The sequence below is a fragment of the Lathamus discolor genome, chromosome 2 (genome assembly GCF_037157495.1).
Source record: "Lathamus discolor isolate bLatDis1 chromosome 2, bLatDis1.hap1, whole genome shotgun sequence".
Classification (NCBI taxonomy): domain Eukaryota; kingdom Metazoa; phylum Chordata; class Aves; order Psittaciformes; family Psittacidae; genus Lathamus; species Lathamus discolor.
In genome coordinates, this window is record NC_088885.1 from 87,502,085 (window position 1) to 87,574,173 (window position 72,089).

At 39.8% G+C, this 72,089-nt stretch overlaps 1 protein-coding gene across 5 annotated transcripts; it reads right to left on the reverse strand.

The window, feature by feature from the left end:
- Window positions 1-263: 263 nt before the first annotated feature.
- TENT4A (terminal nucleotidyltransferase 4A) lies at window positions 264-58,798 on the reverse strand. 5 transcript variants are annotated; one of them, XM_065667668.1, is made up of 12 exons: window positions 57,694-58,798; window positions 42,866-42,989; window positions 41,353-41,399; window positions 40,349-40,469; window positions 39,252-39,359; window positions 38,407-38,535; window positions 37,138-37,351; window positions 30,480-30,606; window positions 23,783-23,883; window positions 23,351-23,523; window positions 11,352-11,510; window positions 264-2,542 (listed from the first exon to the last, which is right to left on the reverse strand). In XM_065667668.1, exons 1-12 carry the CDS (start codon window positions 58,512-58,514, stop codon window positions 2,366-2,368), a joined length of 2,301 nt encoding a protein of 766 aa, XP_065523740.1. In that variant the 5' UTR covers window positions 58,515-58,798; the 3' UTR covers window positions 264-2,365. The 5 variants fall into 5 exon arrangements, with proteins under 5 accessions (XP_065523740.1, XP_065523739.1, XP_065523742.1 ...); XM_065667667.1 differs by having other exon boundaries at window positions 264-2,545; XM_065667671.1 differs by lacking the exon at window positions 264-2,542 and adding an exon at window positions 11,968-12,024 and having other exon boundaries at window positions 11,427-11,510.
- Window positions 58,799-72,089: the final 13,291 nt, after the last annotated feature.

Sequence of the window (72,089 nt, forward strand, 5' to 3'; positions counted from 1 at the left end):
CCATATTCTTAAAAGAGTGGATTATCTCCAGTTCCTTTGCTCTCTCATTATCAAAGAATGAAATCCACCACTACAAACCCAACAGCCATGTTCACTACTCCAGTTATAAAACATATCACAAACCTTTGCAGAGGGCATCCATCCACCTTCCAAGCTCATTCTGAAGGTGTTCAGCATGAACAATTTACAGCAGGTGTGCAAAGTGCAAGTCAAACAACAGGATAAGGTCCCATTTAAATTCCCCATAAAAATGTACAAAAGAGTGACTGGTCTCCAAAGTTTATTAAAAATCAAAGAATAGAAAACTTTACATAAAAATATGTCAATTTTAGCTTCCACATAGTTGTCCACACAAAAAATTTAAACATGATCTCCTTTTAAACCTGTAGCACATAACCACAGTGATAGCCAGGCCAATTTATTTGGTTCACCATGACTGAAGTGTTACATGATACCACTTTTCAAATGAGTTTTGCTTTAAAATGGACACTAGTATAAGACACCAACTAAAGCCTTTGAAGGCTCTTTAATGCAGTTATGCTCAATATTGCTAGTGTGTGAAGACTAAGCAGTACAGGCTCATGTAACAGCCCTTAGATATTATTGATGAATCAGCTCACAATTTTTAAAACTTTAAATTGTGATGAGTCTGGAGCATTAAGACAAACTTTTTGCGAACAGATATGCGCTACGCTACTTTGGAATGTTGCCCTCTATCCCTCAAGGACCTGTTCGTGTTTGACAGATTCAGTAATAACATGAACTACTTCTGCGTCAAAGGCATACAGTGTATAAAAAAGCTTCATGCTTGACACCTCCTTTTAATATTCAGGTATCAGTTTTAAAACCTTCTGTATCTGTACACAGTATAGACGTCCCTGTTAACACGATTCTTCAGCTTTCTCTGCGAGTGGATTTATATAACTGATCTGTAGTTTTCTGTGTAGCTTAAGAGCTCTCATTAAAAGAAATGTGAAGTTAGAGGGCATGAGATGTGACCTAGTCCCAGGACAACTGTGGTGCTTTAAAAACTCAGGGTTAGGCAGGATGTACATTTTTCAAAAAGTTAAAGACAGTGTTTGTCATGGCAATACACACTTGCATAGTATACCTGTATGCATCTGTAAATTTAGTGCCAGCCACTCATACTGTGTACAACACTGGGCTGTGCTCTCCTGCAATACATTAAAAGATACTTCTTGTAATGCTTAGAGCAGCTGAAGTACTTTTTATATATTTGCTCTTAACAGAACTAATGCATACTGCTATACAGATTCCTTAATGGAATCAACATATTTCCTTTCTCCACATTCCTTAAGCCGGGTACCTCTGTTTAATAATGTTGTTTGAACCCAAACATTAACAGGTTACATTACGAAAATACATCAAAGCGTGTAGTTCACAGCTTTTTAATTTCACATCAGGACTTGAACCAACCTTTTTCCCCTGCCCATCAAAAGTTTTACTTCTGGTACTACAAATGCTGGATTTGTTGTCTAGTTAAACGAATAAAATTAAAACTCATTGGTCAGAGCAAGACAACTGATAGAGGCCAGACAATGAGCTAAAAAACACAGGGTCAAAATGCTTTGGAGCTAATATCTTCTTAAAACCGTAGGCCAAATTGCACTTTCATTGTGAATCAAGAAGCCTCAAATATTACCAAATGTCATGTTTGTAACACTGCTCAGACAACCTGCCAAAACTATGAACCCAACTTAGATAATGCAACCTGGGAAAGGATCTGTAAATTAAAAAACCTCTTCCCCTTAAATATAACTTATGTGACAATATGAAATTAAATTAAAAATTCCAAGTTATTGCACAAATTATACTTCCGATATTTACAGAGCAAAAAAAATCTGAACTTTGAAACAGAAACAGGAGAGCAGCAAATTTACTTCTATGAATTCCCAATGTGATTTGCTGCAAAGAGGGGAGGAAAAAAAAAAAAAAAACAAAAAAACAGAAAGAGGGAAATAAAGAATTCCAAGGGGCTGAAGTTTCCTTCACTTCCAAAATAAAACAAAACAGAACCCACACAGGAACAGATGTCGCCACAGCAAAAAAGCCACAGCATTTGTAAATGTCCTTGCAGTTCTATTGTCAGAGCTGCCTCAGCACTGTATGAACCATTGTGGGAAGGCAGAAAACAAACTTCCACATTTAATAAGGCTTCACAGATAAGCACAACTACTTCTTGAAGATGGGCTGAACCACCACACAAAGAAACATGCAAAGAAGTCAGCTGCAGATATTTGGCAACACCAATAAAACGATGTGCTGGACGCTGGTCTCTATCCCTCAAGTCGAGTGGCATTCCCTCAGTCTGTCTGAACAGGGAAGGTCATTTTGGCATCTGCCATTATCTGCTCAGACTAATAGGCAAACTGTCTCTGTGTTTTTTTCTCCTCCAGATATTACGATTGTACTGGTGGTGTCCTCGGTTACCAACTGGTTGCCTCATGCCTCCACTGCTGACAGGGCTGTAGCTGTTGCCTTGGTTATGAGTCCCCTTCATGGAAAACTTCATTCCACTGTGCTGCTAAAAAAAAAAAAACACAAGATAAGCACTCAGGTTAGGCATAAAAACAACTGAAACGAAACACATTACCAGCGGTATTTCCTCAACATACAAGTCATTCCCACAGAACACTGCTTGAAGCAACTGGTCTTTTCATGTTCATCTAATTTTAGCTGTGCAAGTCTGATGGCACTAACAGCTTAAGGAGTGTTTTCTGAAGTAAATGTCCTGCAAATGAAATGGTACAGAATGCAAAGCATCCTTAAAACCCTTGGATCTCAGTACAAAATACACTCACATTGCATTACCCTTATAAAAACAGAGACCTTTCACATTAAATACTAACTATGACAGTCCTGGCTATTTTAGAGGTATCCTAGCAGGAGCATGACCAAGTGAAATACTCAGTAAGACTTTCAGAAACATCATGGATAAATGTTAGGGCATGATCATATGAGAACATAAGTCTGCTCTGTCCATAATCTCGCTCAGTGACTGGTAAACCAGCTATGGCTTGTAAAGAGCTTGTAAATCTTACTGGCCTGATCATAGGGCTATGCAGCTCCTAGACCACACCTCACATCCCGAACAAATGATAATGAACTCAGCATGATGCTTTCTTTGGAGAGAATCTTCAGTAACTTGGAACAGAAACTGGTAATGAGGTTTTAGTGTCAGCCTCAGTAAACCTACCACACCATAAGATAGTACAGGCATCCCCATTACTTAATTATGGCCAATAATGCCCACTAATAATGCCCATTAAGGGATACAATAAATTGGTTTAATGCATATGTACTTAAAATAGGTGCAAGAATTAAGATGAAACTGACACAGACTTCCCAAATACGGGTAACTTCAATGCACATTTATTGCTGTCAGACATCAGAAAGCTTAAGACAAACGAATGACTGCCTTAAACAAAACCTAATACATCATTTTGTCTACCGCAAATGGTTAAACAGGAACACCACAGAGCTAACACCTGGGGCAACTGCTTATAATATGAAATATCTTCAGCTTCTTTAGTAAACCCTATTTCCAAACAAGGCTGAAGTAGAAAGAAATATGAGAACACCAAGCCATCATGTCAATTGAGCGCACAAAACTAAAAGTTATTGAAGGCATAATTCTGTAAGCAACATTCTACTGTCTAATTATAATTGGAGGTCTTCTGAGCATACGGAAAAACAAACTGGTGAAGACTAGCATCAAAGAAAAAAAGTTAACTGCAAGGTAGTAAAAACAACCTTAAACTGTTCTTTATTTTGTAAAGTGTGTCCTACAACCACCTAATTAACCTTCAATATGCAACTTCTAGGCTCTCAAGACAGACATTCTAGGTGCTATTTGAAGACTATCAAATGGTAAAATATTCAAGGACAAAGCAATGCAATCAAAGAATCCCTCATTCTTAAGACACATAATGCCCCAAACCCTATTTATTGGCATAAGTTGCTAAAACATCTACTAGAAGCTATTTATGAAAGTCAGCAACATGAAACTAAACCAAATTTAGAATGCTTTATATTTTTGACACTCGATTCTCAGTAGGAAATCCAGAAAGCACTTCAAAGCAGCTTTCTGCAAAAATATCAAGATCTCATCTTTGCAAGAAACTGTCAGCCCAAGGCCTATCACTCTCTACAAGTTTAAAGTGTTTCCCTCCTAATGCATTGTCTTGAAAAGTCCTTCTTTATCCCTTCTCAGCTGGCCCTTAAAGGGCTTAACACAAGTAAACTTCACCAGACTTCACCCCATTGCCTTTCAGATGTTAAGCAGCACAAGGTCCAGCAGAGACTCCTCAGGAATTTGCTGGTGAACTCCGTTTACTACAAAAATTGAATCATAGTTTCTCATCTTCTAACTAGTTACCTGTTCACAAGAAGACAATTTCTTTTAGAATCTTTGGTACAAGAAATCTACTTCAGGCCTTTTAGAAATCCCAAGAGATTGTATCAAACAGCTTTCTCTTGCCCGCACACTTCTGGATATTCACATGCTCAGGACTCCCACAGTCACTAGAAAATGGCATGTCTCTAAGCAGGTGACAGCCACAGAAAGATGAGAAAATGAAAAAAGAAATCTCTTCATCTGTGCTATGACAGATAAATCTTTGTTTAGATGTTTTGATTTCTTCAGATCTGTTTCTCTCAAGAGGATAATCTCCTCTCCCAGCACAGGGCTCTTGACGAATGACATGGTTTGGGTTTCAGTCTGTTTTGTTGCTGGGGTTTTTTGAGAAGTCTGCTACCTTCTCTGCAAGATCGGAAGGGAAAACTTCAGGTAGAGAAGTCTGCTGACAGGATAAAAAAGCTTTCAGATATTTTAACAGAAATGTAAGAAAAGGATGTTCCTGGCCTTTACCCCAAACAGCAACAATCTGGTGGAAACTGAATTATCAAGTAATTATTTGCTAAGGAAACAAAACTTTTGCATAGTAAATTTGCCAGTATTGAAGAATAAAAGTGCTGAAATTCAAAGACCATCAATACTGAAAAGGAAAATTTATAGCCAAAAATAAAAGACCTACACTTCGAAATAACCCAAGTAACACAGAGCTGAAGTCTAAACATAAACAGGTTACTAAATTGTTTTGGTGCATCTTTTTTTTTGCCTTCTAGCATCTCTGAAGTAAGCAGACAAAAAAGCAGGGAAGTGCAAGCAATGAAACTGAAGTATCAGTACTCTAAGAGATTACACATACAGCACTCAAAAATAATTGGCACGAACCTACAAAGCTAAAGAAAGTTTAGAAAAGTCATAAGACCATTTAGAAAGATCAAGTATTTACTATTTTGTTATTAAAACTACAGGATTAATGGCTGTAGTCTCACATAGTCTTATAGTCAACATAATTCAATCTAGCATGCAGCTGATCAGAACTGCTATCAAACCCATAATCAAAATCATTCCACGTGAAATATTAGAGTAGTATTCAGAAGAACTTTAACACAGCATTAACATTTTAAGTATCCCTTTAAATACCTTAATATACAACCTCAAAATATTGTATACAGTTATTTTCAATTTCTCACCCTATTTCCAAATCCTCTATTATAGGCTTGAAGCAAAACAACCCATAAGGAACCCTTTTTTAAAGGATTTATGTTCACTTTCCCACTTTTGGTGCATAACAACATCTGGAAATATACTAAAAAGCACATCTTGCATGTAAGTAATGTTTAGCTTCTTGTTTTTTATGAAATATATTTACTGTTTTGCAGAGAAAGAACAGGTAATGACCTAATCAACATTTTAGTCATTACTGCACAAGCAATAAATCATGTATTGGGCAATGATTCAACCTAGCTTTATTATTTTAAATTAGTTAACAGGATTCTACAGGATATTGGCACCGGCTACCTGGATGTTCTCTTAAACTGGAAAGATTTATGATAGGTTTAGATTTGTAAACTCAAGTACAGCAAAACCAAAATAAGTTCTTAGTCAAGTTATTTAGAACTGGTTATCTGGGGAAATAAGGCCCAAATCACCGCAAACATCAGACACTTTCCCTCTTTTTGGGCCCCTTGCCTGCACCTACTGGCTATTTTCAGCTACAAGAATCATTAATCCTACAGACATTTTCTAAAACAAGCCAAAACCCCTTTCTGCTCCCATTAAAAGAAGAAAACAGCATTTATACAACCAGCTGAGAGAGCAGCAAGGAAGGGAAAAAAAAAATAGTATGGAGTCTAGAAAGAGCTCAAAGGCAAGAAAAATTTTAGATATTTCTTATCTACAGAATGAAAGACTCAAAACCACAAGGGAGCAAGTTACATTATTCATTCTTATTTTACTTCATGCAGTAGCTCTGCCAGTAGCCTGTAACAAAGGGCAGCTTTCGGTTCTCTTCATCTTTAACAACAGGTTAGACAGCTATTAGTATGATCAGTTCAAAGATAAGCTAGTATTTGAGAGATCAGAGGGCCTAGTCCCTAGAATGAGTGACTGACGTAGATACTACCATCACAATCTGAGCATATTATTTAACTATTTATTTAACTATTATTTAACTATTTATTATTTAACTATTATTATTTATGATAAAGAAAGTAGAATCTGACACACAAAATAAAGACCCTTTTTGATCCTGTCACCAGTCAAGTTTCAAAAAGGAGAGGCTAGAGTCAAAACACCACTATAAGACAGAATTCGTACTTCAGTTTTGCTACTGCTGTGACATGGGCCATGAAGTGCTATCTGCATACTTGTCATTAAGGAGAACAGGAGATAATAGCTTCTCTAGCATAAAGCTGACAATTTTAGACCTTAGACAGAAATCAGACCTCACTGAGATTTCTTACTTTTTCATTTGGAACAAAAGCATATTTGTTCCAGATTTGTTCCAAATTTGTTCATTATGGTGAGCAGACCCAAAATACTTTCCAAATTATGAGCTGATATCAGTACAGTACGTGTGAAAGTCAGTGGAGGAGATGCATATGTGAATAAACAGATCAATCTCAGTTTGGGAGCAACAATCTGATTACAGTGACATTGGAAGGTAAAGGTGCACTACGCAAACAAAAATCAGGTATTGCTTCTACACTTCTGTAAGTAACCTTTGCTTATGATAGGTTTATTTATGTTCCTAGAAACTACTATTTAGACTTTCCCGCAACTCAAAAAGCATTCAGAAAGCAACCACCAAGGTGGCCAGGGACTTTCAGTCATATAAACATCTAGGCTGGATGTTTATATGGAGACCTCTGGAGATTAATTTAATCCAGCCTTCTATTCTAAATTAAGTCAAATTAGGTTATCCAGGGTCTAGCTGAGTCACTTTCCATACACAGAAGGATATCACCATATAAAGACTGTTTATATAAATATACAACAATCCAAGATCAAAAATACCTTAAGGATGGCTCTCTGCTGAACAACCTCTGAAGCACAGATAAAGTTTTTCTTCTCTCTGCTCTTTAGGAAAGGAAATAAAATATCTTTTCCTAAGTCTGCATGCATTAAATCAAAACCCAATGTTCTGTCATACATAGAAGACAGGAGTCTGACATTTAGAATCAAAACTGCTTCCATAGTAGCAGTATTCTCCTAAGAAAATGCATGGACACTGAAAAAGGATTCCACTCTAATTGAGAACACTCTAAAAACAGAAGAAAAATGCCATTTGGTTGACTGAAAAACTTCCAGTACCTAAACACCTTAATGACGCCACTTAAATCTTCACTGGTGACTAAGTGACCAGCAACCCATGAACAAACTGAACTACTTCATCCCAAAATAACAAGGAAAGTAGTCCCTTCTTCCCTGTGGGAAGTCACAAAGCAATTTCCACCCCCTTCATTCATCTGGACATGCATGCCAATACCTGGTTTTCTGCTTATTCCAGTGGGCAGCATTGCTTCATGAATGGCTCTGCTCTTCAAAGTGAAATTTCAAACTGTTTGTCAGCAAAGCACAAGAATGATTACCTTGAAAAACTGATTATGATGATCCCAAAAAGCACACAGACCTGCATCAGGAGCTTAATTAGTCCCTGAACTACCTGGAAATTCTCCAATTAATTATGCAGTATATAACAGAACTGGTAATCACACCAAAGCAGTTCAAAGAAAGTATTAGGAAGCTCTAATGGCATAAAATTTGACAGAAGGCTGCAAGTTGCTCAATATAAAGTTAGTGCCCTTGACACTGGCACCTTCTCCTTCTGAGGGTAGTACTGGACACCTAGGTACTGCTTCCAAGCTGAACTGAGAGCAGAGAAAGTTGCCAGGGAAAGGGCTGAAGAGACCATTCAGACAAATTAATCCTTTTCAAAGACCTTTTGCGTATGAAAGAACATTTGCTGTTACATAAATAAATTTCCCACTTCTGGCTTGGTCATAATCCTTATGAAAAAAGGAACATGCCTACTTCACAATACATAAGCTTTTGGTAAATTCAATGCAAAAAACAACATCATCCCATTTCTGGAGGAATTGCAGATAGCAACAAAGTCCTACTATTTAACACGAATCTCAAAGGCATATCTTTGTCAAACAAAAGTCACAGAAAATTTCCTGATTTTTAACATGTATTGTATGAACTACTAAAGGAACAGTTAACAAGTACTGGAAAAGACAGCCAAGTAACAGGAAGCCAGAAAAAGTGATACAAAGCAGTTGTTTTCCAAGACTCAAAATTCCAACACGAATCCAAAATTCATGCAGTACGTTGCCTCTTCACAACTAAGGCAAAAACTATGGATGCCAGCTTGTTTTGTACTAGCAGCTGCATGACTCAAAACTGGATTTTTTATTTTGTCATTTTGATGACGTTAAGATCCACAGTACCTCTTCAAAAGAGAAGCGTTGTGAAGGGGAAGAATAAACTATACTAGGTTTGTATTTTAGATGAAATTTAACTTAAATTAGCTCTCCAATTTAAAAAAAAAAAAAAAAACAACTTACAAAGTTTCAGACCGTACACTAGCATATGAATACTCAATTGCAGACACTAAAAAGCACTATACTGTTCTATTAGATTCTCACTAATAGAAAACATTTCCTGTACAGGTAAGCTGGTTTTGCCTAGGTAGAGGAGGACAGGTAAAGGGGAGAAGGGTAGGCAAGAATGTGTGTCATCACTTAGAAAATTAAAGCAAAAGGCATACCTCAATATACAAATGGGACTTTACTAGACTGAGGATTGCAGAGGTAGCTGGAAAGAACATGTGGTAACAGCTATCAAAGATGGTGCCCCTTTTATGTTAACCTGCCTGCAAGGAAATAGTGGAATACAAAGGGAAAGTATCCTGGTCTAAAGGAAAAAGAGTGAAAAACATTTCAGTGAAGTGCCTAAAACAAGTACTTGTGTACTCACTAAGAAGAATTTGGGCATCAAGTTGTAACTTGCCCCTAACTCAATCATGATGTTACTGAACACTGAAAATGTTTCCAGATAACATTTATACAATATTCATCTAAGAGATTCAACCTTTCAAGCACAGATTTCAGGTTGTTTTGGGGTTTTTTTTTTTTGTTCTGTAGTAAGTGGCAGTGACGATATCTAGACATACAAGTCAAACTCACAAGCTGAATTAAAAGTACTCCCTTACATGCCAGGCTTGAAGTATTTTGATCAGCAGCAACACAGCTCAGCATTAGGTCAGCAGCTAGGGAGCCGATACTAGTGCCATACTAGTTAACATCTTCATTAATAACCTGGATTATGGGAGAGGTGACCCTCAGCATGGCTGCAGATACAAAACTGGAAAGAGTAAATCACATGAGGCTGGAGACATAGGCTTGCAGGAATCTCATGAAGTTTGAAAAACGAAGATGCTAAACTCTGCCCTTGGGAAGGAATAATCTCATGCACCAGTACACACTGGGCACTGACCAGCTGGGCAGCCTGGTATAAATCACCAGGGATTCTCAGTGGACAAGCTGAACATCAGACAGCAACATGCTCCAGCATCAAGGAAGAACAGCAACATCCTGAGCATTATGAGGAAGATTATCTCTAACAGGTGAAGGGAGGTGATCATTTCCCCTCAGTTCAGCCTGGGTGAGGCCCCATAGAGAGTGCTGGGCCAAGGTCTGGGCTCCCCAGCAACAAAGAGATATAGGCATATGGGAGTCAGTCCAGTGAAATTCCATGAAGATAAGTAAGGTTCAAAACATTTGTGATATAAGGAAATAACGACACAGCTAGGGCTATTTTATCTCGAAAAGAGGGAGATTGGGAAGGATCTTATTGATGGGTCTAATGAGACAGTGCAAAGAAGATGGAGCCAGACTCTTCTCCCACGAAAAGAACAAGAAGCAATGGGTATAAGCTTAATGCAGAGAATGCCATCTAAATTTAAGAAAAAGCTTTTACTAGAACAAGTTGCCCAGAGCACTTGGGGAATCTCTATCCTTGGAGACTCAAAACCCCAAATAAAATAAAAAAGGACAAGGTCATTAGGTTCAAAATATCCTGGGCCTAGATTCCCAAGGACTGAGAGAAAAGGAAAAAACCTGACCAGAACTAGGTTTCAAAGAAACCAGCTCATTATTTTGTTACCACATGCAACCTACAACCCACAACTTGCATTAAAGCTTATGTGAGGCAGCTGTTTTCACTAATCATTTTAATAATTAAGATTGAGGGAATGTTTTCCTACAGATAGAGGTACTGAGGCTATTAAGAAAACTGAGGATTTTTCTTCCCCTTCTACTATAATGGATACATTAGTTAAACTACTTCAGACTAGTCGAGTAGCATACAGTTTCCCTGTACATTCACCTCTCAGCACATTTAAGCATACATTTAATATTTGGGTAAAAATTCTTGTTCACATGCCCATAATTGATTTTCTATCTTTAAAATGTATTACAGAAAGTTGAAAGTATAGTCAGATCTATTCTAATAATCCAAAATCACGACAACTAGACAAGCCTTGACAGGTCAGTACTATTACTTCAGATACTTCAAAAACCAGCTTACAGATACAGCACCTACATGAGGTTTCTGTTTCAAGAACAGGAAGTTAAATAGCCTAGAGATCTGCAGACAACCAACCCACTGCTTAGGAGTCTGAAACACAACTTAAGGAGTCAGACATCTGACACTACCTTCAACTTACTCCTAGGTGTCAGGGAAGGCTATTATATTCAGAGATGAATCTCAAACACCAAACCCTTTCCCACCCGTTCTTCTTCCCACACTTCTGACATGACAGGTAAGTACTTTTATGATTACATGAAGTTTGGCACATGCTATATATGAAGGTTATCTTCAGAGGCTTTTAGACTGACAGCACACTGCAAATGCTCTACACTTCTGATTTGATTGCTTTCTCATGACAAAGTTGCTCCATTTAGTTGGCTCATACCTGATTACTGGCGGCCATTATCAAGGTTCTCGTTGGCGCAGATTGGGGTTTACCACTTGGCATAGGCAATGCGGGTGGTAAACTGGCCATAAGCTGAGTCGGTGCTTGCAGACTGAACTGGTAAACATTAGGAGCTGTGCAAGGTGGTGTATCAGAATCCTTTTGGCAGAGAAAAAGGGGAAAAGAAAAGCAACTTTACAGAAAGCACAGTATATACAGGCTATGCATGTGAAAATGCACCCAAATATAAACTCATGTGAATACTGCAAAATTTAATTGTTTTTTCCAATGGTAAAAACAAAACACAAGCCAGAACTATGTTTATTTTACATTTTTGTCAAAAGTTTAATTGAACCTGCATCAAGGAGACAATGTCAACAGGCTATGGCAATCACAGATCAGTTCCATTTAGTGCAATCTAAAGCCAAAGTTACATCTCTACCAAATTTGCATTAAAAGATGGGAAAACTAAGGTTGAGGAAAAAAAAAAAAACAAACAGAACAAGAACAGCAACACTGTTAGTGATACAAGGGCTAGAATTTTAGGAGTCATGACAGAATCAGTCCTCTGAAGAGTGTTCTGGATTGTACATATCTGTACAGCAAAGTTACTCACTGTAATTGTTATAGTCTTCTCCCATCCTACCCAGCAACAGCAAAGTTAGGGCTCCACCTACCAAGAAACAAGGAGATGGTCTGCCAGTCAAGACTAGTATATGTGCACAAGTCACCCACTTCACTGCCAGTTAAGAGTTCTGCTCCTCTCACTTTCCACTGGCTCAGAGATAAGTCTTCAGAGGAAGCAAGATGGATGCAGGATTACAGAAAAAGATACTTTAATGGAACTGGTATTACTGATTACTGTTACTCCTTCTTTCCAACCTGACCAACAGCAGTTACAGATGCATCATAAGCCATCATACTGGTGATGTTAAAATACTGTGTGCCTGGAGCACTGGGCAGACAACAGGCAAGGAGGCAAGCACAAATGCAGGTTTTTATATGAATCACTGAAGTCTGAGACCACCCAACTGACTGCCTCAATTCTTAAATGACTGATTATTTTGCAAATAGAGGAAGCTGAAAAGCAAGCTACAGTCTTGTGAAACAACTCCGAACACAGATCCTGTATGACTTATTTTTCATCCATAACACAATGGCAACAAGTAAGTAGCTTTCCCTGCATTTCACTGCTGCTTTTCATTTCGCCCTAAAGTCCAAATTATTCTGAACTTGAAAATAATGGGAAAAAAAATATTCTTTATCCCAAACTGCTAGTGTTTTTCCATTCCCAGCCATCTGGCTCTAAGTATAGCAAAAGATGGGGCCAATTTGTAGTTCAGGAGTTACCATATTAAGATACATTACTTGGATCATCAAGGATCTTTATTGTTAAAGTAATTACAGAAATATTCTATCACTCTTTCTTTAAAGACTAATTGCTTGGAAGCAAAGACACTTCACTTAAACCAAGCAAAATTTGAATAGCACTACTACTTGACCTCATACGGCCTTGCTTTCTAAATTAAGATTCTTCAGTTAGAGAATAGGCTGTCTAGGAAAATATTTTTAAGAACAGAAACAAAAAATATTTTAGAGCTTTTCCTGGGGAAAGAAAATCATTTAAGAGAGACTGACAGTTGTGAGTATCAAGCAGCCTAAGCAACAAACTATTAGAAAGCAAGTAGTTTTCACTTCACAGCTGAAGTGAGCACTCACAGTAGAAATAGTCTTCAATGAAACTGTCAGCCATTAGAACAATCACTCCTTTATTGGTCCATATACAGCGTGTTTACTTAAAAGTAAGCTCCAGAAAGAACAGAGCTGCTCTCCTGCTAGGCCAGCTAGTGGTAAAAGCTACAGTACGCCTTTATGAAGCTGTTTCAGGTATTTGTACCATGAATTCACTACAGACCTATCATACACTGGTATAAAGAATCCATGCAGAAATTTAAGAAATGAAATGAGATGTTTACCATTTAATAAACATGTTCACATTCGGGCAACTACATGCTGAAGCACTGATCAAAAAATTAAGCTTAGTTGCATACACATGCAAAGTCGACTGCCTGGGTGAGATGGCTTTTTTCTCATTTGCCCAATCCTATGATATTAGCCACAGGAACAGGCTAAGGTCTCCACCAAGATTAAGCTGATGCATTATTTAATTACATGGTAGAGTCAGATACACGGCCAAGAACTTTGATTTATTCACTGAAGTTTCTTTAAACATTATTGGTCATGGAATTATGAATAAGATTATTAAAAAAAGGAGTGAAAAATAAAGAGGGGGTAGTCACGTTTGACCAGACAACTCCTGAGCCTGTTCACAAGTCACCATGAGCAGGAAGGTAAGAGGGAAAAGGGGATCATACTGTCTATCCAAACCAATTCATTATCTTCTGCAATGGAACCTTCACAAACCTGATCAAAGAATAGTTTTAGTCTCTACTTAAAGACTCTTTATTTTTCTCTTCTGCTTAGATACAGTTAGACCCCTTGAAGAGTCACATACCTAGCCCATTTGGGACACTTCCCATTTATAAGATTTCTAAGGGGTTTGTGCAACAAAAAGTTAACTCCTATATGGAAGCAGCAGCAGATGGAAGATGAAAAGGAATCATATGGTTTAACTGCGACTAGATAAATTTCAGCACAAGGAAGCTTGTATTGCTTTATTTAAATTTTATAATGAGTATGTTTTTCTGCCTCAATGTTATTTACCAATACACGTCTCATAGAAGCAGACTGTATCTCTCCTGGATTGCTATATGGAGCTGATAAAATGATTCAGCAGCATCAAAATTCTTTTGTGAGGAAGAGCATTACCTTTCTTACTCAAACTAAAAGGTTAACCTCAGTGATCAGAAAATTGAGCTCAATGTGAACAAAAGTGATTTTCCACAAGCACTACCTACACTGAGGGATTAAATCTTACTTGGTCTTCTGGTCAGGTTTCTGAAGTGTGATGTATAAACTTGAAGCATTACAGAAACTCAGAAAATCTTCAGGTAAGCAAATGCACACAGGTAATAATGCTGACACTTTAGATCCACGTCTGGAAGACAAAAGACCTAACCCTTACTAGGGCAAGGGCTACAGAGCCCTTTTTTACATTGTTTACATTTTTTACATCCTAAAAATATGAATGTAAACTAAAGGGGTAAGATCCCTCAACTGATTTTAGCAAATAAAATAAGGATAAAAGCTACAACCACTGCACTAAGAGCCAAGGTAAGTTCCTGATGTCTTGAATATTATTACTATGGATGCCAATCATAGAATCCCTCATCCTCCAAGTAAAATACCGTCTAAAGATGGTTCTGGAGAAAAGGGGCCCTACAAGAGAGGGACTCATCATCGGGGACTGTAGCAATAGGACAAGGAGTAATGGGTTTAAACTTAAACATGGGAATTTCAGGTCCAGGCTCAGGTACCTGCCAGGTACAGGTTTCTCCTACTGGGAAGGTTCCACTTTAAAACATACTCTTAAAGCCAGTTTCAACTTCCCAAGTATGAACTTAGTACCTGGAAGGCAGATTTCTACTATTCATAGCCTTGATTACCGAAGAGTCAAGTCTTTAATTTACCTTCATATTAAAAAGAAGACAAATTATAGAAGACACCTAGAAACTCAAATGTTACTGATGAACTCTCATTTAATTGCAAATTTTGCTTGAGAAATGGGACTCTCTAGCCTCCTGTCTAGACAGAAATAGTGAAATACTGCAGTCATATGAAAGATGAAGAGCTGAAGCAATCTTACAATCCAAACTTCTCTTCCTGACATAGGAAGAAAACTAAAAAAAAGATCCTTCACTGTTCTCCAAAATGCATCTCCCATTATAACAAGTCCCAGAATCTCATCAGCAAGAGAATACTCACTAGGAGCTCCTTATTAATTAGGTCTGGCTATAGCATCTTATTTCAACTCCATTAATAACTCCAGGCTTAAGATACAAGACAAACTGTACTGGTACATTAATTCCTCAAGACAATAGTCCAGTTCCCATAAGTTTCACATGCACTCAGTTATAAGCTTTATTTCCATGATTCTATATGCATGAAAAAGTGGTGATGAAAAAGCGGTGATGAAAAAGCATGATGTAGTGAGCTGAGAAGTTTCAATTGAGTAACAATAGCTACCATTTTAAGCTTTCCATTTTCAAGACAATTTCTTTTTAAAAGCTGGAGATTAATTCATGGTCCCAGTCTGCCAACTTCTAGCCCAGTGGTAAGAGTCTAGGAATCCTAGGAATCACTATTCAGAAATCAAAACTTAAACAATAGAACGCACGCTTCCTCCTAATGTGATAGATTTTAGTTTTACACCCCACTCCCCACCCCCCCAAGAATGAAGTACAGAGGCTTTGGCAAATAGGTTCTTCATGTTTCCATTCTCCAAACTTCTCCCACTAATTAAACATTCTTTTCCCTTTCCCACAACATTCAAGAGCTGGAAGCTGTGAGAGAACAATGACCATTTCAGTAAAAACTGTTCCATCTTCGAAAGAAAATAACTGAAAATAGTGAGATAATTGGTGTTTATAGTTAATGCTTTACACTATATAGATTTTTTTCATGTGCTCCTCTCCTTTCTCACAATTAAAGTGATTTAACAGGTAACTGCTGGCAGTCTTAGTCCTTTTGCCTCTTTTCCTGTTCTGGTCTTCTCTTTTATACCTGAACTAGCATTTGACATACGTATAAATCAACTCGTAGAGGTGAACCACAGAAACAGTAATCACCTTGTTACTAGCCTCACCTTCCAAATCAGTTTGACACAGGATAAGGTGAACACCAGTGCAGAAAAGCAGGTGCAGCCAGTGAACAGAAGCATCCCTAGCCAAGAGCATCAAACTACTGGATTGTCTTAGAAAAAGAGTAAAACCACATTTCTTGGAACACAGAGCGACACCAGAAAACTTCAGGCATTTCATAGTTTAGGGCCACATACAGGAAGAGAACTACAATACATGCTCTTGCTCAAATGGTTTTAGCCCCAGCATACTTAACTCTGCTTCCAAGGTGATTTCATGGATTATACACACCCCCATGTCATTTCTTCCACATCAGCTTGTGTCATTTCCCTTTTTGGTGGGTGGAGCCATAACTTTAACTATGCTGTAAATAAAGTTGAACTGAGATGAACAAAATTTCTACTTCTTATAGGCAGTCATGGGATAAACAATTTGCATCAATTCTTGCATTAATTAATTGCACCATTTCCATTTACTGGCCTATAAACAATACAAAACAGTCTCAAGTAAAAAACAAAACAAAAGAAAGAAGAAGTAACTGGCTGATTTTTCTGGCTTTAAGTCAACTTCATTACGAAAAGAAAACATTGTGGTCATTGTGCTTATAGGAGGGGAAAAGTGAAAGAAGAGATATAGTAAACACAAGCAAACTGAAAAATATGCAGCCTTCAAAAGCATTAGTGTTTGTTTTAACAGAAAGACAACTAAAGTGTAATCTAATTAGTATCTACTAAAATTAAATATAAGCACAGCACACCTTTAACATCACCACATCATATCCTGCCAGGTCTGACTGTGAGCTTATTCCATGTTTTATCAGTATTCACTGCATTTCAAGACAAGCCATCTTAAATAAAGGTAGAAATATGCAATTTCAAATTTCCTTTGTTACCACTAATACTTAAATTTCACAGGCTTTCAATTGGTCTGTACTGTTAACAATACAGTAATAATTTAACTTACTGTTTTTCAAGTTAAGCAATTATAGGACTCATAACACAAGCTGAACATATACCACACTAGAACAGAAATACTGAATTTAAGTTTTTCTTCCATCCTAAAATGGCTTAAGTACCTGTTTGGTTTTGGGGGGGGGTTTATTTGGCTTTTCTTGCAGGATAGGGAATGTTAATGTATGGCAGAATACGACTAGCCTTTGACAGGAGAAAATAGGTGAGCTTGACTTACAAAATTGTGTGTTTCTCTCTAGCATCATAGCAGTAAAACCCAATTTTATTTGCCAATTTGCACATTTGATCTTTACCCTTTGCTGCTTAGAATAACTTAATAACATTACTTTACAATTTTGTGTTCAAAACTGTTCCTCCCGCAGCTCTGCATAAATTTACTTACAGTGGGTTCAGATAAAAGACTACTCTAGCAACTGAGACAGAAGAACTGAAAGAGAGCATGAAACAGTATAAAACAGCACATGGTCAGAGATGTGGGTTAAAAACACAAATATGAGACTATATGGTAAAAGAGGAAAACAGGCAGAAGCAGCACTAGAAAAAATTGCTCTCCTCTGGTCTACAGAAACTCTTAGTAATCTGTACAGCAAGCATAGGAAAAGGTTTTAAATAATTTGGGGCTTAAATTCTTAAATTCCCTAAATCAAATGTCAATCAAATGCCTTTCCATGGTATCATCAGGTTGTCTGTGTTTGCATGCTCAGGGGTTGCCCACTGCTTTATCTGGAGACAAGCTGGCTTCAAGTCAGCACTTCTATCTTTTTTAAAGACTAAACATTATGAGGCCTACTTTTTAGAGCACTTACCTCTATTTGTTCAGGATGGGAAAAAAAAAAAAAAAGGTAAAATCTGCATTCTTGTACAAAAAGATGATCATCTGTACATATATTTGAATTGTTACTTTGGTTAAGACATGTTAAAATTTAGGTATGTAGAAAGAAGGAAAATCTTTGTAGCTCTTGTTCTTGGACAACTCCAGGCCACCCCCCTTCTCCCTCTCCCTACAACACATGTCCTGGGTTTACCCAGGACAACACACAATTTCAACTGAAACTGAACTGAATTTCAACCGTCCTGAACCCAGGACAACACACAATTTCAGCTGGAACCATACATATTAATCAGTCATCAAGACAGATTTAAAAGCTGTTACAGTAACTATTCTGAAGTGTCTGTCCCTCTACTGCAGATAAGCACATGCCTTACACCTGCAAATTTAATCACTTTAAAAAACCTCAACATTTATTAGGGCAAGATATGTTACATACTCCCACCTCTAATGTTGAATAGGGAAGTACAACAGTTCCTGCTAATAAGCTGAAATTCACAGTCTTTGACTATTAGGAAGGAAGGAGAGATAGTGATAACTTCATCAAGCATTTTGAGTTCAAGTACTAAGCCACAACTACTACAGAGCAAGTAACAGTTTTAAAGTCAGTATGGATCTTGTAAGCATTCAGCAGAATGGTAGGAATAATGAGTACTACTCTGACATGTAAGTATCTGATCAAAGTACTGAGTATGTAATATACTTGAAGACAGCACAAGACACATTCCACGAAACACTTAAGGTACTGCTCAGCCTATCCCTGAGCTGATGGAGGTGGAACAGTGGGCAGATGAAGCACTGACGTTCTCATGGAAGGTTGCTATAAAGCCTGAAGAGCAATGGCTACAGCTAAGATTTCAGAAACAGTTGGAAAGAACATATTGTAAATGTTAAGAAGTTAAACAGAGGCAAGGATTGTGTTCTCCCCCAAACTAGGCTACATCAGTATTTTATTCACTGAAACTTAACTACCTTGACATGACTGCATGGTCTTGAGAAGTCAGAATTCTTCACAAACTAATCTTGTCTTAGAAGCCCAAAGAACATTATCACCTTAAACACTCAGATATGGTGCATGAAATTTCTCAGATCCAAACTTCTAACAGACAACTTTGAGATTCTGTGCTGGACTGGATATGAGATTATATATCTGTTAGGTAGCAGAAAAGAGCTTTAAAACCTTCCTACAAGCCATTACATCTGTTACTGATATGCAGATACCACCATCACATAAAATGCTATGCTTTATTTGGCATAACATCATCAAAACTGCAGAGCATACTTAGTACCAGGAACTACACCAGACAAAAATGAGACTGCAAAAACATACCTAGGATTATTTTTACTTGGCAGAGTCTGTTTATCAGGCAGCAGACATTCTCCAGCACTACTCCAGGACATCCTGAGCTAATAAAAAACAGCTTTCCACAATTCTTAAGCAAGAAGAAATCCAGGTCATTAGTTACAGAGTGCAAGTCCAGAACAAAAAAGCACTCAGGAAATAAAAAAAGGCATCTTCAATAGGAATTTGGTCACTGCTTAGGTTCTCAGACTGACATCTGTAACTAGCCAGAACAAGCAGAGGGCTGGGGGCAAACATAGCTTATTTATTCTTGTTTCAGATTAAATAATAATCACTTAGTTTGATGAAGGTTGAAGTGAGATTCCCTAATGCCAGAGGCTTATTTTCTGTTGTGGAACAGTTTGCAACAGTTTGTAGCATTTTGCAACTTACCTGCTTGCATAAGTGAAGAACTCATACTGCGCCTTTTTGTCAGGCAGCATATGGTATCTTAAATACCTGCACAGCAGAATATTTCATTCAGAAGAGACTTACTACATAGATCAGTTTGATAATTAACAGAATCCAGAGAAATGTATACACAGTTGAATACATCCTGGTAACTGGATTCCTTGTATCCATAGGCTTATTTCCATGTGTTCCTCAGTTTGCCCCTGATCATTAATACTTATATTCTTCACAGAGCTGATGTAACATGGTGGAAACTTTAGTATTTTGCAAGGAACTGCATTAGAAGTATCAGTGAGAGAGTCAGAGCTCTGTATTGTGTACAGTAAGACAAACCCATAAACTGAACAGCTATCTCACTAACAGTAATTGTGATACCGGGAGACAGATTTCTCTTCTACACAGTGTTTGATCCAAAATTTACTAGCCCTTATGAAAGATTTCTTTCGTGGCCAAGATTTCACAGTTTGCTAGGACACTCATGAAAGACAACACAACTATAATTTCATCAGCCAGACAGTGCTAGCAAAAGCCATTCTGTAAATAGTTTTGCTACCTCGGAAAACCCATGAAAGGATGTGGATTATAGGAGTTATGATTAAGTCTCAGATCAAGCTCTTCATTTTGGGCTGTGCCAATAGTGGCCCAGAAGTGTGTTCCCCTGCAAGCTAGTCCTGGATATGCAGAGATGAAAGCAATCATCTTCCTGAACTTGAGGCGGTGTACTCAGGAAAGTGTACACATATAAAATATATGGAGAAAGAGAAGGCTGTCCTTGAAGGAGGCAGCTTTCTTGTTCCTCAGTGATACACAAGTTCTCATCTTCAAAAGTATGGTCTCCATAGGAAGGAAAGCAGTAGCAGGAATGCTAAGAACTCAGGGTAGCAACTTCAAGCTCTTACATTCTGAGTATGCACAAAAGTCAACAGGGTGACTTCTAAATATTAGATCTGGTTTATGGCAATCCAGTCTCCAGAAAAACCTGCTCCTTTTTATTGCTCTATTCTGACACCTGCTCCTGGAATAAATATATAACCATTGCTATCTCTGAAGTGTCTGTAAGTCCAAGACACCAGGAGCCTTGCCTATTCAGCTGCTGAGCCGTATTTACAGATTAAGACAAAATCTGTAATGCTGCCAGACCTTCAAGGAAGCAAATGTTTAAAAAACATACAGAATGCTGTATTATACCCAACTAAACTGACCACTGTTATGGCCAACTATTAAACTATAGGATTTAATACGAATTCTAGGATCTCTATGAACTTCGATAATGCTTGCATGCTTAACATATACTGTTAATATTGCTTTCAGGACATTTTGACAAGTATATGCAAGGCCTCCAAATTTACAGCCAGTGTACAGTGATGCAATGACTTCAGAATATAGTTACCTCTGTGCTAGAGTGGACAGCTGGAATACTTCAACTTCAGTAGAAGCTGGAGTTCGGGGACCAGCAATAGGACCAAATAAAGTCACAAGTTGCCAAGCCTATTCCCTCTTCCTCAGCATACATGAGTTGACTTCAATTATACTGGCAGGCAGGTCTCAAAGGTCAAGATGAAGCTGATTACTATTACCAGTGAAACTTTAGCAGTAAATTGAAAAGCAAATACACTATCAAGTCGCTAATTTGACAGCTAGGATCTTGTAGTTGATAACACAGCAAAAGACACTTTGCAGTTACTCAAAACACACCTCCAGAAACAGTGTCTGGATGCAGATCTTGCGATTAAGGTAAACAGTGACACCATAGGGATGAATATTTTGCATTAAAATAATACCTTAACTAATAGGAAAAGATCAAACTGTCCATTTAGGATCTCCCTGCCTGCTGCATTTTCTTCATAATCTGTACCTTGCTTTCAGTCTCCAGTATCAGAGAAGTGCAGAAGACAAAATGAATACAGAATCATTCCTGAAGAACAATCCTTTCACGAGATCAGAGCTAACATTACCTATAGTTCTACAGTGATGAGATGCACCATATTCATACTCCCTTGTTCTGAAGCTGGTACCAAAGTTCACCAGTTCATACCTACTTGGAGCGCAGCAGAAGTTTTGGCATAAATCTCAGCTGTCACACGTTAGATATTCCTTTGCTGGAACCTGGGCACAGGATTATGCTAGATCATGCCACAGAAAGGCTTACATGCTCACAGATAGGCTTCTCTTCCTGAACTAGTTGCAGCTCAAGACTGTTCAACCAGAACTTGCCCACCTTCACGTATCCAAGTTCAACTTATCAGTTATTTATCAGAAACCTGCCATTCCATTCTAAATTAAGATAACATGCTGGCAGTCTAGTAAGGACATAATACAATAAAAGACCAGGGCTTAAACTATGGTCTGTCACAAGCACAAAGGCATAAGGCTTTTTATTTTGTTAGAAAGGGTAGCATTTCAATTTACATTGTGGATGCTCAAACTGACTGCAGGTCTTTCTTGTTAAGAGCTTCTTCTTCACCTTTCACTAATTTCTCTGGCATCAGGCAATAAAGTTTCATCTTCAGCGTCAGGCAAAAAAGGACTAACAGGAGGTTACAACCACTCACTACCTGTTACGCTGGGAGGGCAAAATCCTAGGGAAATATTTGCATTTTTCCTTAAAACTTATTACAGCAAAATCTTTCACACTGACATACTCAAACCAGAAGCATGGCTAGAAGTATCATTGGCAAGCATCATGCCATTCTTTTTACATTAGCCAGATGGTGCAACTAAAACATTTACTATATTCACTAGAGAAGTGAAAAGACAATTCAACATAGAAAATTCAGTAGTGTAAATGCATCGCAGAAAGCAGCCAGAACATATAAAGAAGGCACTTGTCCCTCAAAAGTTATTATATTTTTACTGAATACAATTCCCAACCTTTACTTCCATATTAGAATAGTTTTTAAAATCAGTCAAGAAACAGGTACTTGGACCTCTCCTGTCATTATCCAGTTATTCACTATTGTAATTAACTGAACATTACATCTTGTTCCAGTTAATACCTCTTCAGTAGATTTATAATGATCACCTCATGCCATGCAATGCAATTTTGTGCTTTATAATCTGCACTGTCCAATTCTGTGTTGATTTTACTCCATACTGAAACAAAAACACCTTACAGAATCTTAAGATTCTGGGAACATACCTAAAGAGACTACAGCCTGCTCTTACAGTAAGTTACAATAAAGCCCAGCAATTATTTTCAAAGAAGAAAGCTGATAGCAAGACTTCACATATGAGGGCCCCATTACTATTAAAACATGAACTGACTGCTTGCCTGAATATAGTAAGGAATATTATTCAGCACGATATGATGTTCGTGCTCCATTTGGGGTGTGGGGAAAAAGGACCAGAATCTGACAACTGGAGATTTTGCCTGATGGGAAGACTTATGAAGATGTATTCTTTACTCTTCTACTTAATTAGCTAGTGTTAACTCGGGGTTTTATATTTTTGTTACATCTAACTACTACCACAAAGAGTACCAAAGATTTAGGATGGAATTAAGACCTGTTTAATTAACTGAAAAAATTATTTTATTTCAGTAATTGCTCTGAGCAGGGGAAGGTATTAATTTGCTGTAGCAGCTTAGGGATAGTATCACATTAACTGCTGTTGTATCAGTAAAGGCTTTGAAGAGAATTATAGACTCTGCTTCTTGTGAGTTTAACCCATTAAAAGGAAAAGCTTACAATGTCACTGCCGGAGAGTGATGATACAGAAGAGGCAGATGAGCCAGAAGATAACTGTTGTGTACTAGCCAATGACAAAGCCAAGCGCTGGTTGTAGGATGGTTCTGAGTCTCTGTTTTGTTGCTGTTCTCCATTGCACGGAACTATCTGGTCTCTTATTTTCAACCTATTATCTGTTAACAGAAAACATAAGTATTATTTCAGAGCACAGAATACAAACACATGGGCCTCAAAGTCTTTAAGAGTTGCGATTTAACAAGCTAACTGAAAAACAGGCTCAGAGAAAACTAGTCTTGGGTTAGAAAGTTACAAATTCCTTTTACTTTTTCCTGCATTTCTGAAAGTGATTAATTTCAAGGCACGAGTACTTTGAATTACATCAAATTCAAGAAAAAATTTTATGTTGGTTTCAAAGACTCCTGCTATACCTACCAAGTTCAGGTGATAAATTAATTTTGCTCCCCCACTTCTTTTTAATCCAGGCCCTGTAGTCAATCACTTCTTGGGTCACTTTGATGATTCTACCTAATGTGCTAAAAAAATTTTTCAATTAAGTATTAAACAAAGACTGTTGGTTACATATTTGCACGCATTTCAACAAGCAATCAAATTATGCTAAAAGTCAGTTTAATATATCCCTAACCAAAGAATCCTGTTGAAATTTCACTTCCTTAGCACACCATTTAACCCACCGATGTGTCACAAGTTTTAAATTAGTATGTTACTTATCTTCTACCATACTAACATGCAAGCCCTGACACATAGGTAAGTTTTTACTTTGTATTTCTAAATGGAGTGCATCTTAATTATCAAGATCATACATGCAGATACCAGTGTACTTGATAAAAGCAATTTACAGGTTCTTGCATTTCTCAGTGCAAAAAATATTTTTCCACAGAATCTGGATTACAACAGTTATGAGACACACTGAAGACATTAACCTCCCAACTCCTCAAGCTAGACACAGCTTCATTAGTCTTTGCTTACAGATTTGCAAGACAGCTTAAAAGGTGTAAGATCCCCACAATTATAAAGGAAGTACCATGGATCGTGAGGTAGTGGAGGCAAGAAACAGACTGACTCCAAAACCAAAGTTAGAATTTAAGAAAATTCTTAACAGCAAATGGTACAGAAAAAAAGCCCATGTGGTCCTGCTGAACACTGACCAGTTATGAACAAGTACAAAACAATGTTTTTCCAACATGCCTTCCCAATATTCAGCTATTTGAATTATACTTCTGCTTGACCAGGAGTTGTATTGTTGTTTGAGCACTAAACTTTCAAGCTTTCTTTTCATCAGGAACTAGTGGCTGAAACACTGAACTCCATATTCAAGATACGTGAAAGAATGACTATTGTACAAAACTGGGCTGTGACAAACTACCATCTTGGAGAAGTTGATGTTATTTTAGTTTTGAAAATCTTCAGTGGTTACAGTTAAGCTTATTCTGTATTTCACATCATAAAGGTACACTGTACCTGTACTGGAATTTTCATTTCGTTTAGGCATAATGGAAAAGGAGGACATACATCACCTACCTTTATTAAGTCATTTTATAGTAGCACTTTAAAAAGGCACATTAATTCTCCTGCTGGTTTAAAGATTACTATTTCATTCAACACCAGATAACACACATTCCATGTTTAGTCTTCCACTTTTAGAGACATGTCGGGATGTTATTACTGAAAAAAGCAACCCAGCATTGTAATATTATTTGGTTCAACATTTGCTTAACTAAGTTGCAAGTCCAATAGCTGCAGAAGGGCCTCCCCTCATGGACAGAATTAATGTCATCCACCATTCTATTTACGTAATGTAGATAAAATGATGCATGTTGGAAAATAAAATCTTGAATTTTACATGCAGATTGTCACCACCCAGCAGCTAAAGATCTGCGTTGTAATAGATAACTCTTTGGAAACCACAGTTCAATAGCTAAGTAGAGCACACTAAGAAAGGAACAAATAAAAAAGAGGACAGTGTTTTGTTAATGTATACTCCACGATATAGCAGCATTTGAAATACTTAGTGCAGTTCCGGTTTCTCAATCTCAAAAATGGAAGTTAAGCCAGAGGAGACAAAATGAAGACAGGGATGACAAATACTGCAGAGATCAGCTGTGGCCCTGAAGCTGCAGTTTTGAAGACAGTAATGCCAGTATGGGACTCAAACATAGACAGGCTGGGTCTCTTCAGCACCAGGACAGAGAAGGAAATCTTGAACCAAAAAATTTCATCTGAGAATGCCTTCAGAAAGATTTGAGCTTTTACTCCAGAATAACCTATACATTTCCCAACTACTACCAGCTGTGTTCTTAGAACCAGAAAATGAACATGGAGTTAACACAAGTTTTTGTGAAGGAGTCTGTCAACTCTGAAGCTTCTTGGAATATTTTCCCAGAAACAAATCAACAGTCATACCTTCATACACCAGAAGGAAAATGAATGATACATAATGGCATTTTTATCAGCTTGGGGGACAGATAGACCAAAAATGTCTCCTGTCAAATAGGTATAAATGGTGAAACTACTGTTATACCAACAATTACAGCAGAGTTAAAACATACAGAACCTGTGTGAAAATCTCTTCTCTCATTAATTGATTTCACAGACAACAGAGATCAAAGCCCCAGTCTCTCATTTTATCAAAAATGGTAAGAAAATAATTCTAGAAAAATAAAATAAATTTGCCAAGTTATTAAGCTCAGGAGTTCTAAGGCAGATCTGTGCTACATTGCTGTATGCCAAAATTAGAAACATTCATTAGCAGACATAAGAAACTGAAAGGTAATTAAGGCTATACTGCCATATACTTAATATAGCAGCAAAGAAGCAAGTGTGATCAAGCAGATACTACTCTCAAGTACACCATTTCATATGTATGTGACTCAAGCACATCCACAGGATCAGAGAACAGTGGATTGTTGGGGTTTTAATAAACATTTAAAAATTGTGCTTATATTTTCTTTTTTTCCAAACTGAAAATGCCTGGGAACAAAAAACCTATTAGTCTACCCCACCACTAGGATACGGAGATTCCACACTTTTGGGTTGTGGTGGTTTTTATGTTAAGCCCAGAACTTCTACAGAAATACAGGACACTCCCACAACTCTTCTTGTTTCAAACGTGGTTATCCAGTTAACTGGTTCATAAAATTAGACAGCTCTCCTATGAAAGATACCCCTCTGAGGTTTTGCCCTTCATACTACCATATAGTAAAACTAGGAATAAGCTATTTACATACCTCAATTATTTTATAAGAGCTTAGAAGCTCCTCTTTTTACACATTGCAAGCCTTCAGGTCATAAGGACACTTTCTAGCTGTCATTACAGCACAACTACAGTGCAAGTAAACCTTGTAACAGGGTCAGATTGCTGACATAAGGTTCAGTAAAATCAAATACCTAAACCTCCAGCCAGGCTCCAAATGAATGAGTGAGCACCAGAGCAGGAATAAAAGCCCCCCACAGTCTGTGAAAGAACAGTCAGAGTAACTGCTCAGTAGGCCTTAACTGAGCCTACAAAATACATCCCTGGTATTAAAAGGACAATATAATCTAAAAGCAGACTAAAAAACATGAGCATGACAATAAAAAACACAAGCATACCACCCCCCAAAAAACCCTACAACACTAAAACCTTTACCCGGACAAATACTCTGTGCAGAAAAAGCTGATATTGTTGATACCTTTCTGAAGACACTGCATGCATTCTAATGACAGCCACCCACCCACCATTCAAGATGTGAAGCAAAAGGAGGACTGCTTCAGACAGCACATTTCTGCTTTCTGTGTCAGCAGATCTAGCAGGAAAATTTAACATTCCCTTTGACACCTACCTCCCCAGCACTGCCTCAGCCAAACAGGGACAATCCAAACCTAACATACAGACCTGCCAGCAGTTAGATCATTTAACTGTACACTAGGAAAAGACCAAACAGCTTTCATGCACAGAGATGGAAATCTCACTTTATGTATGGCCCAGACTATTGTTGTTTTTAAGATTATAACCTGTAAATGACAACTCCAGTCATGCAGTAGCAAAACCCTGCCAAGGCTGCCTCAGACTCTGGCCTGTGCCATGACTGTCCCTTTCCCTCATTCACCTGCACCATATGTTTGGCACCAACAAGGAGGAACCTGTTACCAATCTTCAACTCTAGGGAACAAAGCAAGGACTCAAAAGTCTTAAGTTATAACTGAAAAGACATTTCAAAGCAGTACCAATCTTCCATTCCCTGTGTCACAGGACATCTTCTGCCTCCCAAATGTGGCTACACTGCTGTTTAGAGATGCCGTCTGAGCACGCGTTTGTATCTGAACCATGCAACAAGCCAACATGTAAGCCAACAGCCTTATCTACAGATAGATGTATTAACACCAAAGGATGCATCTTTGTTACATCCAGCTCAGCATGACCTACGGTCATCAAATGGTACAATACTATTCTCTGCATCTTCCCCAAATGTGAACTTCTAAAATCTACTGAACTATTTACCAACCTCTTCTGAGCTGATCTTGAAGGAGGATGGCTGAGATAGGCTGGAGACGAAACAGTGTTAAGGAAATTTCTGTAGCTGTAAGAACTACCTTCAGGACTCAGCTACCTGCTGTTTCCATAAAGACAGAAGACAGCTTTGAAACCCCATTACATTCCAGATATCATATTTGGAAGCTTGAATGAAGATGCTGTTAAGAGTGATTTGAATCTATCCTTTACAATTCTGTGGGACTTGCTACTACAGAACATGAGCAAGAATAAGGCCTATGCTGAAGGACCAAAATCTGACTCTTTTCTACACTGGGAATATAAGAATCAGCAGCTAGCTAGAAAACCTTAATTTAGGCTTGTGCTCCTTTGAGTTGGACCAGCCCTGAAAAAGAGAGGCAACAATGATCACCTAGAAAGATTTGAAATCTACTGAGACTGTTATCTACAAAACAGAATTCTGTATACAAAAATTCTCCCTGGAAAGAGCCAATATGAATTCAAACCTATGAGGCAGTTCACAAACAAGCCATTCCACTTAGGGGAAAGCTAGCCCCAATTACGACAGAACTGAATAAACTCAAGGCAGCCTGGGGAGTTCAGCCTACTGCAAGTTCCTAGCCTTTCAAGTGCTCTTTGCTTGGTCTCCGTTGATCCTTTTAGTAGAATGTCATACAGCTAGTCACAGCTTTTAAAGGGAGACCATTGTTTACACTTTAACCTCTCACTAACAAGCCTAGAAAGGGAAAAAAAATGGATCAGGACAAAGGGCTTCTGGATGGCTAAGGCTACTTAAGTCAGGCCACCAGAAAAGTCTTTATAAAGACCCTGGAACATTCTGCCTAACAGGCAGAAAAAGGATCTGAAATACACCTGGATCACCAAAGCACATGAAATAACGACCGACACTGATCATGGACTGCTGTTGAAGTTCTACAACAAACTTGCTATCAAACAGCTCATCATCCACCTACAGGTCCCTTGGCATTGACAAGACTGATGCTGGGGGAACTACTTGCGCACAGGACTTTGTTGAATGCTGTTCCTCTTGTCACACTTGTTCCCCTTTTGTGGGGAGACACAGAATAGCAGCCACTGGCATGATGAGTTCCAAGACGTAGACACCACTGGCACAGACAGCCCAGAAGTGGCTGACAGGTCAGATGTACAACACCTGAACACTATTGCTGGGACTTCTTCCTAGGTTTGAAGTCGTGACAAAATTCAAACATTTTCCTAAATACAGGAAGAAGTGTACAAGTCATCAACATGTGCACTTCACATCTGAGGCTTCCATTAAATGCATTTTACAAATATACTTTTTGATGTCTGTAATAAACACAAGTATCTCATAAGAGGATAACTATATCATTTGGAGAACCACAGAGAGGTTAATGAAGGCCAGGACCCAAGACACAAGCAAAACTTCAGGAATCCTTAAGTTGTCCTATCTATACTTCTGTATGAAAGAAGTTTCATTCAGTACCAAGAATTGTCATCAAGTACACATTTAACAGATATACCTTCTATCTGTCTTAAAACAGCAGTCTCAAATGTGTGTAACACTATGTATAACTCTATCACTATCACAGGCACAAGTGCAATTTCAATCTCTGTGAATTTAATAACACAGAAAACTTGGAGATTCACGGGCACTATTAGAATACTGCCAGTTTTAAATCCACAAGTGAAAGACTGAATCCACTTTGTGGTAAACCTACTATAGGAGAACTATTTTGCCTTCCAATAACATTAATGCCCTGGAAGTTAACAGCTTGACTAGACCTTGGAATTGTATCTAGATGGTTTATGTGACTTGTTACATCCATCCCTCTCTGCAATTAGCTGGGGAGCTCAAAGCCATTGGGATTCTAGGGAAATCTCAGGAAAGAGAGATCCTCTGATCTAGTCGAAGTTTGTACTGAGAGCTAGTGTAACAGATGCTAGAGCAGATGGAATGCAAACACAACATGGCTGACACACCTTCATTTTCTTTCTCCTCCTCCTTTCAAAAAAAGGAGGACTTGCAAATGTCAAGAGCTGAGACAGTACTAGCTGTACAGTGTTTCTATGAAAGACATTAAGAACTGCATTAAAAACAGCATGCTTACAAGTACGCTACTTTTAATGGCCATTCTGACATTATGGCCAAACTGAACTGATGCTTTTCCAAGCTTAATTACATATTGAGCCTTTTAAAACAGCTTATGGGAGCACGTATTAAAGAACAAGAGAAAACTTCTAACCTTCTCTACTTTCGTGTCTAAACAAGGAATCTGACCACACACATTCCTTTCTGCCATAGTACAGACATTCATCATTCCCAACATTAAACCAGCAGACCTTATTTTGAAACACTTTCAGCAGAACATTTGAAGAAAGACCAATTATCTTCCAGATCCCTTCCACACTAAGAGAACCTCACATTAGACACATCTTGGGTTTTGTCAGCCTGTCTTAATTTCAGTGCTGCACACTGAGGTACTACACCACTCTTACACCCCTGGGCAGCCTGAATTCCTGGGCAGATTTCAATACAGCCACAGTTAAAGAATAACAATATTACTTTTACTGATTTAGACCCAAACATTCCTAATTGATTATACAGACAAATGGATATTCAAAAAGTGGACTAATTACCTCTCAGAATCTCTATTTGGATATGATCTTGCAAGTGGTGATACTGCATGGCTAAGAACAATGTAGGCATAATCAAAAACTTGTTTCACTTGCATGGCACCGTAAGAACTTCTGCCAACGTCGTTTCCTGAAATAATGTGACAGTCATTAGATAATCTTTTTTTTTAATATCAGTAACCAAAACAATTATTCATACTTACAGCTCAGAAACCTTAACAATACAGCTTAACTCTGTTTAAAATGGTTAGCCCATCCTACTCGCGTGAGGAACAACTAAACGTGCCTGTCTCAATAAAAGAAGCTAACCTTATGAATGACACTTAATATTATGCATTCAATTTACCACTTTCAAAATACCAGTGTACCAGTGCCTGAAAGAAAAAGAAAATACAGACCAGCTTAAAGTTCTTAGAGCTGTCTTTTAAGAGGGAAGCTACCAAGTTTAAAGCATTATGTGTCACTTACCAGTAGAGTTTCTGCAGGCCAAATTCAGCTTAAAATTCCACTTGTGCAACCACATTATCTTCATATGGCCAGGTACACTTACATCACCAACCCCCACTTAACCTTATCAAAACTAGATTGATAAACCAGCTCACAGAGATTATTTAGCTCCACAGGATAAACCAGTTTGTCAAATCTATCATAGAGGGCTCCAGAAGTTAATATGAAATTGTACTTTGATCAAATTAGTGGCACTTCTTGTTTGCCCCTCTTTAAGCATGAATGACATTTATAGCAGAACTCCTTCCAAATTCAGTGTCATGTGTGAGGAACTCCAGAATTTAACAACATGCCAAAGATTCTATATCAGTGACAATGTACAAGCATCAGTCTCCCATTTGACACCCAGAAAGATCTTGCTATTTCTAGCAAGAAGAAACATTTGGGTTTTTTTTTTCTGTAGATATATTTGGCACCAGACACCAGAGGTTCACTGTCACCATTCAATTTAAGAAACAGGAAGAAAACTTCCTTCAAACTGCATATATAGAATACAGACTAGATCTTGAGTGGGTAGAAAGCCGCTTACAGTAAAAGGTTCCCTTATTCGAGCATCATTTAGAATGATGTTTGAAATGCTGTAAGAATACTGAAAAGGAATGAACCACTGAACATGTTTACTTAAAGTTTGAAAATCAGATCAGAGTCCATGAACACAGTTTAACGAAAAATCTGCTTCGACAGTTGGTAAGTAAAAGACAGACTCTATCCTTCACAGGACCAAATCCAATGAGGCTGAATTTGACTTTAGAGGAACCCTTCACTTGCTGAAGTATCTTCTCCAGAAAGCCATTATAGATAAATGTACTGAGGTCTGCCATCCAGGGGAAAAATAAAATAGCCTTGGCTATACTACTTGAGAATACATCTTAGTCCTTCAAGATTCCCCAACCATAATGCCACTTTAATAGAAAAGCATAATCAAAAGAGGACAGGGAAAATCAGAGCACTTGAGGAACACAACTTCTTCAGTAATTTATAAGGTAAAATTAAAACTTATCAGGAAGTATTTCCTGTTTACTGAAATAACTATCTTGTTCTGAATGCACTGCTGCAGTAGCCAGTGGTCACTAAGCTCAAAATTACAAAAGGCTTTCTAAGTGGCATATTTGTAATTGGACTGTCCTGAAGTAGAAGACAATGGGGGCCTAGGACAGCAAATCTAGGAAGAAACACATTGTAGTTAAATCCAGAGCTATGCTACAAAGCAGCAGATGGCTTCACAAATGACTTTGTCCAAAGGCAGCCGAATAGAGACCAAGGTATTGCAGCGGCCAAGAAATTAGAACACAAAAATGTTAATGGGAAAAACAATTATTAATTCAGTACAGGTTTTCCAGGGTCAGGATGCATTGTTGTGTCCTACAACAATGCCACCTGCCACATAATGATATGCTAAACATACACGGAAGACAGAACTAAATTGAGAAGCAATACAGGCATGGAATATATAGAAGTGGTTAAACACACACAATTGCACATACCATTAAATTCAAGTCCATCTAAAGCTGGACTCAATGATCTTAAGGGTCTTTTTCCAACCTAAATGATTCTATAAATTCATATAACAGGAATTCAAGAATACATAACCAATCAAATTATGTTAGTTTAGTCTAATCTGGTGACAAGGCAGCTATATTTGCTAGGCATCTTGCATGGTATTACACCAAATTGAAGACATTGCTGCTACAAATTGTCAGATACTCCTTTCATCAGTTGTTGCCACCTCCACTGTCATGCCAGCAAAAGAAATCATAAGCCTTCCCTAATCCACTTACAGCAAACTCAGCCAGTTTAGTTTAAACCACCAACGAAGTTGTGTATGAGTCTTGACTGAAGCAGATTTGAGAACAGAGGCAGGATAGCTCATGCCATAGCATGCCCAGGTTTCCAGATTGCCTCATTCTGCACCTGTAATTAGTTCATAAAAATATCTGAATAAACATCTCTTATTCAGTTACACAATCTGCAGAGCTTCTGACTTGTTTTGCAGCTGAAAAGCAGATACAGAAGCCAGAGCTACTATGCGGACTACTGTGAACTGTACCAGCCATGTCTGTACAAAGATGCCCCTACTCAATCCAGAAAGCAACAGACTGGAAGAAGCCAGACGGCCACATATTTGCATTTGCTGCCCTGAATAGATTTTCTTCTGAGAAATCCTTCTCATTAGTAGATCGCATCTTACATACCTGAGCATCCTTCTTTTGACACAGTCTACAGACCAATTAGTTAAAGCACATAACCCAAACGCTCTCATTCTTAAAACGAAAATAAAATCATTCAGACCTCATTATCTGATACATCAGTAGGTAACAACAGTGTGTGATTTCATGTATAATTCAATCCTCATTCTTCCATACAAAGTCTTCATTCCTAAAGGAGCATGTCTAAGATTTCTATCGCTCACTATCAGTATTACCACCCTGTCAGGCAGCCTTCAATTACCTGAAGCAGTTTTAAGAATGTGGCCTGAAAAGGTAAAGGTAAGACTATGAGCTAGTATTGAAGCAGATCCCTTTATGTTAAGATATTATCTAGTAAATACCTCTTGCAACATTCAGCATTAAAGGGGCTCTTTCAGACACTAATGCATTTGTGTATGTTAATAAATATATTTTATATACACATATTTGTAGGTTCTAATGATAAATACCAGATATTGAAAAGCTACAATGAATAACTTTAGGCAGCCACTAAGGCTAGATCAGATAATCCCAACAGTTGTTGCCAATCTCAAATCTAATTCCTTCCTGTATTTATGAGCTATCAAAACATAAAGCAAGCAACATGAAGCATAATCAGTGTTGCAAATTAGTCTCTTTTCAAAGAAAAGACACTGAATTTAAGGTTTAGAACTTTTGTGCATGCCCATAGTTCAAAAAGAAGAACAACCTTTCTCATGAAGGGAGCAGGTGGAACTGGTAAGGAAGTGGTAAACTGCGGTTTAGTTACTCTTGCCATTTCCAATCTGAACCAAGATCAAATTCATTCCTGTTCTGAGCATAAGAAATGACTCGAGGACCTGATAATGATCTGATTCACCAATGCTTATTATAAAATAATAAGCTTCCCTAACAATCTGCTCAATAAAGGCCAAGTTTGTTTTACAACCGCAGATTAAAAATATGTCACCTGCAACCAGAGTCATGCGTTCCAAGACATGATGCTGCAAGACCAACTCTGCATAAACCCCTTCTAGGATGGTATTATCTACCCTGCTCCAACATGTTCTTGTTAACATATTTCTGAGTGTCTGGCTTTACAGTTCTCTAAATGAATGCTCTCACTTTTTATACATCAAAGAAAAGATAACTACCAAGATAAACTGAAATTATGTCAGCTAAAAGATGTTTACAGAAACTCCCTTCTTTGGATGATGACAAGGGAGATTTTCCTCTCATTACCCTGTCCTAGGACTCTAAACGCAAGATGAAGAATGTTAGGCTATCTATGAAGATCAAGAGATCAAGTATAAACCACCACTTAAAAACGCATCACAAACTAGATTAGCCTGACATCCCAAATCCGGGTTTCAGCACACTTCCCACTTTAAGTGTAGACTCCCAACATCTTTGTTGAAATATTGGTTCCCAAATCACCCTAATTAGTCTTTGAGAATTTCAGAGGAAACTCTACAGCACCCAGGAGAATCTGAGAAAACCCCACTATGACCAAAACAACAACACAACAGACTGATGCCTGCTCCTTCCAAATCTAGGAACTAACAGAAGGTACTGAGCAGGTAGAATTGAAGTACCATATCCTTCTGATGACATCATTTATCTGTTAGCCAGACATCACCTTTTCACACAAAGAAAATGCATTTCCTCCAACTTAAAGAACTAATCCTACTGAACTTAATCCTGTCCCCTAAAAGAATATCTAAAGCTATTCTTACAAGTTATATCTTTCAGCATCCTACTGCTGAACTAGTACATACACTCACAGAGGGAATTTTACACTACTTGGATAATCTTGAGACATTGATTTTTTTATTTTCAACCCTATACTTTTTTTGGCTGATGCCTGGATTAAGGAGTCATCTTTCAAAGTCTTCTTCCAAGCAGCTGTGATGAGGGTAAAGAAGGACAGCAAAAAAATAGATTTAAAACTTTTGCATACAGTGCAAAAAGGTTTGAAGGGAAAAATTTTACAGAATCTTACACACACTTTAATTAAGAAACATCTGTGTCCACTCTTTAAAAAAATACTTGTTCCCACCTCCTCCACAGTAGGCACTGACCCTTAGACACTGAGTGGGTCTGACCACAGGATAATCAAGTAGAGATGACTACCTGTCACCTGTGCAAAGACCTGAAGCAACAAAAAGCTTTTGTACTGGGACACAAGCAGTAATAGAACTAAACTAATTAGCAGAATTCTAGACATTATCTACATACACTTGACAGGTACTTCTAGATACTGTAGGAATATGCGATTAAGTCTAGACCTGAGGAGGCTGTATTCCTCTGATTCAAAGAGCCATCCTATACGTTCTATGTAATTTTCCTCTTAGTTCCATAAGGGAAGTTCTGAAGCTCTGTGGTAGCTGCCAGGAAATATCCCTATGGGGCACAGTGGTCAAATAATATCAAACTATTGTCAGTTTTCGTTGCCTTGCCAAAACTTTCTATCCTGTAAAAATTACATTATCTCAGCCCATATAACCTCATCTAAAATTTAACTCTTATCCGCTCTTTGATTGATAGATGTCTTCTAAACTACAGTTCTTTGCTTCTGCAAGATTTATGCTAGGATCAGTTCAGAGACCATACTGGATTTATAACTTTTTTTCTTCTCTGAAGAGTCTAAGAGAAGTAAAAATTCCAAAGCGCTATTAGCGGTGATTAAAACGTTGTGCAGCATATGTAATTTCTTCTCTTTTAGTCCTCAGCAGATAGGAAGGAACAGAACTGGAGGAAAGTAAATGTTTCTGACTATAAAGAAATGCAGCCCATGCTGCTATTCACATAGATCTGCTGGCAAGCTACTGAAGGAAATCTCAACACCACAATGAAAGTTCTACAAATGCTATCCCATGCCTGGTCAAGTGAAAGAGTCATGATGGACACAAACACATGGCTATCAACATATCAGAGATGTGGTTAGGCAAATGAATACCTTAGCTTGAATCCTGTTCTACAGAACTATGAGCACTCAGCCTATTGAATATTTATAGAAAGGTGCCAGACTTCAGCTCCTGATCCATGGTATTTGCTTTAAAAGTGCTGTACATAAGCAGTCTACCCACAAGATGTGACAGTATGGAGTTTGAGTGCCAATTACATTCTAGAAATACTGATGCTGAAGTCCAAATTAACTGAAAACTGACTTGTTAAAAAGCTGTTTTGAAATTTCAGTTACTTGTGACAGTCTAAATAGAATCCAAACTGAGTACTATAACATTGGACATGTTTTTTTTCAGGAGCTCAGCCAGAGTTAATCTTGATTACTTTGAAGATTACCAAATGAAAACCAGATCTTAAAGAAAAAAAATTAAGTTACTTTCAAAAGTACATGCAACTGTAACTGGCATTCCCTGAAGGTCCCTGTGCAGCACAGAAGTCAGTTATGCAATCCACTCTCCACACCAACACCGTAAGAAAAAGCTGGTCCCTTGCTACACACATTCATGGATATACACACATGTTTCAGTGCAGTCTTTACTGCACCACACTGCAGGTCACTTACCTCATCTGGGGCATTTCTTTCCCACATGTTATAATTTATCTGAAGTATGGCACCACAGACTGTGGGCAGAAAAAGCTACACCCTATATTCTCATTCTTTCATAAAAAACAACAAAGTCGTTCCTACTAGCAAACCCCCTTCTAGGATTTCCTGAACATCTTTCTTTCACTACCCCTCAGAACTGCTTAGAGAATCTTAGTATACACTCAACAGTTCTGAATCTCCAGTGCATTATGTAGCTGCACTGTTTGAATGCAATCCAATCTACTCTGGCAATGAATCTTGGGAGACTTCAGGTCCTTCCTTAGCCCATCTTCACAACTTTACCTCGACATCAGCAACAGTGTCTTCTCTGTGCAGGTTCTTAACTCACTGGCACACTTTAGGGACTTTAACACAAGCTGAGAGAGCACAATTTGAGCCAAAGCTCCAGAATATTGCAAGAAGTGTACAATCTTACCAGGCAGGAGAGGATCTTCAATACACAGCATGGATGGTCTGTATCCATTAGTCATGACTTTCATTATTTCTTCTTTGGCAATATAGGCACCTCCATTTTTTATTCTAATACCAGTTTTCAAGTAGTTAAAATTCCTTCCATAGAGTTCAAAAAATTCTATCAGAAGCATTCCAAGGTTTTCATCAGCTCTTCTGGCATCAATTCTTGGATGCAGCTGTGACAGAGCAGTTGTTAATTATTAAAAATTAATGCTTTTCAGACCACAACACAGTGCAATAAAAAGCTCTCATTTAAACAGCTGAGTATAAATGCTTTACACAAGGCCTGAACTGAGTCACTAATTCAAGTACTTAAACTACCAAGAGGGGGCAGCACTTCAGCAATACCGGGAAGCCAAAGAACTCTTTCCCTCCTCTTCCAGCTTTTTGAGGCTTAGTAAATCCTTTTCCCTAAGCCAAAAGCAATAAAGTACTGCAAACTACATTACAGCTTAATTAGTAACAGAGTAATGCCTGCTTCTTCCCAGAAAACCCATCATCAATGTTTTCAAAAGTAGTGTGGGGCTCTATTTACCCTAACCAAAATACAATTTTTACCTCAACCTCCCCATATTATATATTGTAAGTAAAAATTATAATAATATTTCAATTAATCATTAACAGCAGCCGAATATGTAGGTTTTTCCATTATCACAGCATGAGAGATACTAACATTGTACCTCATCATACACAAATCTTACTGTCACAAAAATATACTAGATGTTATATCTCATTAGCTATTTCATTAGTTACCTACAATATTTGTCAGTATGTCAAAACCAAACCAACATATAATTAAAAACAACTTGACTTATTTCAGAATTTTAATAAACACTGAAATCAACTACTCTACACAATCAGCCTACGAAGCAACTTAAACCGTATCCTGGCAGAGTTATAAAACGCCAGTAATGATTCAGGCACCAGAATAGGTTGCCCAGGAGAGCAGCATAATCCAAATCACAGGTGCTAATATAAAACGTAATGCACAGCCTCTGTACTTTTCTGCAAGGCTCCTGCTGCTGCTTCAGTTCACTTCTCTTCACACACAGTTAACAGATGTTCTCAGAGGTTTGAGAAGCAGTCCATAGGAGCTGCAAATGAACAAATACCTAGAACCGTAACAGTAAAGCTGTGCATTGCTAGGGGAGTCTAAAGAATCAGCACCATAACAGGACATAAGTACATACACAAAAATATTTTAAAGTACACAAACAAGGAACAGACTTACCTGCAGGAAACTAATTGCCATTAAAATTAGGCTGTAAGAGCTAATTCCACCCGTAAAAACTTCATTCAAGTCCCTCTGAAGGAGGAACTGTTTTAATACTAAAATCAAGTAAGGCAGCAAAGAATATTTCTGCAAAGCAAAGTAAGTCTTATCAATGACAGTGTCAACTTTCTGAAACAAAGAACAAACTACACAATCTCAACACAGTAAGATTCATCTTCCAATACAAAAATGTTATTCAGTGGTGTGCTATAAAGTGTTTCCACGGGAAGAACTGAAACGTGCCTTTATTTAGTCTAAAAACAGAAAGCTAGATTTCAACTCTTATTTGATCAAACAGCTTACTTATCAAATTTATACCCACCCCCAAACAGGAAGACTTTCATATCCTTCTTTGAATGCCAGTGTCACCCATTATAGTCACAGCTTTCTATCTAAACCATACTTTTACTGCAGAGCATGAAAAGTAAACTTGCTTTTAGTGTGGGTAACTGCAGACAAATTGATTTTAAGTATGTAACGACAGAAGAATAATCAAGCATCATAAATTCAAGGTAAACAAGATTTCAGACTTGCAAAGTTTAGTCCCTATCTGCAGATCTAGGCATGACTGTGTAAGTCCCTTCAGTGTATAGGTTTATCCACACAAACACCTAGCACTCAAAGGCAACACTGAATAGACACCAGCAGAAAATGAATTAAAATATCCATGTTAAATTAGTGTTAATGATTATAGCCTTCAGTACTCAACTTTCAAAAGTCTATCTAAGCCGTATCGAGAAAGTTTAGCTGAGCATCTAGCACATCTTTGGCAAGCAGTACAACATTCATTACACAGCTGATACCTTCATGTATTCCTTGATAAATCGAGCTGCCTTCACACCAGTTTCTACATTAAAACTGATGTCAACTTTCACTTCTGTCTCCTGGTCAGTAAGTTTTATTATTGGTACCTGAAAAGATTAAAATAAGGTTTTATGAATACCCAGAAATGCAACACTGGTGCTATTCTCCAGCTTATTCACTTAAGACACAAGGACACTATCAGTCCAAATGAATACAACAATCAAGCTAAGAAAATATGGTTTTGAGAAAAAGATAATAATCCTAACATAACTGAAAAGCAAATGCTTTTTAGTGAGGTGATTAAAAACACAGGCATGTAGGTTCACATTAACTTCTCTCATCACTCATGTACTTCCCCATAATTATTACATATCTGTCTCCATAGCTGCAATGTCAGTGTTTTGTGAGACAACTAAATTTATTTAATTTAATGACTCACTGTAGGAGGCATTCTACACTCATAACCTGTGGAAACTGCATTCATCTGACCCAGCACTGCACCATTCACTTGCTAAACTGATAGAAGACTATCCTAGCAGACAAAAATAAAGCACTGTCTGTTGGTTTAATCAAGCTGCACTGGTTCACTGCAGAGTCAAACCAAAGCCAAACCGGATAGAAGCAAAGCAGGAATAGCAATATTTCCTCTTTTTGCAGCAATGAATTATTATGGAGCTACCAGTACTGTAGTTCAGTCTCAGTCTCACACCACCACCACCTTGAGTGCAGTTATGCTACAGAATTATCTTCAGTCATAGCCTAAACATCAGCTGATAACATCTATTTTAAATCAAGCTTCTTGCATTTTTAAATCTGAAATGGAAACAAAAAAAAAAAACCCAAAAAAACCCAGAAAAACCAACCCAACAAAACCTGAAAGAAGCACAGCACCATTTCACAGCAACTGCAGAGGTATGGCCTTCCAGCAAATACAGTACCACTGCACACTATTGTTAAGCACAAATTCTACTAAAAGAGCAAAATATTGTGCTTAAGACACTATAATTTGCTTCATGAATTAAAAACACTATTTATCATCAACATCTTAAGGGGTCTAAAAACTCTTCAGTTCAGTATTCCAAAGACTATCACTTACCGTAGCTTTATCAAGTACTTTAATGGAATACGGCTCAGCCACATTGTGTTTTCTTAGTGCTTGCTCCAACAGCTGTAAAGGTGGCCGTTCCCATTTCCCAAAAACAACTAGATCGATATCACTAGACAAAAAGAATACAACATGAGATCCATTAAGTCTAAAACATAATAATAATAAAAAAAAAGGGGGGGACTCTATGTCTTACAAGTACTCTAGGGTGACCATTTTGCAATTTTTAATCTAGATTCCCAATAAGCTGCTTTTAGGAATGCTAAAGAAATGGCCTAATGTGCTTTAAGACCCAAAGCAGTATTCTAGTTTCTTGCTTCCAGTTCTCTGCCGAGTTCTTTATCCTCCTTTTCCTTTTATCTTCTCTCCTCCTTCCCCTCTTGACTTCCACAGCCCAATCCCATCCTTCATGCCAATGTTGATGGGCACATTAATAATCCAAACAATTTTTAGTGATTGCTATTCATAAAAGTGAAATACCCAGTGCTTTCCTAAGCAAAATTTTAATTGATATGAAGACAACATAGTCTTTAAGACACAGCTATACATCGACCAACTGAACCATTATTTGATACAAAATACTGAATTAAGACATTTTAGACATTTTATTCTCAAAAATATGGGAAAACAGCTGTGATGACTCTTAACTTTGCAAAGTAACTCTGTGGTGACAGTCAGTAATTCACCTTATTTAACAAAACACAATCTTTACATAGGAAACACCGAACATCTGATTTCACTGTATTTTGAAAACAAAGACTAATCCCAGACACAAGGAAGTAAAGGTAATTCACCAAAGAGTCAGTAAGTATCTAGAGAAGTACAATGATATAGCAAATACTTAAATCTATGTTAGAAAACTCTTCCCCTTGTAACATGGGACATTAGCTAAAAAATTTACTGGAAGTTTGACAGGTCTACACATTCCAGTCTGAATTCCCCTTTGAAATTTACCATTATTCTAAAAGACAATCTTTATATAAAGTATTACTTACCTGGTTGGAAGATAAAGCCCTGTACTAAAGCTGCCAAATATCTGGACCTGAAAAAAAAAAAAACCCACACCAGTGAAATAACTTATAATTATGAATGCTCACTTCATTTCACTTTCACAAGACAAAGATTCTTCCGGACTCGTTAAGGATATAGCCCAGCAAAAAGTTATTGAACTTAAATTTACTACATACTGTGTGAAACCTGCAGAAATACGCTTTCTCTTATAGATGCAACTTTAGAGGATTACTTTTTAACATGAAATGACTACCAATCCTGCTAGCAGCAGAGCACAATCTTCTGAAACAACTCCTTTTTGCTATTTATTTCCAGTTTGATATAAGTATAGGCTGTTACAAATTTCCTTCCTCCCCACTTCCTTCTTTCCTCATAGGACAGCTTTACTGAAATTAGAAGAGTTTAACAGAAAAATTTTTTTTCCAAATTTTTAGGTTTAAAAACAGCAAGTGCACCTAAAACATACAATTCAGATAAACATGAATACTGCAGATTTTACTGCAAGGATAGTTATGAAATTGTGTCAAGTGTCTGTGTGTGGAAAAGAAAGCATGCTGAAGAGACATTCACGGCCCACATCAAATGCTTTGGTATGCTTCTAATAGGGAGAATCAAGACATTCTTCTTCCTCTGCTACAACAGAGCACAATATACAAGTTCACTTCTCTGAAATTACCAATTAGAAGGTTGGGCAACACTAGCCCATGTAAGTGTTTATCTCTGTTCCCCAAATCCAGAAAAATGTTATCACTAACGAAAAATCACAGATAAAGATGCAGCCCTCACAAAAAAAACACAATGGTCTGAAACGTTTCTGCCGCTTCATAACATTACTATCTGGTAATCAGAAAGGTGATGTTAGAGATACACTTCACACTACTTCCATGTATTTTTTGTCTGGGTGAAATTTACTGTTTTGGCAATAAAGGGCTTGAAAGCACAGCAACTTCAGCTGCAATATAGCTCAGGAAGTCAAGCTCACACTAAAGCAGGGTTAAAGTAATTTACTGAATGTCAAATTTGTGAAGAGTACAAAAAAAAAAAAAACCCCACCAAAATCTGTGTGTTTTAACCATTCTCTTGTAAAGTATTTATATTTACAAATATCCAGAGCCAGGACTCCTTGCAGAAACAGATACATAGATAGGCAGTCTCACTTTAATATTAAAAATCAAGTTATATAGTGGCAATCAATTTAGTAAGCTTTTACTTTAAGAAATGCACTTCTTAAAGTGGAAAGTTCTTCACATCCGTGGTGCTCAAAATGAAAAATAAAATTATCAGTAGCCTTCATTAACCTTAAATCTAAGTTTTAAATTTCCTCCATTTTTTAAAATGAGCTGCAAAGTACTGCAAGAGCCATGATATTAAGTCAATTGCCTTAAGTTTGAAGTCTTATCTGTTCAATTCTAAACCACAGAAAGATAATAGCAAGGTTAAGTGAACAGAGCTCTATAATTTACCAGAGAAGCGAAACAACACTTAAATTACACTCACATCAGCTGTAGGCCAAAGATCTTTGATGACAGTTTCTATCCTTTTCACCACTTCTCTTCTCATAGCTGCTTCTTCAGGACGAGGGGACATGAAGTCATAGAAGTCAATTATTTCTTCGTGTAGTCTAAAGAAGAAAGTATCAATTATAATGACAAGTTAGCTATTACAGTAAACTGCAACAAAAACAAGCCATAGGCATTATTTAACATCATCATTTAACCAAAACAAGCAGTACTTTCAAGAAAGATAAAAGCCTAAGTGATGTGGCATTCACATAGGTAATTGGAGGGTTTGGGATCTGAGATTTGGGACAGGTATATTCATACTTGATTTTTATGGCAGCACCTCACAGAAACCTAAGCAATACCTGCACACTAGCCCTCATCACTTTACCTAAATACCAAAGATGTCAAAAGCCACACAATGCAAACACTAGTAGATATTTAGTGACCTTCTTACTGGCTCAACAGTGAAGGTCACGTTCAATTTCTGATTCCCAAAGATTACTTCCTTTTTAAAAAAAAAGAAAAAAAAAAAAGAAAACCAAAGCATAGTCTTAAAAACTATACAGTGATCCAAATGTGAAGCAGCACAAGAACCATTAAAATCTTTAAGTGGGTTTATTTTCAGGGGTTATTACTTCTGTGTACGTAAGTTTACACAGACTTGCAAACAGGCAATTTGCACTGAGTTTTTGTAGAGAGTGATAAAAGGAGGACATTTGAGTGTTCCTTGATGTGAAAACACCCACTTCAAGATTCCTTTGACCACTCAAGTCCTTTGTTAGTAATTCACTTATATAGGAAGTAACCTTCCAACTGATCTATCCAAAGTGTAGGAGTATTAAATGCATCCTCAAGTGGAAAGTATATTAATACCAGTGTTACATGAGGAGTTCTGATACCGGATTCTTATACACCTGTTAAGTCCACTTATTTCCATCTCCTTGTACCTTAGAACACTCGCTGGCAAATCTGAAAGATCAATTTGAATTTTCAGGTGAATATCATGTTTGTTTTCAATGAAAAAGCATCAAGCCATGCCAAATAATCAAGAAACATATAAATTCAATATTGCAGTGAAATACAAATACTGTCCTAAAATAAAAAATATCAGGTCAATCCTTAGTTAACACGCTTGGCCTTTCAATGGAAAATTTTATACATCCCTAGTAGAACTCCTAACTCTTCCCCTGAAATTTTTGCAACTCATTTTACTAGAGAATTCTCACTGCAACAGATAGTCTCCAACAGATCAGGTGTCCAATTTTTAAGTGTTAGGATTCCTTTACATACACAAATAGATTTTAGCAACAAAGCACAATGATACTTCTTAAAAGCATATATACCTGAAATTACTGTTTGCCCTTTCTCTTACGTTAAACTGGGGCTGGATCCACAAGAGAACTTTTAACTAAACATGTCAATTTGTTGATAATCTATTTGATTTCAAATCTTCAGAGGAAGACAGAAAATACAAATCAAGGTTCTCCAATTTTTTGTTTCTAAGAAGTATGCTTTGGGTTTTTTTCCCTTTCCAAGATGAAAAGGCCAGTGAAGGGAATACCTGAATGCACCCAACAACAATGGGGCCATTGTCCTGCTTATAAAAATTAGCAGTAGGTGAAAGCAAGAAAAGATGAAGCAGTTATCCAACTCCCTTACAGCAATCCTTCCAAACCTCCAGCAATTTCACGTGGCATGTTTTCGAGGTGGATCCCACCCGTAATGTATATTAGCTCAAAGAACTCATCTTCCATTGATTTTTCCAGGTCTTTTTAGACCATTTATGCTTTTGTAATTCATGGCATTCTATGACAATTTAAATACACATCAGAATTAAGAAGTACTTTATTTTTAACTGCTGCTGGTTAATGATTTTATCTGACACTCTTTTTCTTTGGGGAAGGAACATTATTACTGGCAGTTCACCTCCAAGCATAATACTTCCCAGGCTCCCTATTCATATCCACTTGTCTCTATCCACCAGCTCTTTTTCAAGCTAGCAATCCTCATCTGTTTCCCTCTCCATACACAGGAGAAAGTCTGAAGTCTGATCATTGCTGACCTTCTTCAGCTTTTCTGTTGCACCATGTTCTCTGACAGGTGGCCAGAAATGCACAGAGTCAATACAGCATTACACCATTCAGTCCACTTGTTTTCAGTTCACTGTCCATATCTTTGCAAAGATTGCTACTAATGACTATTTGAGGATATCTGTGCATGCAGCTGGCTCTTTGAAAGAAACCATTATCAAAGAGCTTCAAGGTGTTTTCTGAACAATAGCCACCAACATAAAGCCCACCCACTGGGTATATTCTGTCTGAATTACTTTTCTTCAGATTCATGATTCCATATTTACTAAATTTAATCTTCCCAGCAATTTTATAACCTAATGAACAACAAACTCCCACTGTGTCTGCAGTCAGCTCCAGCTTTCTATTATTCTTTCTATCCTTTTCTCTTTCATTTCTTCCCTCCAGGTATTTATGAATATATCAAGCAACAGACTCTTGACAAATTCCACTGGTAACACTCCCCTATTATAAAGTAAGTATTCTATTCTTTCCTTTGGTTACTTCTAAGCAGTTAACCCATAAGCCCAGCAAACCTGTGACTCTTCAATTTGTACAAAGTCTTCAAAAAACCCACATTCTTCTGAAAAAAAAAAAAATAAAATCCAACAGTTCCATGTTATCAGACTGACCACACGAATAAAGATTAACAATGAGTCTTTCAAGAAAATTAGACCTGTGAGACACAAACACCTTTATCAAAGCATGCACTAGCCCATTCATGTTTATGCATGAAAGGAAGTTCTGTTTTGTTATGGTATCAACCCCATCCAAGCACTCCAGGAGATACAGACATTCCTGAAAATAAATGCATTTAAATAGCCACCCCATATTAGGGAAGGAAGAGATAGAGGGGATCTCAGTTTCCCTATGCACTGCAGCCTCTACCATACACACAGTAGTCTTTCAAAAGCAGCCCCTAGTGTGTCAGCAAGGTCAGAAATACAGCAAGCACACAAGCACTCTCACTGCCATGCCCCACTAAGCTTCTGTTCAGATGATTAACACTGCTGTAATTCTCAATCATGTTATGAAAGACTCAGAAAAAGCCCACCCACCAACTAGTCTGTGTTTCCTTCCCTGATCTACTTCTTAACAAGTCAACTTCATATTTCGTACCTTGCACTGGCAAGGCAGCACTTCATTTAATGTTTCAGTTTGCAGGGACAATGGCACAAAAGCTAGATAATCAAAACTCATTTAAAATTCAAACCATACACTCTGGCTTCACAGTTAAATTCACCTGGAATTCTTCAGCATATGCCACCATACAGAGCTGTACAACAGCTTTCTTTCCGCTGATGAACTTAAAACACTCCTTACTGAAATTTAAAAAGACAGTTCCCTGGAGTCAAAGAAAGTTCTAGAGAGAAGTCTCAAGCCCTCCTCTGACAAAAACAATGCAATTAGTTCACTTAGTTTTTACTACATGATCTGACTTCTCCTGGGTGCCCGTTCCTGTCTTTGTATGAGCCCTAGAGACTTGCAAGTTTCTTGCTTTCAATGTGAAAGGTTTTCAGGTTTTAACACACTTTGCAAACCTGTTCTCAAATCCTCTCTCTTAACAGACTTCAATTTTGCTTGCTTTCTCTAGTTTTTCTAATTCAACAGCTTCTTCATCTCAGAGTATCATCTTCCTGGACCATGTCCTTCTGGGTAAGAATCAATGCTATCCCCACAGTCAGCATATGACAACATGACCATCTTAATACATCCTCTTCAAGCACTTCATTCTTTAGGCTTCCTCCTGAAGAACCTTCTCAAACCTGAGATGCTTTTTTAAAATTTAATGTTACTGTAGTTTACATTTTCATAAACACCTTTGCTGAGACAAGGTTACTGAAGCACAGTCACAAAAAAGGCAGGTCTGATATACATAAAACAAGGTGCTGTATACTGCTCAGAACTAACCTCAGAGTAACTTCTCTACTAACTGAAGGAATAATAATTTGCTGTCTGAAAAAAACCCAGATCACTACATGATATTCACCCAGCCAATACAGGAACAGTTTTTAGTTAAGTATTTTGCCCACATAGCCTCTACGATCTTCACAAGCACTTGCTACTTCTTTGGAGTTTGACTAATCATTAGGAAAAGAATTTCAATTTGCAGCACATGATGTACATGCAGATGTAAGTAACACCTTAAACTCTTTCTTTAAAAAAAAATATAACTTGTTTCAACATACAGCACAGGTCAATTTTCTCAGCCTCCTTCCGACTTGTTCAAGAATTTGGGCTGCCAACAGCATCCCAGCACCTACCTGTCTTCTATCATATTTTATGCCTATTATACTACTTTCCTAGCAAAAAACAGGCATTTTAATGGCATTTTCCACACCGCAGTTTCACTATACTTACAGAAACACTTGGAGATACAACTGTCCTTTTAATACAAGGTAGAAAAGTTTAGAACACAGAGATGCAAAAGAGAGGCTACTAGTATTTGCTACATTATTCAGCTTGCCAATTTTAACAGCCTGAAGGAACCTGTTGTTCACTTAATACTATTACCACTAAGCACAGCAAACATCTGCTGCTTACAGGCTGAACTAAGCAAGAGAATTGACACTCTCTGTTTACCAAAAAATTCATCCCCTTTATTGTTTTAGGAAAGGCAGACACACTTTCAGTCTTCAGGTTAAAATAATATTCAGGAGACATTCTCAGATTTTTGTAATGCCTTTCCTTAAAGACACATTCCTAGGAAACATGATCATCTACTCTCACCACTTAGTGGATCTGTAACTACTACTATGTATAACATTGACTTGTTACTTCAAGAGCTAACTTAAATAGAGTGAAATGAAATTATCAAATGGCATAAACTAGGTGAATGAAAAGCTGTAGAAATTTTCGTCTTTTAAGCTAGCATCCTGTTTCTTTTCTCAATCACATCTACACTACTAAGTACATTAATTTATTCTGAAGGAACATATAGAAGCATGACTGCATCATTTATATGGAACAACTGATTCTTTTTAAAAACATACTTATTCTAGTAAGTAAAGAACACGATTAAAATAAAAAGCAAATAATAATATAAAGAATATGTTTCTAACTGAAAAGTCCAACACATCAGCCAAGAATCCTTATAAAAGGAAAGAAGAGATGCCAGAATTGAAGCATGTGGGTGGGGTAAAGAAACAGGGAGGCAAAGAAACAGGGAGACATAGACAGATTTTCAACAGAAGCTTTGATGAAATAAAGGTTGCAAATAACACCACATGTTCTTTCAATGAAGCATAAACTCTGAAATGTGCATGAGGACTTTGCTGTCTCAAGACTTGAATGGTAAATGGCCCAGCAGACACTGTGCGTATTTCAGAAATCTGTTGAACTATACTTTCACTTACACCCCTGCAAAGCTCAAATGCATTATCCAGGAAATGCAGGTGAAATCTTACACTACAACAATTAAATGCATTTGATAATAGAAATCAGTGTTACAGTCAAACTCAGGAACAGTCTAGTGAAATCAAGGGGAATATATATGTGATTTAATATAGTACATTCTGAGATACAGACTTTTTCCAGTATAATCCAAGATCTAAGACATCTGCAAAAACAGCAAAAAAAAGAACTATGTCCAAGGAGATGAACTTGCAATTCTTCTCCTCCCACCCTACTCACAGCACCCATCAGGTGCCTTTACTTTTTTATACCAGTCCGCCTCACCACCAGTAACACTCAGGTAATAGTACGCTACACCTTATGCAATGTTCTAGGCTTACAGATAAGAAAAGCTATGAAAACATAGTACTACATTCACAGACTGCAGTGCCATACCAAATCAGTCTCATGTTACTACATCAATCAGAAAACAACTATCTTTTTTTTTTCCCCCAGTGTAATTGTATGGAAGGTAGCAAACTCAAAGACAGAGAGAGTAAAAGAAAACAGAACTTATGAACCAGAGCTGTGAAATGTTTTACAGGTAGCTACCCTAAATACTAAACTCAAACAAGAATGAAGGCTATTTTGCAAGTCAACTACTAAAGAGAGAATGGAAGAAAAAAGTACTTTTGTTCTCAACTACAAACTGAGTAGTTCACAATATATCGTACCTTTTCCACAAAAGATCATACTTCTGTTATTTCCTCTCTAAGCTTTCTCTTTACCCCACACTCCTGTAAGTCAGAACCAGTCCTAATTGTAGATTCCCTTTCCAATTAAATTTTACCTCTTAGAAGCACTTTTGACAGTTCGCATACTCAAGAAACAAAGCTTGCTGGACTGATGTACACTACAAATTTGCAGACCTGAGTAACAGAATTTGTGTTCTGGAAGAGAAAAAGAAAACTAATTTTGTTAAGTACGTCAATCCAGTAAAACTCAACCAAGTACCTTATTAATGGCCGAATGTACTTAGAAAAAAATGCATTTTAAATATCTAGAAAAGAAATTGATCTATATCTCCAAGTTAATACATGGCAAAATAGATCCACTATGTAAGCTGCTGAACAGCTGTACATTACTCCTGACTTAAGCTGCTGGACTTTACCATACCACCAAGAAAACACCACAATTATTCTGTTGCATCGGTGAAGGAACATACCATATGTTAAATCTTGGAACTGAATCAGCAAGCTTGCTATGCCAATAAATAGAACGGCTAAACACTGAAATTCCTATCTCAATACCATTCTTTTCCAAAAGCCCAAATATAGCAAGCGATTAACATCCCAGACAAGTCAGAAAGGTTGCAACAGCACAAAAATAATAGTGATGAGAGACTCATTATGCCCATGTAGATGAAGTATATGTTACATGAGGTTAGCCACTGAAACCTTTAAGAGGAGCAGCAGCTCTTGGCATAATCTCGAGCAGCAAAGTCTAATTCAAAATGCATTCATCGAAGGACCACAAGCAGCAAACCCTGGACATTAAAGTCAGTATCTCTGCAAGATAACAATAGCTAGAAAGGCCTTTTCTGGATTTAAGTACTGCTTCATTTCGACATATAAAAGAGGAAGCTTCTTGATTTAAGAATCTCAACCAAAAGAACAAGGTGTTTCAGAGACTATTAAAAATAGGACACTGGTTGTTTAACAGTAGTGTGCATCACTCATCAGATTTCAGGGAAAAAGATCTACTACTACCTTGTTACAAGATTCCATCAGAAGATGTCTTCAGAAACCCCAAAAGTCATGTACAAAGCAGGAAAAGAGGATTGGAAGATTAAGGCTATCAAAAAGGATTATGAGGAACAACTTAACAAGATGCAAAGCTATGCTTGAGAAAGGATAAAATAGCTCAGAAGCCCAAAAACCTGCTAAGTGAATTACATGATCAGAACAGAGAACGTTAAATAGAGATGCTGGCGGGGTATGTATTCATTTTTTTTTTCTTTTAATACCAGAGAGGTTTCCCTGATCCTGTAACTATACTGGGAAAATCTGTCCCAAACCCAGTTTTTAGTAGGAAGCACTTGACAGCAAAATCTATTCCTAATAATTTGGGATTCACCAAAAGCACCACTCGATACCACATTTGTATCAGAAGAATGTGAAGCAGTAATCTTTTTTTTTATTATTATTAAAAAGCATTAGACATCCATAATAGTCAAACTAGTCTAAAGTAGAATCAATGCAACACTTGAATAGTTATGACTATATCAAGATGTCAACACAGGTTTTGTAAATGGAAGTAGTATCTGAAAGAAAACCTTTGGAATTATTTCCAAGAATCAGTGAACCACAAAGGAAATCCTGTTATCCACTTGGATTTCCAAACAGCATTTGATAATGGTCCCACATGTCCTTATGAAGGCCTAAGAAGAAAATAAGCTTACATGGGAATAGAGGGAAGACTTTCATTTAGATCTTTAAAGAAGTGTTTTAAACAGAAACAAGCAGCTAGAACTCTTAGTTTCAGTCTTAAAGGAAGGTCACTAGTGAAGCCCCAAAGTACCCTATGCTAGTCAACATCCTCGTAAGTCATCTGGCAAGGGTACAAAGAGTAAAGCAGAAAAGCCTGAGACTGGAAAGTTACCTAGAATAAGCCAGCTCAAGAACTGCAAATGGACATTAAAATACAGACTGCACAATGAAGTACCAGGCAGAGTTTGAGACAGGATACGTATAAGCACAAGAGGCATATGAGAAAATTCTGTCTTTACAAAGATGCAATGACAGGCTCTGCACCAGCTCTAAACACTGAGAAACAAGATCTTGAAATAAGAATCCTGTTAAAAGGCCAGTTCAACACTTGGTAGCCAAAGAAAACAGGCAAATCCCATGTTAATGATCAGGAAACAAAGTACAAGCGAGAACAAGATAGCCCAAGATGTAGCAATACTGTGACACTATCACACACAGGTCTGATTCATCTAAGTCCCAAATATACAACAGAACAGAAAAGCATACAGAGGTGATAAACATCTAGAGGCATGAAACAGCTTCAATAAAAAGAATTATTAAATAGACTGGAAAACAGACAAGTGTCAGGCAATTCAACCTTTTTCCTTCTCTCTTTCAAGTCAGCTGCAAAGGGCGCTCATGGACTGCCTCAGACCTGTGGCTGGCAGCAACTACAACCTTAGTAACAGCCTTAGGACGGAAAAAAAAAAATGGATCTTTACATAATGCATAGTTTAACTGAGGAACACCTTGCACAGGACACTGCTGATCCCAGAAGCTCACACCAGCTCAAGATGAGACAAGACAAATTCATACATAAAAACCATAGCAAGCTGAACAATGCACCACCTTGTAGCCCAGGTAGCCAGAGAACCATGGATCATTTAAAACTGAGATCTTATTCTAGCAAATATCACCATAGGCTCATGCTAATATATTCCTCTCCCAACATCTGGCATTGGCCTCTAACAGTCTCACCCAGTACAACCGTTTATGTTCCTAGTACCAATCATCTCTACTGCCATAGCCCAACAACTGTGAAAAGCACCATGAAGCTGATGTCAGGATTAAACTGCTCCAAACATCTCCCACTCTCCTTTACACACAGATGTGAGCACCTGTCATGCAAAGCCTTCTCAATGTTTTACTACTGTAGCTCAGCCTTTCTGACCTCTAGTACTGCGTTCTCTCAAGCCTACTGCTGCCAAAATATTCCTTTCATCCCATTACTGAAAGCATCAGTCTCTAATGATATGCTAGGTATCCACTTTGTGAGGAATCTTTGATCTCTACCTACACCACTCAACTTAGTTGACCACAAAAAAAAAAAAAAAAGAGGTGTTCTGTTCTTTCAACAATTCATCCAGCAGCTACCAGCAAACTCTGCTGTGTACCAAACTTTAGCCATGAAAAACAAATCACTCAACCACATCCTGACACTCTCTCAAGCCCCTGTCCAGGAACCTACTTCAACTAACAGGCAACCACTCCCACCCTCCTCCTTGCATGCTAACAGTATACACTGCCTAGTTCTGCCCCAATGCTAAAGCCAGATGAAATAAGAATTGAGTGTACATTGCCAGCACTGCTTGCCTCACGTTAAGACCTTCACTACAGGTATCCACCTAACATCACAGATAACAGACACTAACAATTTCACAGTGGTGTGCATGAAGCGTAACCCACTGTGTTGACTCTTTATCAGACGGTATTAGAGCACTGTAAGTACAGGGAAGAGTTAGATACCACCCTTGCAAATCCATTAAAGCCTTCACATGTGCTAGACATGCCAATGCAGACAGTAAAGGCTACACAGTTTCCAAAGCCTGCATTTTTTCAGCTCAGCCAAAGTACAACAGAATTTGCAAAAGGGGCTGACAACATGGCATCCCTACGCATTAATGTGCATTGCCCATCTCTGACAGCAGCATAATAAGCAGCAAGGGTTGAGAAACATACACCTAGAGCTATGGAAGGTCCTGAATGCAATACATTTTTAGTGCATTGTAAGAAAGCCAGTAATTAAATTTATCTTGGTCACCAAAGTTCAGCAATGTACCATAAAAGCAAAAAAGACCAGTACAACTGAAGTTAAGAAACACTTCAGCATAAGGTGAAGGAATAAACAAAACTTACAATAGACTAATATAGTAACACCACCACATCTGAATAGTTACAGGAATGAATCTCTTGACATCACTCTTGGTAGACAGTGCGCTTCAGCTGCAAACTCAACACTGAAGAACACTGAAGCAAGTTGTCCGGGGAAGCATCATTGTAAGCTTACCTTGCTTATAAGAATTCTTCCCAGGTATCTGCTATGGTCACCAGACAATGCTGGCTTGAATCCTTCTTCAGCCTAATCAGATGTGGAGGTGTTTGTGCTCTTGTGCTCTACAAGACAACTTCTGTGTCATTATCAAGAGACTGTTAAAGACAACAGGTAGTGATGAATACAGCAAGTCATCAGATGCTATGCAACGCTAATTAGCCCAGGCAGAGCACCATACCAATGTATCATAACACTTCTGGTGTCCACACTAAGCCTCAACAAGCCAGTTCTGTTGTTTCTGCACAGCACTGCAACATACTAAGAAGATATGCCAGGTATTTTAGCACTAATCTCATTCAACATCTACAATTAACCTGAATATTTAGTTGAAAGTATTAAGCAGAACAGACTTGTATTGTTAAAAATGCCTTAATTCTTTACTTTGTTAAATTCATATTAAGAAGCAGAATAATTAGGTAAGATTTTACACTATTAATAAACTATTAGCTACATCTTAAGAAAAAGTGCCTTATTACCTGTATACCCAAGCAATGCAAACCTAGCAGTAGAGTCCTTAGTAAAAAAAAAAACTGGAATAGCTTGGTGGTACTGTCATTTTGAAATAAAATTTCAGCACTTTTAAAGCTTCTGGATGCTTAAATTACTCATATATTTAAAATATTTACATTACAGAAACAAAAAGTATTACTTTGAAGAACAAAAGTGGCAAACCCCAAGAATATTAGATGTAGTTTAAACCCTCTCGAGAGGATACTTTATAGTACCAAGAAACCACATGTAGTTCTGAACATCAGTCACAACACTTTGAACTAACTTCATAATATTAAAGGACACTTATCTGCATCACATCTGAAACCAATCATTTTGTCATCTGTACTCCTAACCTAAACCCAAACATTTAAGAACATACACTGTTGCTATCTTAATCATTCTGTTGGAATCAGAGAGCAGTGGAATCACAGAATCATAGAATAGTTAGGGTTGGAAAGGACCTTGAGATCATCTGCTTCCAAACCCCCTGTCATGGGCAGGGACACCTCACACTAAACCATCCCACCCAAGGCTTCGTCCAACCTGGCCTTGAACACTGCCAGGGATGGAGAATTCACAAGTTCCTGGGCAACCCATTCCACTGCCTCACCACCCTAACAGTAAAGAACTTCTTCCTTACATCCAGTCTAAACTTCCCCTGTTTAAGTTTGAACCCGTTACCCCTTGTCCTATCACTACAGTCCCTAATGAACAGTCCCTCCCCAGCATCCTTATAGGCCCCTTCAGATACTGGAAGGCTGCTATGAGGTCTCCAGACAGTCTTCTCCAGGCTGAACAGCCCCAACTTTCTCAGCCTGTCTTCATACAGGAAGTGCTCCAGTCCCCTGATCATGCTTGTGGCCCTCCTCTGGACTTGTTCCAACAGTTCCATGTCCTTTTTATGTTGAGGACACCAGAACTGCACACAATACTCCACGTGAGGTCTCACGAGAGCAGTGTAGAGGGGCAGGATCACCTCCTTCGGCCTGCTGGTCAAAAATATGGTTTCATTCTCCTCACCCCTTACTTCCAGAAATCTGGAAAGAGATACACAGGTCAACCTCGGGCATCCTAAAGCTATGCTTTAGGATATAATTAATCAAACATGACTATTCACACTTGAGTGTTATGAGAGGGAGAATTTCCTTTACAACACAAAGATTGGCATGCTGCTGTCAGAAGGTGGTAGAAGCAGTGGATAAAAGTGCACTGGAAAAAACGAATGCAGTACATAAACAACAGCAAAGCAGGACCGTTACAACACAAAGCATTCCTAAAAATCACCACACCTACCACCAGAATGCCACTGAATGTGTTTGAAAAACCAGTGATGACTTGCACTGCTACAGACCATCTCCAGCTCTGAACAAGAAAGCGGAGAGAGCACAGTACTATTTCAAAGCATGCAGGCATTTCATCAAAAGTACTACTGCAGCCTGGGAGAGGGCAAACAGAGATAACCCTTCTTAGTCTGTTACCAGAAGACAATACAGTAACACTGTGAGCTACTGCATGTCAGTCAGACATTTCAGCTTGCTGTAGAAAAACATTAGACAAAAAAAAAAATGTAGAAAACAACATTCATAGCAGAGTAAGCTCTAACATCCATGCACAGGAGCATAAGAGCATCTATAATCAAGTCCCTCTAACTAGAATCTATGTCCAAAGCAGACTGCAAATGAAGACTTTGACAGCTGCATACCCCAGTTAAACATCGCTGAAGGTGCTTTGTCAACAGACCATCACAGTTATGGAAGTGACTGGGCTGACAGTTCCAAGCAACACCAGGCAATGAATCAGAAACATAAAGGATCCAAGAGAAACTTCTGTGGGGATCTGTTGCTACCTCTGTCTTTTCAGTGCATTTTTATTTGAACAGCGAAGTAATACACAAACCTGGCTTCGGGAAAATTAAGTTAAATTCACCAGTAGTCAAGAATTACTGCAGAAGGCAGACAGCCACTCCCACCAGTAACGATATTTTTGTTATTTCAATCATGCAAGCACTTCACAATAAAAAAAAAACCAAACAAAAACAAACAAACCAACTCTTAACACCAAACAGAAGCTTTAGAATACACACTTGTTCAAGATTCACCTTGGGTAACAGAACTCGATGTTTAAAGCAGAAACTGCTTCACATTAAGTCCATGGTTCCAGCTTCCATGCTCTCCTTCAGCACTAGCTCCCTGATACTCTTAAGGAAACTGGAACTACGGAATCACAGATGCTGTAGTTGCTAGTGTCCCACTCCTACCATCAGGTCTCACTGCAGGAATACAGATCCTTGACAGAAGATCAGGCAACACAGCTTCCACCTTCAAAGATATTTAGCCAAGAATTTGTCAGCAACAGAACTGAATAGTGCAACTGAAGCTTGGCTAAATGATTTTCTTGTCTATGGATTCTCTATACACTTGAAAGGTGACATAACCTTTATTAAGGAAAACCAACTGGAAAAAAGAAGGGGGAAGCAGCAAATCAAAGATAAGGATATGCCATTGGCATAGGTGGTGCTGCCTACAGCTAGAGGACAGAACCTGCAGAGCCCAAATTCAATCCCCAGGTCTGCCGCAGACCTGCTGCGTGACCTGGGGCAACTCCTTCATCCACTTGCCTGAAGATCTACCTCAGTTACACTGACCTGGCTTACACAGATAAATTGTTAACTCAGTGTTCTACTGCATCTCTATGGAAATAAAACAAATACATTCAGAATATTTTTTAAGATACTACTGGAACTTTAAACATACATCTTAGCACAGGACCCAAAGCTCCCAGCATATGACACCTCCTGTAAGCAATTTTAATTTTCAGTGTCAGTTTGGAATTACAACGCAGTAGTCTTGTCCTTTTCAGGAATGGCTACAGTTTGGAGAGAAAAAAAGAAAACCCACCCAAAAAAAAAAAAAAAACACCAAAAAGCCCAACAGAACTTGAAAAAACTCTCTTTTAATACTTCTGGCTAACTTTGATGTACTCGGTGCCTGACAGTTCCACCCAGAACAGAAAGGGAAGACACTGTCCTTAGGTTAAATCTCCCATTTAATTTCTCCAGCTCTGAAAGCATACCCTGTTATCTTTATCACTCTACAAATATGCACTGCCTCTACTCCATGGGCATCCGAGGGTCCTGGATTTCAGGAGTTCCAAAACACTGTTTTTGAAATGACGTCAAAAGTCTGCTCTGGTCAATCAACGCACTTTTTCCATGAACCTTTAACATAGGAGAACAACCTTTTCCCCGAGTGAAATTTGACAGCTGAAATACAGAAATCTGAGAGAGCACCTGAGAGGTGCTTCTTTCAGGTTTAGTCCCTTCTACACACTGACTGAACCAAACTGAATACTCAGCCTTAATAACTACCCACTGATATGAGAAACTTATGGCCACAGAATAGGATGAGTTTCTTAGATGTGTTCTCTTTAGAAAGTCAAGATTTCAACTCATATATGGGCTGGCTCAATCCTATTCCATTTCCCTCAAAAATGTCCTAACACCACACTGACTTTCACACTTATTTCAGCAAGAATTGGGCACACCCCTTTCAACTGATGTTCCTAACACTCCCCAAAGTAACCAGTCTACTACAGCCTACGGAGAGGCATTTAAAAATTTGTGAAAAGCTTTTCTTTGAGCTCCTCTGAACTGAAGCCTTCCACTTTCCTCTTACATGATGAACTGACCTCACGAGCTTTGACAGGCATCCCCCACCTATTTTTGCTTTAATTATTGAAGGTGCCCTTTGACAGTGGCCTGACAACTTCACCTCTCAACCTACTACAAGGCAAGGCCTAACCCCTCAAATGTGCAGGTTCCCAGGCCCTGCCTGCATCACTGCTTTGGCCAAGAGCCACCCAGCCAGCACAGACTAAGGTCATTTATGAAAGAACACGTTTTTGTGATCCACCATCCCCTATCATAAAGCTTGATGCCACAGCTGGTTCCTGAGGAGTTTGCATGACCCCCAACCCACACATCCCCATGCCCGGAAAGGCTGTAGGAGAAGCTGCCGAGGACCCCCATTCCTCTGGGACTGCAGCAGGCCCAGGGGCCCCGGCTGCTCACCCCTGCACGCCGGGGCTGTATTTCCTAGTCTTCCAGGGTGTGCCCGGGCTCTGCAGTGCCGGCTGAGGCGGCTGCCGCTGCTGGTGTGGGGAGTTGTTGACGGCGACGCCTCGGCTGCCGGACAGCAAGTAATTCATCCCATAGGTGCTGGCTTTATTTTCTCGTTTCCTACGGCCCGGGTGGTACTGGTGCTGCTGGGGAGAAGCCGGCGGCGGCGGGTGGGGGCTGCGCGCCAGGTGTGGGGGCTGGGGGTGCCCGTTCACTTTGTTCTCGTGGAAGTTAAAAAACTCCCCGGGTCCGGCCCCGCTGCCCAGCAGCCCGGGAGGAGCCACCGCCGCCGCCCGGGGGCCACTGGAGGAAGAGGAGGAGCCGCCGCCTCCACCGCCGCTGCACGACCCCGAAGAAGAGAAGCCGGGGCTGTCGGTGCCGGACTCCACCGACGAGCAGGAGGACGAGGAAGACACGGAAGGGGACTTCTGCAGCCGCCGCCCTCCGTCGCCGCCGTTGACCGCCGCGGGGCCGCCGGTGGCAGGGGGAACCAGTCCGGTTAGCAGCGCCGGCGGAGAAGGCGAAGGCGAAGGAGGCGAGGAAGAGGAGCAGCAGGCACCGCCGCCGGGCGCGCCGAGCCGCACGCAGCTGTGGCCACGGGGCGGAGAGGCGGCGGCGGCCGAGTCCAGCGCCGGGGAGTTAAGGCAGAGGTAGTGCGGGAAGCTGGCGCCGCCCCGGCCCCCCACGCCCTGCGAGGTCTCCCAGATCTGCATCCACAGCGCATTCGCGGGGCCTTTCTGCTCGGGCTGGATCCAGGCCACGCGGGGATCCATCCACGCCCGTCCGCCGCCGACCCTCACGGCCCGGCCAGAGCGCCGCGCCGCCGCCCGCTCACCGCCTGCCGCGCACTCTCTCGCCTCGGCGCGCCGGGCCCGGCAGCGGCGCTAGACGCGCCCCGGGAGCAGCGGCATGTGTCGCGGGGGGGAGGAGGGCAGAGCCGGGCCGAGCGAGAGCGGCTGAGGAGGAGCGAAGGCGGCGCAAACTGTACCCTGCCCGGAGCGCTCCCCTCGCCGGTCCAATGTGGCGTCCCCCTCACCAGGGCCAGAACCAGCACTGCGCATGCGCCGCGGATTTTAAACCTTCACTGGAGACGGCCGCCCTGGCAACCGCACATGCGCCGTGCCCGACGCGAGAGCGGCGGCAACAGGGAGGGGGAAGGACGTCGGGAAGGCCTCCTCCGGCTACCGCCCTCTCGCCCCTTGCGCATGCGCGCCAGGCAGGCGTCGCAAAGGTTAGGAAGCCTTGGGGTAGGAGGACGAGGGTCGGTGTCCAGTTGCGCCTGCGCGGGGTGGCCGCGGCTGGCGGGGGTGTGTGGGGGGCAGCCGCCGGTAGTAGCCGTTTCTTAGTCGTGGTTTTTCGCAGGCAGCGCTTGTGGAGCTGAGTGCTGGCTCTTTGGAGAGGTGTACCCCTGTGCCCGCAGACATGAGAGGGAAAATTCTGAGGAGTAACCGAGATGAGCAGCGGGGATAGACAGACCTGCTTCTAAAGGGGCTGAATGGCCTGGGGTGCTGAGCAGGGCTGACCTCTGGGAGGAGGCGGGAGGCCCAGGAGCGGCAGGAGCAGCACACAGTGTGTGAGTGAGGCGGGGGCTTTCCTTCCCGTTTGCCTGGCGCCGGGAAAGCACTGTGAAGTGGTACATTTCCACTGGATGCACTGAGGGGGTTTTGGGGCTTGAATCGCGGGGGATCAACCCTGTTCCAAGGGATGTCTCTCACCCTCTCTGGGTGGTTTTGATGTGCAGTGGTGCCTGGATGAAGTGCATGTGACTGTTGGATCAAATACCAATATGCCGTGTTTCTCCCCTGGTCTAAAGATCAGTTTAGCTGTCCAGAATGATGTTAACACTTGTTCTCTCTCTGATCCAGTCATTTGGCCTTTTCTTTGAGCAGCTTCAGCATGCATATGGATCAAGTACTCCCCACGGTACCCCCAGAGCCTCCAGTGGTCCAGGAATCACAACTCTCTTCGATACAGCCCTTACCCGACTGCAGAACAGCAGAGAGAAGGGTTGTACATGCATATTGACAAATACTATCAGGGAATCATAAATACAAGACAGTTATACAATAGTCGTATGGTACATCTTGGGTGATGTAACAACTTACTGCCAGAGAAAAGGAGGAGAGGTCCAGCTGTCCATAATCCTGCTACTCCTTTTCCCTGTTCCCTTGCACAATCCCTGATACTGATCAGTGAGCCAATTTAACTTGTTAATTCAGCAGAAAACTGTACTTGGAAGAAAAGTAATAGTTTTCAGCAGTTCGTTTTGAATGAGTTTACTTTGTGATCAAAGCTGGCACTAAAGAGGGGTTGGAAAGAGCGCAAATGAGCAGGACTGTTATTTCTTAGCAGAGGGCAGTTGTATTTCATGCAGCTGTATTCTCTAACTGTTCCCTTGGACTTAGGAGCAAGAGAAACTGGAAGTCATTTAGAGAGAGCAAGTCATTCATTTGTTAAGAAACAAATCTCTTTCCAGGATTATCAGCCAAATTAAACATAAAAGTATGCAATAAACTAACCAAAACTAAACCACATGAAAGAGCCATTAAGCTTGTCTCGTATAAAAGCACGTTCACCAAAATTTCCATCTGATGAAATCAAAGCACCCTTCTGACTTGATTAATCACCTGCACAGAGTTCAGCTGCTTGAATTACTGATAGCAGTCCTTGGTTTTACAGTTCATCTTCTTGAAGGATTTTGGATATTTTTATTTTGTTTTTCACTGAACTTGGTGACAAACAGGTCCCTTAAATCCGTTCTTTTTATATAAATGCCATGAGAAATAAACCACAGAATTATACTGTCTCTTTCTTCTTTTAGCGCTGAATACTTTGCATTCTTGCCTCTATAATGGCCTGGATTCAGCAAGGAGAGACTTGGATCAGCAGTATCTCTGCAAAGCTAGGTGGTGTAGTGTGCTGGTGGTTGGAATGGTTACTCTGTATATCCACTTTGAAGTACTGAGGAGGCTGTGGATCCCCGATCTCAACCTTTTTAGTTCTGTGTTCTGACTTTTTCACACAGCAGGTGAAGATCATATCTTCAAGCTGCTGAGTTACTTAATAAATACTGATAAGTATTTTGGGGAAATGGAAATAAAAAAAAAAAGGAGGAAAAAAAAGACACAAGGACTGATCTTAAGGACGTAATTCCAAGCTCTGCAGATTCATGACTGCTTTTTTTTATTTTCTTCCCTGCCCTGCTGCCATTTTTTAAAATTCAGTGTTTTCAAAAGGGGACTGATTTCCCATTTTGCTTATCTCCAACTTCATTTTGAGGTCTAGCTGCTAGAGACTGCTGCCTTGTAAGAGGCAATAACTCAAAAGCATCTTTGACTGAGACACAGCATTCCTGAGACTTTCACCAATTTCAGCTCTGTCTTGAAAGGGGTCAGGCTGTTTCCTGAAGTAGCTACAGTCTTCTGAGAAGTGCTTGCCTCTAAGTGACTTAAATTGTGTTCTGTAGAAAGAATTTCTGAAGCTACAATGGTGCTCTGTCAGTTTTTTCCTGTGGGATCGAGGCAGCAAATACCTTGTGAGTGTAATAGACCATGGGATGGAAGTTCTGGGCACAACCTACTTAGGGGTCCACATCTGAAGAACACAGAGAAGAAGAAAGTCTCTTTCAAGACATCTATAAGCAATGCTTTGTTAATACACCAGTTCTCTCGTGGTGATCATCAAAGCTTGTGGCAAGTCACTAAACTATCTCTGCAGAAAAGCAGACATTAAATGTTGCCTTCATAAGTACATGTAATAGGAAGAAATAACACCCAATGGCCTGTTGTGGCACAAGGACAAGAAGAATTATGTCTTCTAACATCAGCTCCTACTCTTACAGCATCTTTATTAAGAAATCTAAATAAAGCACATTTCTAATCTTGTCTCCTTAAAGTAACAATTTCCCTCTAAGTGAGAATTTCCTTTGCAAGGATTGATTTTTTTTTTCTTTTTTTTTTCTTTTTTTTTAAGACTGGTTGAATTTGATTCAGTTGTACTTTCCTGAATGAAACTACTCACTGAATGTAAGACTCAGAAAGTTTGAAAGTCAAATATAGTTTTGATCATCAGAAAAAATTCCTTTCTTTTGAAGAGAGTTTCCTTCCAAGTGGTGAACTTGTGAGGGCACAGATAATGAAAAGATCCTAACCTCAGGAGACACAATGCCTTGTTTGCCTTGGGGAAGTTCAAATGCTTAATCCAGATTATTAATTTCGTATTAAAATGTCTCGTACTAGCATTGCCTGTCTCACACCATTAACAGAATATGCTCGTATCTGTTCTCTTTTCATCACTTCAGTTTCTTTAAGGTAGTATTTACCTTTGAAGTTATAGAACTAATGACTAAACATGTAGGCTTATTACTTCGGAGGTCATTTAATTAATGTTATAAAGTGTTTTAATGTGGCTGCTTGTCACAGAGAACACAACCACAGCTCCTTCTTGGATGAAGACGTATTTTAGTTTCAGCTTCAGCCAAATACATCTTTGATTTGGCAACACTGACAGTACAAGGGTCTTTGGTAACCTTGTAGTTGATGACTTTGACATCAGTTCCATGTTCTGATGACTGCAATTCCAGTTAGAATCATAGAATAGTTAGGGTTGGAAAGGACCTTAAGATCATCTACTTGCAACCCCCTCCCATGGGCGGGAACACCTCACACTAAACTGTGTCACCCAAGGCTCTGTCCAACCTGGCCTTGAACACTGCCAGGGATGGAGAATTCACAAGTTCCCTGGGCAGCCCATTCCAGTGCTTCACCACCCTTACAGTAAAGAACTTCTTCCTTACATCCAAATTCCGCTGTTTAAGTTTGAACCCGTTAGCCCTTGTCCTGTCACTACAGTCCTTAGTGAAGAGTCCCTCCCCAGCATCCTTATAGGCCCCCTTCAGATACTGGAAGGCTGCTATGAGGTCTCCACGCGGCCTTCTCTTCTCCAGGCTGAACAGCCCCAACTTTCTCAGCCTGTCTTCATATAGGAAGTGCTCCAGTCCCCTGATCATCCTTGTGGCCCTCCTCTGGACTTGTTCCAACAGTTCCATGTCTTTTTTATGTCGAGGACACACTGCCGGCTCATGTTAAGTTCTGTGAATAGTTCAGATGGTTTAGTAAGTAATAACAATTGAGTTGAATACCTGCATGGGATATATGCAGGGCAGTGTTGCACAATGCTTGCTATTCTATTTAACAAGCCCTCTGAACTCTTTAACTCAGATACAGGCAGATAGTGTCTCATACTTTTAAGTGGCTCAGTTTACACCCCTGGAAATGATGAGATGCAAATACAGCATACCCCTGTGATGCAACCTTAATTCTGTTCTCTGAAGCTGTGAATTGGCTTGGGTGTGATTCCACCAGGGTGACGCAGCAGCTGAGAGGTGACCAGCAGGTTCTCCAAGAGTTCACATGCTTCAGGACATCTCCAGGATTTTGTCCAGTATGACCTTCATTCTGGTCACCCACAATCTTGCTGCAAGCCTCTTACACATCACCATATTCATAGTCACCAGATCTTCCTTTGCAGCAGATGGGATGGATGGAGGAGGCACAGAAAGTAGGGCTCAGCATTGTGTCTGACCAGACTTGTGTCTGCTGGAGCAGGAAGAGAGAAGACCTGAACACACCACGGTCTTGAGCTGGAAGGGGTGTGAGAGAAAGGCTGCCCTGCAAAGGAGGTGCATCTCTAACAAATTGCCTTCAGAATGTGCTAATCACCAGGAGACACTGTTGGGGAGAAGGCAGAGACTTTCCTTAGCTGCAGTCTTGTGAATTTTTTGTCAGTAAATACATTTCTGGATGGGGGAGTGGAGATAGTTTTCATCTCTGAAAATGAGCTGATCACAATGGGGACACAAGTAGAGAACCAGAACAGGAGTTTCTGGTTCTCAGAAGGCATGATTTGGGCATTCTTCTCTTGTGTCCTCTGGAAACACATGCTTCTACCTTCTTCAAAATGGCTTCTCCCTCCCATTAAAGAAGGCCTGGCATGGGTAACCCTTAACAGGCTAAAATCGTGTTATCTGTTCCTCCTTAAATCTTTCATTTTGATCAGTCCTTCATCTCTTTGCTGCTCTGTGTCCTCTTCTGATGAACACTGAGCATCAGCCAAATTTAGGGTGTTGAGGCATATTCAGAGCCAATTAAAGTGCAGAGGCTGAAACAGCTGTCAACCACCAGCCGCCTCCTCTTCCCATCCGTCCTTCCCCACCCCTATGAGGGTTGCCAGCCCTGTGTCAGAGGAGCTGAGCAGATGATAAATCAACAGCTGAGCAGCTGCAGCTCCCAGCCAGACATGTTCGTACACATGAAAACCCTTCCCTAGCTGGCTGTACGAAATAGCTGAGCGATAAATGGAGAGAGAGTGGGAGGTGGCTCACACGCCATTCAGTGATGCCTGCAGCCAGGGAGGCAGCTTGGGGGGAGAGGCTGCAAGCACAGCCAGGTCTGGTCCTTGCCTCATGTGGCTGGTTGCGTGTCAATGCTCTGAGACCTTTCAGCAGTGCGCACGTTGTATAGATGTGCAGTTCTACAAGAGGAGCAAGATAAGCATGTCACCTTCATATATCCACGTTCTTTTTCCATTGATATATTTGGGGCTCTAATAGGGATTTCTTTCAAAATTCTTCTTTATTATGAGTATTTCTTTTGGCTTATTACACAGTAGTTAAATACTTATACAGCAGTTTTTAGAGTTTTCAGTGACTTAAAACATTTAATTATATGTATTAAGTCAGTAAAAACCAAAAGTGTTCTGTATCAGTGGTGGTCTGTGCAAATTTTCAGATTGTTATTGTGTTATATTTTGTTTCTGTTCCTCATCTAGAGAAAGTTTGGAAGGATAGAGGGTTTGGAAGGTTTGTTTTTTTAACTCAGAGATTAGGAGTTTCTGCCTTTAGGACGTGGCAGTTTTCTTAAGAGAGAATGTGCTGCCAGAACTAACACCTAATTGAAGACAATTAGATCTTACAGACTTTCCTTCCTTAAAGCCTTATTTAGACATAACAAATTGTGATAAATTAAATTGTGTTAGCAAGCTGTCCCGGGCTCAGCAGTAGCAGTCATTTTTCTGCTTCTTTGTAGCTGGTGTAGTGCTGTGTTTTTGACTTTCAGCCTGGGAACAGCGCTGATAACACCAACATTTTCAGTTGCTGCTTAGTAGTGTTTGGTCTGACCAAGGACTTTCTGAGACTCATGCTCTGCCAGGGAGGAGGGGAAGCCGGGAGGAAGCAGAGACAGGACACCTGACCCAAACTAGCCAGAGAGGTATTCCATACCACAGCACGTCATGCCCACTATATAAACTGGGGGCAGTTACGCAGAAGGGCTAGATCACTGCTGGGTCAGGCTGGGTATCAGCGGGTGGTGAGCGGTTGTATTCTCTTCCGTTGTTATTTCGCTTATCATTACTATTACTGGTGGTAGCAGTAGTGATTTGTGTTATACCTTAGTTACTGGACTGCTCTTATCTCAACCCGTGGGAGTTAGGTTCTTTCAATTCTCCTCCCCATCCCTCCAGGAGCTGGGTGGGGGAGAAAGGGGAGGGAGTGAGCATGGGCCGCGTGGCTGAATTGCCAGCTGGGTTTAAACCACGACAGTTCTTTTCGGTGCCAAACGTGGGGCACAAAGGGTTGAGATAACAACAGATCTGACCAGAGCATGTCTAATCGTATCTGTGATAAGTATTCGTTGTTTTGGATTAATAGTCACTCGTCACAATGGTGATTTATTGGCTCTCAAAGTTGTTGCTTCTGAAGTCGTACCTTACTTACAGGTGGTATTTGCTGTGTTAGTGTTTATCGGCTGCGGGCCTTGGGATAAGGTGCTTGTTTCACTGTACTTTATGGTAATGACTTGTAATACAGTCACATTTTCAATATACCATCACTCTTGTCTCAGTGCACTCTTACCTTAGCGCATGGACCAATCCCTATAAAGCTGCTGAGTCCATCTGGTCCATGATGTCCGGATCCACCTCTTGTAAGAGTCTTTCAGAGCAGGAGAGGCTGTGTGCAGTGTTCACACTCGTGAATAGCCTGGGCAATAGTGTCAAGTCCACCCATCAATCATGAGTCCATCTGTATGTTGCATGTCTGCCCTGATGGCCTGAAGTGCCATGGGCCCACCAGGCTCAAAATAATTCACCCTCCTCTTCAGCAGTTTCTGTAACTTGTCGCTGGGGACTCCATGCAGCTGCCTTCCATCTCTGACGCTTCCAAAGCACTGGAGGGGCCCAGTGGACCAGATACTTGCTCATACTATCCCACACACCCTGCCACTCATGACTGTCCAGCCTTGGGGAAAACCTCTTGGTCCTCCTATATCGTTGTCTAACCCTAGACAAGACCCAAACCCAGAGTGGGTAAAACACACTCTGTATGTGTGCCAACATGGTTATCCCCATCACAATCAGCAGGCAAGTCCCAAGGGTACCCAAAGGCCATCCAAAACCTTCAGAACTCTCAAATGATGCTGTAAGCAGCTGGGGGGGGTGGGGGAGGGGCGCTGGGAGGGTGAGAGAATGTCTGCCTTATAGGCTGACCACCCGAGGAGAGGAAAAAACATGTGTAATTGCTAAGCACTTCTATTATATACCTCCCAAAGTATAGAGGTGGCGACCACACTGGGAAGGCAAGCCAGATCAGTTTCATGATCAATGAGTCTATTGTATTACAAGTCATTACCATAAAGTACAATGGGACAAGAACCTTAGCCCAAGCCCCTCACCTGATAAACACTAACACAGCAAATACCAGCTGTAAGGTACAACATGCTGAAACCGTGAGATCAGAAGCAACAACTTTGAGAGCCAATAAATCAGCATTGTGACGAGTGACTATTAATCCAAAACAATGAATGCTTATCACAAATACGATTAGACATGCTATGATCAGATTTGTTGTTATCTCAACCCTTTGTGCCCCACGTTTGTCGCCAAAAAGGGCTGTTGGGGTATAAGTGCAGTCAGTAAATCAGACCCAAGCAGCCTGCTCGCTCACTCCCCCTCGTGGAGGGATGGGAAGGAGAATTGAACGAATGTAACTCCCACGGGTTGAGATACGAACAGCCCAGTAACTAAGGTATAACACAAAACCACTACTGCTACCACCAATAATAATAATGATAAGCAAAATAATAAGGGAAGAGAATACAACCGCTCACCACCTGCCGATACCCAGCCCGACTGAGCAGTGAACTAGCCCTTCCGAGTAACTCTCTGTTTACATCCTCCGCATGACGTGCTGTGGTATGGAATACCTCTCTGGCTAGTTTGGGTCAGGTGTCCTATTTCTGCTTCCTACCGGCATCCCCTCCTCTCTCACAGAGCATGAAAGTCCTTGGTCAGACTAAACACTACTAAGCAGAAACTAAAAACATTGGTGTTATCAGCGCTGTTCCCAGGCTGAAAGTCAAAAACACAGCACTGCACCAGTTACTAGGAAGGATAAAAAATGACTGCTACCGCTGAACCCAGGACAATGCGGATCACCATGCTGGCACACATACAGAGTGTGTTTTACCCACTCTGGGTTTGGGTCTTGTCTAGGGTTAGACAACGATATAGGAGGACCAAGAGGTTTTCCCCAAGGCTGGACAGTCATGAGTGGCAGGGTGTGTGGGATAGTATGAGCAAGTGTCTGGTCCACTGGGCCCCTCCAGTGCTTTGGAAGCATCAGAGATGGAAGGCAGCTGCATGGAGTCCCCAACGACAAGTTACAGAAACTGCTGAAGAGGAGGGTGAATTATTTTGAGCCTGGTGGGCCCATGGCACTTCAGGCCATCAGGGCAGACATGCAACATACAGATGGACTCATGATTGATGGGTGGACTTGACACTATTGCCCAGGTTATTCACGAGTGTGAACACTGCACACAGCCTCTCCTGCTCTGAAAGACTCTTACAAGAGGTGGAGCCGGACATCATGGACCGGATGGACTCAGCAGCTTTATAGGGATTGGTCCATGCACTAAGAAATGATCTATCTCTGTGTGTGGATGTATATATATGTATAAGAGTGATGGTATATTGAAAATGTGGGATCTGAGCATGATATGAATGGTATGGAATAAGGGGTGGATACTGTCCTGGGTTCAGCAGTAGCAGTTATTTTTCTCCTTCTTAGTAGCTGGTGTAATGCTGTGTTTTTGACTTTCAGCCTGGGAACAGCACTGATAACACCAATGTTTTTAGTTTCTGCTTAGTAGTGTTTAGTCTGACCAAGGACTTTCTGAGTCTCATGCTCTGCGAGGGAGGAGGAGAAGCCAGGAGGAAGCAGAGACAGGACACCTGACCCAAACTAGGCAGAGAGGTATTCCATACCACAGCACGTCATGCGGAGGATGTAAATTGAGAGTTACCCAGAAGGGCTAGTTCACTGCTCAGTCGGGCTGGGTATCGGCAGGTGGTGAGCGGTTGTATTCTCTTCCCTTATTATTTTGCTTATCATTATTATTACTGGTGGTAGCAGCAGTAGTTTGTGTTATACCTTATTTACTGGACTGCTCTTATCTCAACCTGTGGGAGTTATATTCTTTCAGCTCTCCTCCCCATCCCTCCAGGAGAGGTGGGGGGAAGGGGGAGGAGTGAGCGCGGGCTGCATGGCTGAATTGCCAGCTGGGTTTAAACCACAACACAAGCTCAGAAAGGATTTTAAGAATAATTTTAAGTGTAGAAAATGATCTGTGAGAGAGATGATAAACAAGTGAATTTTATGTTTAATATCTATGAAGGTTTTGAAAATATTATTTAAGTGGGATCTGAAGATTTGTATAAAATCTGGTGCTCTTTCCTGGTTGATGCAGAACCCAGCAGATTTGCTTTCATAAGGAGGAGCACTTGCCTTTGAATTACTAGTTGAAAGAAGACATAAAATAGACATTTATGAAAATTCATGGGAATGAACTGGTCAGGATTCCTCCCTTACTTATGTTTCCAAACTGGGAGGTCCCAGGATCATCTTTTAAGTTATCATTCTCCATACTATTGCGTAGAGAACAGTTGAGGGCATACAGAACCAGCAGTATGAATCCTGGCAAAGGGAAGGGATCTCAGCTCACAGTGTGTTTGCATGTGCTCTAAAATGGAAGGAAAAAATCAGATCTGGCTAGACTTTCTGTTGGGAAAAGAATCTATAAGTAATGCATTGTTCCTTCTTGAAGCAATATTCAATTAAAATGCTTTCCTTCAGAGCTAAGTTTTCTGCTGAGAAAAGCAAGATACTATTATAAAAAAAGCAGGATAAATAAGTGCTAAGATACACAGGACAAGCTGTGACACATCTGATGTAAAATTTGCTTAGCGAGGATGTGCCCTAGGGCTCTCATCTGCCATGTTAACATGGCATCAGATAGGGCACCAGCTGCTTCTATACTAAACTTGAAAGAATCACTTATGCATAGCAGAATGACTGTGGGTAGAATTAAAGAAAAGTTACGTCAGGTGTCAGGAAAGATGGTCATGGTGAAAGATGTAGCTCACTTTTATTAGCTTCGAAGCTAGATCAAAGCCATATTTAATCTTGTACAGATTTCTAGAAGCTAATTTATCTTGCATGGTCAGCTGCCTAAGTATTTTTCATTGGTTCATCCTGCCCACTGGTTCTCATCTATAAGCAGCACATGCACATACCTAAACACATTCACTTTTTAAATAGAAACTGCAGTCTCTTGTACCTCCGTCTCAAGTATATCTATGTCCTGCATCTCCACCTTCAAAGCTATTATTTTTAAGTGTTCTTGAGCCACAACTAAATCATTTGGACATCCCAGGTAGGAGATTTCCAGAAGAGAAATAGCTTGATGCCAGTATAAAAGTGCTGACCTGAGCCATATTCACATTGGCCAATGGATAAGTTAGCAGAAGAGTACAGAAGATCAAAAGAGAGCAAGATATTTTTGGCAGGGTTTTTAGGTAACATTAATGTGCAGCAGCTATAGGATAGATTAGATAGGGGCTGATAGGAAAGAATAATAGGGTTTAGCAGATCCTTCGGAATCAGGATAGGAACAAGGATGGGAAAAGTGTGTCAGTAAGAGAGCATGGCTGAATGTTTAATCTGATGCAGAGAAAGACCTGGTCTACGAATAAGGAGAACAAAGGAGGTGGAGTGGACAGATGTGGGTGTTGGCAAGGGGGCAGGAAAACTGACAGAACGCTGGCTCATCCATCAGCACACGCATTTGCCGTTTGCTCTTTGAAGCATCCAAAGTCAAGGGGAAGGACTGTCAGAACAGTATTCAGACAGCTCTTCCCCCATACTTTCTATACCAGCATTCCGACCTTCTTGCACCAAATTCTGCTAAGTGGTTATCAACTCTGCTGAGTCCTGGTCTCCAGATAGTTCACTGATGACTCTTGTGCTTCCCAGCTGAGCAAGAGATCTGACTGCCCTGCAGCCAGCAACCTGCCTTTGAACAGTGGCTTTCAGTACTACAACCCTAACTAGAAGCTGTTTGTTTTCATAGTTGCTGCCAGATGAAGCTCACAATGGGACTTTTTTTCTTGGAGAGTCTCTGGCATAGCTCATGGTGTGGTATTAACTAATGCCATGAAAAAGGTAGATGGAGGACTTGCTTCTCATTGGAAACAGGTTTAGACAAACCAGATGTGCCTGTGGCTCTGTGGCTGCCTAGTGCGACATGGAGAGCTTTTTTTCATCTCTAGGCTGTAGCTGTTTTCTCATTCAGAGTTGCCTGGTGATACCTATGAAGTTTATCCCAGGTGGTTCCTCTCATGAGGTGGTGACAGATACAATTCAATGGACCTATTTTTGATGGATGGAAATAAATTCTTGAGCATATAGTCAGAAAGTGACAGATACTAACACAGTGTAAACCTCAAGCCTTTTAGGATTGTGGAAAATTCTCAGAACCCAGCTAAGCCACGTGGCTACCAGAGCGTAGAGTTAAGATCCATGCTGCCAATGAGTCTTGCATGGCAGGAGAAAACTGTAGAACAAAATGCACTGAATGTATAACTCTTGTGCAGTCTCTGCCTCTTATTTGCTCAGTTAATCTACCATGAGTGAGGAGCAATTCAATCAGTCTGGCCATGCAGACAACTCCACAGAAGTGATTCTGAGCATATAGACATGCTACTGCCCTTTCCAACCGCACACATTTGTCACTTACTGGTTGAAAAGTGCTTCTCTGACACCTTTGTTGCCATTTTTTTTAAATGTTTTTGTTGATTTATTCCCTTGTTGATGGTGTAGGTCATGCTGTGCAGAGGTGATCCTTTCTGACAGTAGTGTTCTCACGAGATGCTGTGTCAGGGACTCAACCAATTCCTACATGATACAGTCATCCTCTTCTAGCTCCTTGTTGGCACAGATTGACCAGTCCCTCTGTACCTCTAGTGGGGACTCTGTCTTGATTGTTCCCTTCCTTAACTTACCTGTAAGAACAGTACAGCACCAGTCTATACCCTATACTACCTAGTGGGGTGCTTCAGAAGTGGCAGTGTATGTATCTGTGGCTGACTCTTGGATGAGTCTTCCTTTGGCCTATGTCTGTTGGGAACAGAAAGTAAAAACTACAAGGATCTGTCTAAAACTGTTTTCCTGAAGACGTGGAAGCTGCCTTTTTCACCTTTTGCCCTGTATTTCTTCCTGCTGTTTTCCTGTTTCTGCATCCTTGTGACAACAGAAATCTTTCCCCTGCCCTGAGTGTAATATGTTTCTTGTTGAGGACAGGTTATGGTGCATAATGAGATACTTAGCCTAGCCATAAGGATCCTATTGCCTGGTGCTGTCCTGGAAACCATCTGTCATTACTAGTAATGGCTCTGGCATAAGGCTAGGAGACCAGGTGGAAGTGGTTTGACCTTGATTGTGCCATTTATGGGATAGACAGCTCTGCATCAGCTTTCTGCACAGCTGCTAAGAACAGTTTCCTGACATTTGTACTGCATGGCATAATTCTTTGCTGGACCTGATTCAAACTTTCACATTCATTTTGAACTCTCTCTCTTTGGCCATGTGGAACCTGGCAAGAATTACAGACAAGATGTTTTGGTCCCACATAAATTACATCTGCAGTTACCTACCCACAAGAAAGAAGATGGTCTGTGGTGTCAAAGGGCAGATCTTATCAATCACCCAGGAAAGTTTCAAATCAGATCTGCTAGAACAAAATATATACAGTATACGTTAGGAAAGAGAAAACCTTTTCTAGATCAAGTAGAGCTCTGGCTGAGTGCCCAGCCTTGCTGCCAAACAGCTGGCCTTGCTGTTGGAGCAGAAAGTAGAAAAAGGCAGTATGTTTCTCTGAAGGAATCTATACAGAGGTTAACAGAGGTAAGAGACCTTATTCCCACAGACCAAAATTGCTTGGAAACTTCACTAA

Coding starts and splice junctions, on each gene's coding strand:
- TENT4A (XM_065667667.1), bottom strand. CDS start 58,514: ATGGATCCCCGCGTGGCCTGGATCCAGCCCGAGCAGAAAGGCCCCGCG. Junction 41,400..42,865: donor ATCTTTGGCCTACAGCTGAT/GTGAGTGTAATT, acceptor TTTTTTTTTCAG/GTCCAGATATTTGGCAGCTT. Junction 11,511..23,350: donor CACTCTCCGGCAGTGACATT/GTAAGCTTTTCC, acceptor CTCTGCCAAAAG/GATTCTGATACACCACCTTG.